Source organism: Tachysurus fulvidraco, chromosome 5 (genome assembly GCF_022655615.1).
Source record: "Tachysurus fulvidraco isolate hzauxx_2018 chromosome 5, HZAU_PFXX_2.0, whole genome shotgun sequence".
NCBI lineage: Eukaryota > Metazoa > Chordata > Actinopteri > Siluriformes > Bagridae > Tachysurus > Tachysurus fulvidraco.
Window position 1 is genome coordinate 31219030 of NC_062522.1, and position 71881 is coordinate 31290910.

At 40.9% G+C, this 71881-nt stretch overlaps 4 protein-coding genes across 7 annotated transcripts in view; 2 read left to right on the forward strand and 2 right to left on the reverse strand.

Annotated features, from left to right (window-relative positions):
* Window positions 1-4019: 4019 nt before the first annotated feature.
* htr2ab (5-hydroxytryptamine (serotonin) receptor 2A, genome duplicate b) lies at window positions 4020-14594 on the forward strand. The gene is made up of 4 exons (XM_027159695.2): window positions 4020-4242; window positions 5067-5618; window positions 12242-12442; window positions 13147-14594. Exons 2-4 carry the CDS (start codon window positions 5255-5257, stop codon window positions 13950-13952), a joined length of 1371 nt encoding a protein of 456 aa, XP_027015496.2. The 5' UTR covers window positions 4020-4242; window positions 5067-5254; the 3' UTR covers window positions 13953-14594.
* Window positions 14595-15022: 428 nt separating this feature from the next.
* On the forward strand, window positions 15023-35810 carry atp7b (ATPase copper transporting beta). Of its 3 annotated transcripts, none has more exons than XM_047814242.1 (21): window positions 15023-15165; window positions 19064-20177; window positions 22062-22286; window positions 22376-22539; window positions 22817-22978; window positions 24579-24661; window positions 24833-25016; window positions 25858-26091; window positions 27211-27302; window positions 28484-28611; window positions 29824-29978; window positions 30247-30381; window positions 30531-30725; window positions 30890-31072; window positions 31478-31691; window positions 31800-31937; window positions 32718-32860; window positions 33042-33245; window positions 33373-33490; window positions 34314-34416; window positions 34648-35136. In XM_047814242.1, exons 1-21 carry the CDS (start codon window positions 15136-15138, stop codon window positions 34895-34897), a joined length of 4254 nt encoding a protein of 1417 aa, XP_047670198.1. In that variant the 5' UTR covers window positions 15023-15135; the 3' UTR covers window positions 34898-35136. The 3 variants fall into 3 exon arrangements, with proteins under 3 accessions (XP_047670198.1, XP_047670197.1, XP_027015755.2); XM_047814241.1 differs by lacking the exon at window positions 15023-15165 and adding an exon at window positions 17836-18254; XM_027159954.2 differs by lacking the exon at window positions 15023-15165 and adding an exon at window positions 17838-18167 and having other exon boundaries at window positions 34648-35810.
* A 3079-nt stretch (window positions 35811-38889) lies between these two features.
* On the reverse strand, window positions 38890-55695 carry b3galt1a (UDP-Gal:betaGlcNAc beta 1,3-galactosyltransferase, polypeptide 1a). Its single transcript, XM_027159672.2, has 3 exons — window positions 54970-55695; window positions 54825-54879; window positions 38890-42452 (listed from the first exon to the last, which is right to left on the reverse strand). The coding sequence occupies exon 3, from the start codon at window positions 41955-41957 to the stop codon at window positions 40968-40970; it is 990 nt and encodes a 329-aa protein (XP_027015473.2). The 5' UTR covers window positions 41958-42452; window positions 54825-54879; window positions 54970-55695; the 3' UTR covers window positions 38890-40967.
* A 1042-nt stretch (window positions 55696-56737) lies between these two features.
* Window positions 56738-71881, reverse strand: part of xirp2a (xin actin binding repeat containing 2a) — a 32049-nt gene continuing 16905 nt past the window's right edge. For both annotated transcript variants that reach the window (XM_027159988.2, XM_047813395.1), the window contains 8 exons: window positions 70397-70521; window positions 69968-70102; window positions 68962-69024; window positions 68799-68865; window positions 68577-68680; window positions 58528-67480; window positions 58053-58186; window positions 56738-57426 (listed from right to left, as the gene is read on the reverse strand). In XM_027159988.2, the coding sequence (XP_027015789.2) occupies window positions 58092-58186; window positions 58528-67480; window positions 68577-68680; window positions 68799-68865; window positions 68962-69024; window positions 69968-70102; window positions 70397-70521 (9542 nt within the window). In that variant the 3' untranslated portion in view covers window positions 56738-57426; window positions 58053-58091. The remainder of the gene's footprint in view (window positions 57427-58052; window positions 58187-58527; window positions 67481-68576; window positions 68681-68798; window positions 68866-68961; window positions 69025-69967; window positions 70103-70396; window positions 70522-71881) is intronic.

Below are 71881 nucleotides of genomic sequence, written 5' to 3' on the forward strand. Positions count from 1 at the left end.
TTTAATGTGTGTTTAATGTTACACTGTGTTTAATGTGTGTTTAATGTTACACTGTGTTTAATGTTACACTGTGTTTAATGTGTGTTTAATGTTACACTGTGTTTAATGTTACACTGTGTTTAATGTTACACTGTGTTTAATGTGTGTTTAATGTTACACTGTGTTTAATGTGTGTTTAATGTGTGTTTAATGTTACACTGTGTTTAATGTTACACTGTGTTTAATGTGTGTTTAATGTTACACTGTGTTTAATGTGTGTTTAATGTGTGTTTAATGTTACACTGTGTTTAATGTGTGTTTAATGTTACACTGTGTTTAATGTGTGTTTAATGTTACACTGTGTTTAATGTGTGTTTAATGTTACACTGTGTTTAATGTTACACTGTGTTTAATGTTACACTGTGTTTAATGTGTGTTTAATGTTACACTGTGTTTAATGTGTGTTTAATTTTACACTGTGTTTAATGTTACACTGTGTTTACTGTGTGTTTAATGTTACACTGTGTTTAATGTTACACTGTGTTTACTGTGTGTTTAATGTTACACTGTGTTTACTGTGTGTTTAATGTTACACTGTGTTTAATGTTACACTGTGTTTAATGTGTGTTTAATGTTACACTGTGTTTAATGTTACACTGTGTTTAATGTGTGTTTAATGTTACACTGTGTTTAATGTTACACTGTGTTTATTGTGTGTTTAATGTTACACTGTGTTTACTGTGTGTTTAATGTTACACTGTGTTCAATGTGTGTTTAATGTTACACTGTGTTTACTGTGTGTTTAATGTTACACTGTGTTTACTGTGTGTTTAATGTTACACTGTGTTTAATGTTACACTGTGTTTAATGTGTGTTTAATGTTACACTGTGTTTACTGTGTGTTTAATGTTACACTGTGTTCAATGTGTGTTTAATGTTACACTGTGTTTAATGTGTGTTTAATGTTACACTGTGTTTAATGTGTGTTTAATGTTACACTGTGTTTAATGTGTGTTTAATGTTACACTGTGTTTAATGTGTGTTTAATGTTACACTGTGTTTAATGTGTGTTTAATGTTACACTGTGTTTAATGTGTGTTTAATGTTACACTGTGTTTAATGTGTGTTTAATGTTACACTGTGTTTAATGTGTGTTTAATGTTACACTGTGTTTAATGTGTGTTTAATGTGTGTTTAATGTTACACTGTGTTTAATGTGTGTTTAAAGTTACACTGTGTTTAATGTGTGTTTAAAGTTACACTGTGTTTAATGTGTGTTTAATGTTACACTGTGTTTAATGTGTGTTTAATGTTACACTGTGTTTAATGGATGTTTAATGTGGGTTTAATGTGTGTTTAATGTTACACTGTGTTTAATGTGTGTTTAAAGTTACACTGTGTTTAATGTGGGTTTAATGTGGGTTTAATGTTACACTGTGTTTAATGTGTGTTTAATGTTACACTGTGTTTAATGTGTGTTTAATGTGTGTTTAATGTGTGTTTAACGTTACACTGTGTTTAATGTCACTCTGCTAATGTGTTCATTTGGACAAATCCGAGCTGCGATTCTAACAGGGGTTTTGTTACTTCAGGCCATCGGAGAAGCCTTGTTATGTTCATTACATGGTTTTTTTGTTGAAGTGCAACAATCTGATGTCAATAAGTAGATGTGAAGGCAGCGTTGGAGTCGGGTTTAATAAGCGGACGCATGCTGAGACCACCGGTGGACTTCAAACAGAGCTGTGTGTGATGAGTCCAAGTGATAGACGCTGAAGCAGCAGCCTGTTCCCAGGTGAGCAATTACAGCACAGCCAGCGGCCACGCTACACACACACGCACACACATACACACATGCACACGAACACTGCCACCCCCAGACTGTATCAGGACAAGGGACCTCTGCAGGTTTGGGTCTCATCTGTCAGAGTTGAGCTGCAGAGGCGGAGAGGAAGTGACAGAGGGTTTATTTTCGCTGTTCCCTGCAGCCTGTCAGTCTCCTGCTGCTGTTCTTCCGCCCTGTGGCCTTCTTTCTCACTCTCCCACTTGCTATGTACTCAATCCTCAATCCCCCAGAGACCCAAAAGGTCATCTGATACAAAAGGAGGTTCGGTTTGTTATTTTCTGTTTTTCCGATTTCTCCACTTTTGTCCGCTGCTCATTTGGACAAAACGAAAGAGATAATATGAACCCATCAGGGACTGCTCTGATCTCTCTCTCTCTCTCTCTCTCTCTCTCTCTCTCTCTCTCTCTCTCTCTCTCTCTCTCTCTCTCTCTCTCTCTCTCTCTCTCTCTCTCTCTCTCTTCTCCTGCTACACCACCTTTTTTTCCCTTTTCCCTTCCTCCACTAGGAGAGGTTCCATCAGTAATCTTAATCATACCATTTTAATAATGGTAGAAAGTAGACGTGTATTAAATATTGATTGATATTAAGGATTAATAATACATTTGTAATATCTTGTGATTTCAGAGCTCTTAGGCTAAAAATGGTTGACAAGTAATTTGGGTTATTTTAAAGGAATTCTCAAGCAGTTTTCAACCCAATCACTGTGTGTTTCATGATAAAAAAAAAAATCAACACATTTCACTTTATTTCGAAAATAACAGTGTGAACAATGAAGCCAAGAGAAATCTGGTCCAAGATTTGTTCGACTAAAGCACAATACTCAATGAAAAACAAATAGAAACATTTTAGGAATGTTTGGGAATTTTAGGAATTTTAGGAAATGGCTGCATAAGTCTGCACACCCCCTTGAACTCTGTCACTTGTACAGTAGTAGTAATACTGCATTCAGTCATTTTGACTAAGTTTCTACAAACTTAGCTCAGTTTGATCTATTTGAAAGTTTTTTTGTAGGATTTAGCTCTGCATTCTTTTGGGTCTTTGAGTGATATGCTGTCTAGCTGTTGTGCCAAACTCTATATCTTGGTTTCATCAGACCAGAACACATTTTGCCACATGCCATAAGGAAGTACTTCCTTCTTGCCTCCCTACCCCACACCCCAGATATGTGACGAATACTATAGATTGTTGCCGCTGGGAGTGATGAATGCTCGGCAGAAATTCCTGATCATTTTTCATCTTGTCCTGACGTCCATACGTGACTGCGGTGCTCCGTGTTTTTCCGCTGTGTTTTGATGATGATGGGCTTCACTGTGTTCTCTGGTACACGCTTTTGAGATAGAAGATCGAAGATAATCCTAGAGAAATGGCTTATGTTCGTTCGAAGGTTAATCAGGTGTAGGATAATTAGTTTTGTAACATGAGTTTAAATGCGTTCATTCTGAGCACAGTCACATTCTTTATTACAAATGATTACTGTATACATGCTTATGCAGCCTGATTATTGTACCTTTTTCCCTGTTTCTTTCTACCCCCTAAAATATTCCTTTTTGTTTTTTACTATGAGACCACACAAAAAAACTAAACTAACTGGGGTGTGTTGACTTTTCCACATTCACTCTAATTTAACCATTTATACTGCTTTGTCAGTAAATGCTCAGGTGAGATCTTACAATACGATCTAAACGTATATGTAGAAAGACGTCGGAGCTTCTTTCTATCACGTTCCTCTGTTATTGCCTCACATTATTGGTTCTCCAAACCGGGTTGTTGTTGATGTTGTTTCTACAGAAATAATTCACATGAATGAAATGTGTAGTGTGTGTGATACACAGCGTTCCTCCAAACGATGGAGTCGCCCCATGGGGATCGGATGGCAAGGCTACAGAGAAAGAGATGAAAACTCTGAAGATGCTGAAGGAATAAAATATTTGCTTCAGTCATTCATACAGGAGAGAAGAGAGTGGAGAGAAATGTGTGTGTGTTTGTGTGCATGTGTTTGGATGTTTCTGAGTCGTCTGAGGGAGCAAAGAGGGGAGAGGTTTTTTGGAGAGAGCTCAAACGAGCTGCGCTTAGTTACGGATTGAGGAGCTTGAGAGGATTGAGGAGAATGAGAGAGAGAGAATGAGAGAGAGAGAGAGAGAGAGAGAGAGAGAGAGAGAGAGAGAGAGAGAGAGAGAGAAGGGGGTGTAGTGAGTGAGTGAGCGAGTGAGTGAGTGTGACAGAGGGAGGGTGAAAAGGGACAGAGAGATGGAATAGAGGCAGCGAGAACGAGGTGTGGAGCATCTGAGAGATGGCGAATGGATTGTGCAATGACTTTATCCCACTCGGATGCTGACCGCTCTGGAACGCTGAGGCGATTGCTTGGTGGAAAAACCGCAGGAATCATCATGCTCAGGAAATGCTTCTGAAGTCACTCTAAGGTAAACTTGGACTTGGGTTTGATATTTATTCCATGTGGGAGATTGTAAACTTTTAAGGAAGTCTTATATATCCATATCTGTATATACACTCACACACACAGACACACACGGACACACACACAGACACACACACATACATTAGATGGACAGGTCTAATAAAATCTAATATATATGTAGACTTTATATATATATATATTTCATAACCAAAACCAGTTCGATTGTCCATTGTTTCATTTTCAATCTCCAAACACATCTTGATATGACAGAGGAGGATAAAAATGCACCTTGCTTATTTTTTTCACATCTGAATGTGACTTGGTTTTCCGTGAAGAAAATATCAGCTCATATAGATGGAGATGAAACCTAAGGGGCGTGTCAGTCTTTGTAATTCCCTCTCACCACTGTCACTGATTGGCTGCGTGGATCTACAATTTGTGCTTGAAAAAAAATTTGTCTTCACTTCTTGTCTTTCTTCGTTTCTGCGTCCCTGACGTTTCTCTGCCTCCGGCCCTATCATATGTAATTAACCGAATGTGGAGGTTGAATTTTAATACATGCTTCCTCAGAAACCCCATCTTTTTAAGCTGCTGCGTAACACACTTGGATGAAGGCGGTTTCTGCCCTCTTCACTTGACAGGAGAGAGAGAATATGCTGTGAAAAGAGCACGGCCAATTTTGCGCTCTTGGCTCCTGGCCACAGAAGCCTGTAGAAATGTCAAGATTCGAGCCTTCGATCTCTGGTGCACCAGTCAGGAGTCACAGCCATGTTTTTTTTCTTAAGCAAATAACCTTATGTTGATTTGGGTTTCTCAAATGTTTTTCAGTCATTATCCATCATCACAGCTGCCTGTTGTCAGAAGCTGCCTCACTCTCCATCCATTCTGTGTGTGTCTTTGAAGAACATCTGGTGAAAACTCTGCTGTAAGACCTTTAAAACTCCTCAATGACACTCTCTACATACCTGCACTTGATCTGCCATCTGCACTGACTGTCCTGTCACCACGTCACAACCATGTCTGACGAGGAGCAAAGAGCGAACAGGAGCACAAATGTGTTCAGACCAGGAACAGACCTCTGGGTCCCTGTGCTTCTGGGTAACGTCTCACCCAGTGATTCTGCAAACTCCAGCGACACCGGCGAGGACGCAAACGTAAACGAGTCACGTGCCCTCGGGACCGTACAGAAGAACTGGCTGGCTCTGTTGATCCTGCTGGCCATCGTCGTCACGGTGACGGGAAACATCCTGGTCATCATGGCCGTGAGTCTGGAAAGAAAGCTGCAGAATGCCACAAACTACTTCCTGATGTCGCTAGCTATAACAGACATGCTGCTGGGCCTGCTGGTCATGCCTGTCGCTATGGTGACCATACTTTACAGTAAGTAAAAGAAATTCAGTTGAATTTGTTTACATTCGTTAGAGAACACATGAATATTATGTGAAAATTTAACTTTCTAAGGATTGAAGATACGATAGATATCATAACACCTACATTTACAGGCTATTAATAACAATCCTCATTGTTTCACTTTCAATGTGACAGCTCAGTGGTTAAGGTGTTCGACTACTGATCGGAAGGTCATTGGTTCGAATCCCATGTCCACCAAGTTGCCACTGCAGGGCCCCTTTGCAAGGCCCTTAACCCTCAATTGCTCAGGTGTATAAACAGAAATAAAAAATGAAAAAGTGTAAGTCACTCTGGATAAGAGTGTCTGCTAAATGCTGTAAATGTAAATGTTGGCAAGTTCCCAATCTAAAATGTGATGTTATACCTTTCTTATGAAGTGCTTTATAAGCCCATTAAACTCACATCTGCTTATATGAACAGGTATTATGACATATTCTAAGACGTGTCCTCTGCCAAGCGTCCTTTTGTTAGTCTGGGAGTCAAACATGACAGATTCTGACTGATATGTGTCTTATGACTTTCTTTAGAATGTTCTCACTTATACAGTATCATGCTATGTCATAGTCAGGTAATGGTGATGTGATAAATCTTGTCAAGAGAGTATAATGTCTGTCTATTAAACACAATGAAGCTGTAATTCAGGCTCATAGAAATTACATAATTATAATAACTATATTATTATGCTGCTATGCCTTGTTATAAGTATTTTTTAAATATTCATTCATTCACTTATTTTCATTAAGCACTTCCTGGTCAGGGTTGTAATGTACCCAAAGTAGTGGTATGATGCAGCCCTGATAGGACACTTTATAACACATAATAAATAATATTACATGTATATAATAACGTAAACACATTTTACTTAGAAATTATTTTCTAAATGTCATGACGATCAAATATATTATTAAAAGCCTTATTATCTGTTATAAACATGTTAATACAATCTCACCAAATTACCTCATTTTCAAACCTATGTCATGTTATAGATACTATAAGACAGTCTAAATACAACCTAACACTGCAAAATTGACTTAAAACTTTTAAGTTTTAAGTTTAAGTAGGGTTTATGTCCTATGGTATGTCTGGCTTATGAAGCTGTCATGTAGCCATATGAATGATGCGTTTAAGTAAAATCTAACTAAAGATTGTAGATGGGGGCGATTAGCAGCTCTATTAAAAATAGCTATAATTTGATAGTCCAGCACAGCAGAATTCTGAATTGTGATTGGTCAGAAGGTGTTGATTAATGTTGATTCATTGGTGGTTCTATAGTAACATCTCATTTACTTGAACTTGTATAGTGGACACAACTATACAACAACAATAAAAAAAAAAATTGTGAAAGGGTGAAGTTTTCTGTGAGGAGAAGTGTTTTTTTGTTTTTTTTTTAGGATTTGTGGAAGGAGTCTCCATTGTAAGTGTGTTGTAACAGATTAAATGTTTTCTGTCATTAAGGAGGTAGAGTAGCTTTCGGTTTTCCGTAACATGACAGAATTCTTTTTTAATTAATGCGTTAGTGGAGTAACAGTCGATAGCTATTACAGAACTGTAACTAACCTGTCGTGCAGATGTTCTACAACATTAATTGTAGTATAATCTACCAAAAATTATTAAATGTCAATAATCGCTTCAACCCAACCCCACAACCCCTCTGAACTGACTTTGCTCTAATTTTGCACATCCACAAGTGTTTATTCTTTACTTATTATTCTGGTTTTCCCTCACAACCAGATTTAGAAATCTGCAGACAGTCTACAGCTGTCTTGCCAAAAGGTCAGAGAAAGAAAGGAAGAAAGGAAGGAAGAAAGATAGAATAAAGCAGAGGAGACATGTTTATTCAAAAAGGAATCAACAGTTTAGGAAGAAAAATGTTTTACCACAGACCGTCCAAGAACATTTGCCAGTATTTGTATTAGTGTGAGTGTGAGCTGGCAGCATTGGGTTCATGGGAAACAAAATACAGCTGTACGTAAAATTTCTCAGCTCTTTTCTGCAGTCTGTACAGATATGGCATTTAACATTTAAGCCAAATGAATAATGATGTGATGAGCACGTGTGTGGAATTAGCTTTGCTTTGATATTGGATTAATGAAAGGGCATTGATGCGGCTCCAGTGATACTCTGTGATCAAAAAAATATTGACCCTATTGCTTTGATGACTGAATAATTTGTCTTGTGTATACAAAAACAATATTACTCAGAATTATGTTCCCGGTGTTGTTAGTCTTACTGATGGATATGCATTAACGCCATGATAAATAATGCATTCACTGCTCAAAGAAATTCACCTGCTGTTCAAAAGGCTAAGGCAAGATAACACCTGGATCAGATTATTCATACACATTCACTTGCAAAAAGCGTAAAAAGCAAAATAAAATTGTTTAGGCATGCATCATTATCGGTGTTGTCCTTCCTGTTTTATACACTCTTATCTCTTCCAGAAACATGTCCATATGGCATGCTTGTAAACCAGAAATGAGTTATCATAACAGAAATGATGTTATGGCATTAGATAGCAGTGTCCGTGTTATTCAGTTCCTATTTGAAGTCTGCTTTCCAAGCAGCAAAATATCGTCACGTTATCGCTCCGTACATATAGAAGTACCGTATCACTTTATAACGAGAAGAGAAAATATGTTCAGTATAAGAAAACAAAAACAAAACATTATAAGAAGAAAAACATCACGTTATAATGAGAAAAACGTCAGATGATAACAGAGGATGTCATGTTATTGTGAGGAAAGTATCACATTATTACAAGATAAACTTATTATAATGAGAAATATGTCATGTAACAGTGAGATAAACATTATGTTATTATGAGAAAAGCATCACGTTAAAAGAAGACGATATCATATAACAAGATAAACGTCACATTCTAATAAATTAAGGCACATTCCGTTTTAAAAAGAGAGACGTCATGTTATTGCAGGAAATTTTTTTTTAAAAAAGGTAAACGACAACGAGACAAACATCACGTTATAAAGAAAAAGATGTTACAGTATAACATTTCGGTCAGCTATGCCTCTGCATAAAGTGATGTTTTATTTATGGAAGGAGTCTCTAGTGTCAGCTCTGTCACAGAGAGTCAGTACATTTTCTGCACAAGACTTTCTCAATAACATATAATGACTGTTTACAGCTGTTATAATGGACGTGAGAGCACAAGTTGTTAGATTTAGTTCTATTGCAACATTAATATTAAAAACTATGAAATATTTTTGATTCAGCAAAGTTAATTTTTTTGTCGTTTGTTTTATTTTTCTTCTTTGCAACTCAACATGCACCCAGATTTATTTAAGTGTAAAAAAGACACTTGATAAAACGGTGTGAACAAAACATACACTGTGAACAAAAAAAATATATTTTCCTACATAATTTTTCTTTTTCTTACATGATTTGTGCTAGCAGGAATATTTTGGTTGAGTACAATTTTTGACAGTACTCTTCATCTGTACAACATTTATTGTGGCTCAGCCTGTATTTCCCACATGATTTTCCCACCTGGCTCACTTGTTAGAGAATTCGAATAGCTCCGGTGTAGTACAGCCTCAGTGCTGGTAATGATATTTTGAGCATTGATATCTATGACCTGACTTTTCTTCTCTCCAGCCACTGTTCCATCCTGCAGCAGCTGCAAGTCAGAGATGGTGAGAGACAGATTTATTATCACTCTTCCTGGCTCGGGCTTCAATTTCATGCCTGTCCTGAGCTCTAATTCACACACCGTGTTGAAGGTCATGTATTTCTTTTTTAAATAGTGGGTGCCAAAATAGTTCCCCGGAAAAGGTTAGCAAATCTAAAAACACAGTGTTGGTCAAATGACAGAGAAAAGCCCCAATCTGATGTGTACATCATTCACACCAGCACTTCCAGTGGCACAAATCTGGGCTGTACATCAGATTTGAGAAGATGGCAGATGGGTCACATCCTATTGTAAATAAAGCATTGAACACTGCTGACGTGTTTGTCAATTGGATTCTGCTTCTGTTTGACGTTTTGAGAGATATGAAAAGATGCTTCTAAGTCTTTTGACGTGGAAAGCAACACATAATTACTTTTTGATAGCTTAGTCGGTTCTCGAAATAATCTTTTAAGCTTAAAAATGACCTCCCAAAGTTTTTATTTGACCTCAGGAATATGTATAGCGTTTCAGGAACATGACATTAATGTTCAGGAAAATATGTAACTTTTACCTCAGGAAAATGTGTACTTTTTACCTCAAGAAAATATGTAACTTTTACCTCAGGAAAATGTGTACAATTTTACCTCAGGAAAATATGTAACTTTTACCTCAGGAAGATGTATTTTTACCACAAGTAAATATGTAAATTTTACCTTAGAAAATGTGCTCAGAAACATTAAACTCAGAAACATGTCATTTATGACTTACCTCACCAAAATACTGTAAGTAACTTTTACCCTGGCATATTGTGTATATCTGCCTCAGGGAATATGTAACGTTTACTTCAAGAACATGTCATTTTTACTTCTGGAATATATGGTACTTTTATCTCAGGAAAATGTGGAACTTTTCCCTCAGGAGAATGCATTTTTTACCTCAAGAAAATATGTAACTTTTACCTCAAGAAGATGTATTTTTCCTCAAGAAAACATGTAACTTTAACCTCAGGAAAATATATAACTTTTACTTCAGAAATATGTGAAGCTTCATGATCCAGATATCTTGATAGCCTATTAACTATATTTACTATAAGTAAGTAAAAAATAATAGGTTTACTATTTACTCTAATTTGAACTACTGTCATACCATTTAACAGTACTGAAACATGACACTTTATATTATATAAGCAAAAACATTAACACAATTTAAGGGGCAAGAAGATTTAGAGATGTATTTTAAACGTATGGATAGCATTCCTTCATACACTTGTTCTCAGATTAATTTCGTGCTCTTGTGATGAGCATTGGAGGCATTTTGGGAATCCTTCCACCATGTAACAGCTCCAAAGTGTGACTGAAGAGCTGTAATGAGTTCTGGGGCTATGCTCTAAATTTCCCCTTCGTTCCATCGCTTTCACAGCCCAAATCCCTTGGCACATAATCTCCGGTGTTCCTTCATCCTTCCTAGCCGCTTCTTTTTTTCTTTCTGTTCAGCACAATTGTGCACTAATAGTCATTAAGCTTTGCAATCGTAAGCAGAATGAACCTCATCCCAGATGGATTCACATCTAGAGTTTGCTCAGGGTATGATGCTTAGCTCCAAAGAGCATAAATCTGTTTGATATGATGTGCTGACATGAAATGAAAAGCAATCATGATTTAGGTTGTCAGTGCCAGCTTCCAGGATGTGTTTAGATCATTTACAGATCATGAATCGCTTTGTAGCTTTGCAGGTTACATGAACTACTAATATACCCACACATTTCACTCTTTTCTGGAATGAAACTGCAAATCAGGCTCATTTTCATACCTTTTTAAAAAGGGTTTTTTTGAAGTCTCTCAGGAACCCTCATGGCCATTACATAATAAAGTCATTTGTTTCATATGTAAAGCAGATAAACATGTTAGTTTAATTCTAATGCAGAATTTCTATTGATGTGTCATTCGTAAATGAGCTGCCTCATTAAATTCACTCTTTTAGATGAACACTTTTTACTTTCTTTGTTGTTTAGATGTCGGCAATAGCGATGCTCTTGCCGATTAATTTAACCAAAATACTTCCATGGAAACCTCTTTTCAGCATCTGAGCTTTTTTGTTAGCATGAACGCTGAGCTGTGTGTTTGCCTCTCAGCCTTGTGTTTTAGGGCTGCTTGTTAAAGATGCGATCAGTTACCCGAATAAATAGAAATAAATCTTCTTAATGAAGCACAGACACAGCAGGCACAATGCTAGCCTGCTTACATTTGTAGTGCCCTGCTGATTTTAAATTTTTAAACAGGTTTTATTTTGGTAATATAGTGCAATGTAATGAAAGTAGAGTAATATTTCATGAACCAATTTCAGCCAAAGAAAAACAATCACTGGAATATCACTTTTTTCTTTTTCTTTTCATTTTTAAGAAAAATGGAAATAAGCCTATTTCGTGACTATTATTTTGTGAACTCTTATTGAATTATATGATCAGAATTCCCATCATTATAAATTTCCCATTTCACAAAATCCATATCTAGGGTTTTCCTAGCTTAATTGAATTGCTAGTTTCTATTTATTTCTAACGACAAAATATTTAAAGGTTCTCTGGATTCCTTTCACATCCCAAAAGCCTGCCAGCAGCTGGATTGACTATGCTAGGTGTGAATGATTGTGAGAATTTGTGAGTGTGTGAATGAGTGTACACAGTGTCCTACGATGGAATGGCATCCCACCCACTGTGAATTCTTACCTCACACCGGTTTTCCCAGGATAACCTCAGAACCGTTGTTTCCTAAGAGAATCACCATCCACAAGCTGATTTGAGAGTGATCTTTTGAATTGATAATAATGTTCCTTGATGACTTTATTCAGAATTACACCATTCTCTGCTGGACAAAATGTATTCAGCCAGTTATGATACAAAACCTATTAACAAATCTGTTAATTTGTCCTTTACTCTCCAGGCCTGTTGTCTTGTAGTGTTTCTTGTTTGCAGATTACACCTGGCCCTTCCCGTCTGCTCTGTGTCCTATCTGGATCTACTTGGACGTGCTGTTTTCCACAGCCTCCATTATGCACCTGTGTGCTATCTCTCTTGACCGATATGTGGCCATCCGCAACCCCATCCAGCACAACCGCACCAACTCCCGAACCCGAGCCCGGGTCAAGATCACAGCTGCATGGACTATCTCTGTGGGTAAGAACTCACATGACCATTGTGTGGGAATCGGAGAGACTGCCATGATATATCACATATCTCATAATTGGATTTATTCAAGGAACTCTAGTCACTTCATATAACACTAATCTCCTGGCCTGTGCCTCAGTTTTCGGGGCCACTTCCATTCTAAGCTGACCTGATAAAATGAATTAATACAAATGGGCTGATGCTTTTTGAAATGTTTAAGTCATTTCCAGCAAATTAGTGGAAATGAGGTTTTCCTGAAGAACAGCGTGCCTGATTTTCAACAGCTTTCGCTCATGTTTGCATCAACGTCAGATCAGAGTCCTAACCTTGTAGATGTTCATGAGAAAATTTTTCAGTACAGTCACCAGGTTTGTGCTTTTCATGTACTGAGGCTTGGCTTTTTCCCCCCCTCAGGTTTAGGGGTGATTGTTTTGCACATATTAAATTGATAATATGAACAATCAATGATGAACGAATGATTTTTCTTATGCAAACCATATCCAAATAATTTTGATAGACACGATTTTGTCTTTTCAGCAAGCAAGAAAACCATGTTGTGTGTATAATCTATGAATTCTTCATCAGACAAGTTGGCACCTTCTGAAAAATATCAAAAACTTCAACTATCAAAAGAACCTTTTTTATATACAGTATAGTACCCAAATCCTAGATATTAAAACCAAACTTTTTGTATTCATCTTTGTTTTTCTTAGGAATCTCTATGCCTGTTCCAGTTCTTGGCCTCCAAGACCGCACCAAAGTGTTCAAAGATGGCAGCTGCCAGCTGACAGATGACAGTTTTGTTCTGATCGGCTCCTTCGTGGCGTTCTTCATCCCCCTGGTCATCATGGTGGTAACTTATTTCCTGACGATCAGCGCCCTGCAGAGCCAGGCCACGCTGTGTCTGGACCAACTCATAGCACGTCCTAAGTGGCTGACCATGCTGGATCTTGTCCCTCGAGGCTCTCTTTCCTCTGAACGCTTATTCTCCCGGACCTCACTCTGCCCTGACACCATTGTCCCATCCACCAGGCCGTTCATCCGCCGCTCTGCACAGTCCATCAGCAATGAGCAGAAGGCCTCCAAAGTCCTTGGTGTTGTCTTCTTCCTGTTTGTCATCATGTGGTGTCCGTTTTTCATTACAAACGTCATGGCGGTGGTGTGCGACTCTTCAACGTGCGACCCAGCGCTCATGATCGGCCTGCTTAACGTATTTGTCTGGGTGGGATACTTGTCTTCTGCAGTCAACCCTCTTGTTTACACTCTCTTCAACAAGACTTACCGTGCAGCGTTCGCACGCTACATTCGCTGCCGATACCGCGAGCCGAGCAGACCGCTCCAGGTCATCCTGGTCAACACCATTCCTCCTTTGGCTTTTCACTCCTCCAAACTTCCAATTCAGGGAGACAATTCTTTAAGACATTCGAAAGACGACAGCGGATTTGAGACATGCTCCTACACGAACCAGGTAGACTCTCTGAACAAACGTGGAAGAGATGAAATGGTGAGTCACGTCTGAATTCAAAATGGTTGCATTTATTTTATGGACATGAGGATTGCTCAGGCTTCAGGAAATAGTGCTACAGATTCTCAAGGACTAATACAGAGAAAATGGCATCTATATATTAAACACTTTTTAGTGAATGCAATTTTACAGTGGTGGTGTTCTTGTTTAAAGACCGTCCCAAAGGTGGGCTGCTGCTCACTGCAGTAATTCTTTGGGATTTGCCTTTTAATGAAAATGTGTCTGGCTGGGAAACACATTCTGAAAATATAAGACATGCCACCTCATTATTTATTTATACAATTTCTGTGCACTGAAATTGTCTTTTGTTCTTTTGTGCATTGCCAATTTAATAGCTAACTTTCTGAGTTATCTATCCAACTGACCCTCTTTTGCATAATCTGATTTCTCAAGGGTTTGTATTGAAATTTTTCAGGATGAACCGAAAGCTGATTAGAATAGTATTTGTTTTAAATGTGCTTTTACAATCATGGGTTCACAAAGTTTCCCAAGGGAAATTTGACAGTGAAGGAATTAAAGGATTTTTCGGATTGTATTTTTGGTACCTTGGGAAACAATTCTTAATGGATTATGAACTCTGTCTCATAATAAATACCTGTGTATAAATTTGAAATGTATGTGGGTAAATAAAATGAATAAACCGGACTGGAGTCCTTTATAATGTCAGTGCAAAGAAAATAATAAGGAATAAAACCCTTGTTTTTCTGTTATAGGTAAACAATCAGTGACAGAATGGTGTGAAGAACCTGAGTTACTGATACTTCACAAAGTTTATTCATATCTAATAACATTACTTTCTACTTTTAAGCCACAAAGTTTACTAATTTACATTTTATCTATAAGTTGTTAATGTAGAAATGATCATGCTCTCTAGGTGGGGGGAAGGGGGTGATACTCTCCTGTCAATCATTAGGCAAACATGGGCGGGAAAAAATGTTCTCATGGGAAAAACTATACCAGTTTCCGTAAAAAACAGGCCATGCAATGCATATATGCACACAGGATGTGGTAGCGTTACAGGATGTGTACCATGCACTTGCATGGTTTTTTGACAGTACAAAGATACAGAAGCTGCAATTGTGGTATAATTAAACCTCTGGGGTGTTACAGTAGTTTGGAATTTAGCTCAATTCAATTACTTTGGTTATATTCTATAGAGAATTAAACTATCTACGATATGTACGGCTCTTTGTGGTCCACGCAGTTGGTAAGTTGCTTTATTTTCACACTCACTGGTTAATTTGGTAATGCATAGAACTATCTAGTGAACCAGCCATGCAGGCAAGAGCTTCCATTTGTGTTCACATTAAATATATAAATGATGTGACATGGTTGCTGGTAACAAACCAGGTCTGGTTTGAATATTTTTAGAAAATCTACTAGTATTTTATCAGCCTTTAAAGTTTACGCAAAATCGTGTGGAAAAAAAAATCCAGTGAGTAGTGGTTGTGTAGGAGGAAAAACATCAAATTTTAAATGTGAGGTTCGAGGTGAGGTTTGAGAAGAATAACCAGACCGCTATGAAGGTTCTGGAAGTGCTATAGTAACTCATATAACCACTCTTTACAACCATGGAGAGCAGAAAAGCATCTCAGCAGAAGACCGCTTCAGGTGCCATATATAATGATAATCACTGCACTTCCATATGCCAAATGCTTTAAAAAATATATTTCCAAATTTGTTTTGTTGTGAAACACAGTAGTATGTTGTAACACTTAGTGTAACATTTCATTCTAAATTAAACATTTAGAGTTTTTTTTTTAGTATGTTGATTATTGTCATCACAAGTCAACTTTTGACTGAAAGGATGAACTTCCTAAAAAATATTTAAAAAGCTTTAATGCGTAATTCCAAACAAATCCAATGTAGAAATAAATACTTGGTTAGCAAAGAGACATTTCAGTTAGAGCTCTTCACAGATGATTAATCAATGCTTGGCTCTCTGCTTAACTTGCGGCACCAGGAGAGAGTTGTAATGTACAGCTTAAATGACTGTGTTTAGTCTTTCTAATTGATTCAGGCTTTGAATCTCTGTTTCTAATGGCTACACTTTACTATATTCCCAGTGCTGGCGTTGTTGCAGCAAATTTCATTAATGAAAAAGGCACACAAGCAATGCCAGTTTGTCTTTAGATGTTTTTTGTTTCCCCTAAAACATGCTAATGCAGTCCATTAGGCTTACAAGTTCCATGCACATTACAGTAATAGACTGCAGGAGCCAATTTATAAACAGGCACTAAACAGATCGTCATGACAGATTATTGTGAAGGAGGTTGGATTGTTTATTTACTTTCATTCAAGCTCCTTTTTAGTCATTTAGATGTGTTGGTGCGCCCCCTAGTGCCAAGCTATAAAGGTTATTGACAGTAATCAAATACAGTGACTTAGTCATTTTAACCATTTCTCTTTATAGTGTGTGGATCGTTTGGAAAGGGTGTGTTCATATAACATGCCTTTTATTTTTACTGACCTGATAGGCAGGTGAGTGCTAAATTCACTTAGAAAATATTCAACATAATCTTAAGTTTTATTTTATTTAAAAACATTTAAACACAGCGGTTAATCGACTTCATGTATTTTTCTGTTGAAATAAAATATGTTCCCTGCAGTTGAAATGAGAGTTTTAGGGCTACATTTATTTACCTACTGGGTTTAGAGGAAAATGCAATCACTGGTGAGACCAACAGGAGGCAAATCAGCATGAGTCAGAGTTTCGGCAGTATTGTACCAACTCAAAAGAAATAATGCATTTTTTTTTGATCTTTAAATAGAAATGTTTGACTAGTTTAATTTGCACCATGGGCTACCAGAGGCAGAACGTAGCTGAAAACAAGTCAGGCTATAATATTCACAGCGTGACTGACGTGACGTGATTACACCTCTAAAGCTTTGCACTCGGTAACAGTACAGTAGCTCAGGTGAATCATCTACAGGGAATGTGGCGCTCCGGTGCCGTGCGCAAAGACGCGCAGAGTTCAAATGCCGCAATCAAAAGCTGCTGCTGAACGGTGTGCAACCGTGTGGGGGCCGTTAAACAACCGAGTATATGCATTCACATACAGTGGGGGGTATGTTAAAGAATTTAGCACAGCTGGAAATAAATACACGGGCGCTAAACAGAAAATTCTTAGAAAAGGCTGAACGATTCAGTTGTCCAGCTGGGAGGAATATTAAAGGTTCTCTGTTGAAAGAACGAACAATTGTATTGAGCAATACAAGAGTTTTCCTGTTCAGACATACTTTTAGGAAGCTAAGAAGAGTGTTTTATTAAAAAGAAAAAACACACATACTTTTCATTAGTGTTCATTCATTCATTCATTCATTCATTCATTCATTCATTCATTCATTCATTCATTCATTTGTTTATCTATCCATCTATCCATCCATCCATCCATCCATCCATCCATCCATCCATCCATCCATTCTTTCATTCATTCATCCATCCATCCATCCATCCATCCATTTCGGTACTGCTTATCCTTTACAGTGTCATTGGCACAACAACAACAACAACAACAACAACAACAACAACAACAACAATAATTCTTATATAACAAATTATACTAATAATTATAATTATAATGATTATTATGATTATTATTTTTTATTAATAACAACAATACAATGAACAATGTACTTGGTAAATATAAATGAATACAAATAACCTATAACAATTAAGCTAATTAATTGTGAGAGATTTAAAATTGGAAAATTAGATTTTGAAACTTGCACTTTGCATTTATTATCTCAGGCTTTGTTTATTTTAAACAACACGTGAATGTAGCACACGGTCTAGTGACAGTAGTATGACGTCACAACGACGCTGAGTGCAAAAAAGAAAAAAAAATTAAATGCGCTGCCCGCGGATCCTCCGTCAGCTCAGTGCGCACGGCTGTGAGAGTTAGTAAACGCAGGACTGTCGGTGTGTGTGTGTGTGTGTGTGTGTGTGTGTGTGTGTGTGTGTGTGTGTGAGAGAGAGAGAGAGAGAGAGAGAGAGAGAGAGAGAGAGAGAGAGAGAGAGAGAGAGAGAGACATGCCAATATGAATAAGTTTGGTTCGTTCAATAACTTCGGGAAGCGCGTGAAACCGGCGCTTACTCACGGTGAGCAGGTGTGCATGATCGAGTGCGCGCCCCCGTGTCCGTGCCGCACGTCCCCGCCGTGTGTCTGTCCATCGTCAAGAGGAAGAGACGGACTGGAGGAACTGAAGGTCGGTGGCTTAATGAGCATAGCAAATCAACAGGCACAAAAGTGCACGCAATCAGTTATTATGAATTATTATCAGCTTCCATTTCAGGTGATTAAAGTTTTATGTTAAAGTTTAATGATAAGGTTATTTTTACTCACACTATATTACACTAAAAATATTCTGTTAAATCCATCACCAATATAGTCAAAGTCATAGTTTGTGGTGTGGAGGAGTGAGAGGCCAAGGACCTATATAATATAATATAATATAATATAATATAATATAATATAAATTTAATATAATATAATATAATATAATATAATATAATATAAGAGCTTTACACTATGGAAAGTGTTTAGTATTAAAAAAATCATAATATGCATGTGTGCATTATAAAACGTGCCTGTTACACTTCTGTTACACTTTTACAACTCAAGCTGTCAAGAAAAAAGTTCTGGAGTGATGCCATTTAAAGTGGATAGTTCTGTGGAAGAAAAATACTTCTAAATCAGATGCTTTGTTGGCCGTAAAAAAAAACGGCTTAAAGTTACAGCTCAGGAGTAAAGAGTCATAAAATGAGTGTAACACAATAGGACGTCTGAATGTATAGGCTATAAGCTCTCAATAAGATGAGGTGATTCGATACGTCAGTCTGACTTACCTTCCTGATGTATAATCTGCTCTTTTATGTACTTTTTGGGGGCTGGGGTGGGGGTAGGATGGAGTATGTGTGATTAGTCTGCAGTGGGGTTTCCATTCAGATCCAGAGTTCACTTAGTTCAGTTAATTTGGGTTCAGTGGTCTCACTTTGTGCAGGTCTTGACACAAGAGGCCACTGCACCATCTAAAGCTTCTTTTAGATTGATTGTGGTTGCAAAATGTACATATTGGATTTAATCATGACTCCTTGTCTCTAGGAAAATGGAGGTCCATGTGAGACCGGAGTCTCCAACACTCATGCCTTCGATAATCTTGCCTATGTGGCAGGAAGTCTCAGTGAACTTCAACCAAATTTTGGCCAGATTTCTCAGCTAACTCTAACTTTAACTAGTGGCCCTTCTTGCCCAGACAGCACTCATGCCCTCCATACACGTCTCTCCGCACTCAGCGGTGTAGCCGACATGTTTATTCCCCACTCCGGTGGCCGAGCATGGGTAGGCTACCATCCTTTTACAGTCACGAGCAAAGAGATCCTACAGGAGATTCAGGGGATGGGATATGGAGTGACAGAAGTGAACGATACTCCTCAACCTGGAGAGTTAGCCCAGGAAGGGATCTTGGTAAGGATCAGAGTGGAAGGGATGACGTGCCACTCATGTGTACGTGCCATCCAGGACCGGATTGGAGCACTGCAAGGGGTTAAGGGTTTGAACGTATCCCTAAGAGACAAGGAAGCTGTTATATGGTATAACCCCAAACAAGTGAAGCCAGAAGATCTACAAGAACACATAAAGGACATGGGCTTTGATGCCTTTCTTAGTGAGACGGACTCGAGATATATTTGTCTGAAGACAGTACAGTCTGAATGGGTGGAGGTCAGGTTTGGTGTGGAAGGGATGCACTGTGGGTCATGTGTTAAAAACATTACAGAGAGCTTATCTGGAATGCTGGGTGTCCAGGGCGTGTTGGTGTCTCTGGAAAGCAGAAGTGTGGATTTTAAATACGATCCGTCTCTGGTTACCTTGGTCACAATCAAAGCAGTCATAGAGGAACTTCCTTTTGGGAATTTTAAAGTAACTCCAGAATTTCAGGAACAGATTTCTAATGGGTTTGTTCGCTCTCAAATGTCTGGGGTTCATTCTTTGGACAGCACTTCATTCCAGAAAGCGATGATTACAATAAAAGGCATGACATGTAACTCTTGTGTGCAGTCCATAGAGGAAGTGATATCTCAGAGAACTGGTGTGCAAGCTATTAAAGTTTATTTAAAGGAAGAGAGAGGAATAATTACATTTGACCCAAGAGTGACCTGTCCTGTTGAACTCAGGGATGCCATTGAGGACATGGGCTTTGAGGCATCCATTGAACAAGGTAAAGTTAATTAACTAATTAATTCATTCACTCATTCATTTTCAGTTTCTGTAAAAGTGTCATATTTGCAGATATATGATTTTCATTGCTAAAGCTCTCAAGCTAGTTAAGACGCTAATCTCACTAACACAATTTTTAACCATTTTCACCTACAATAAAATTAAGCTAACATTATGTAGCCCAGCAATTTCTGACAGGAATTGTATTTATATACTTTCCAAATTTACTCAATCTTCACTGTTAAAACAAGCCAACAGTTTAACAATTTATATAACAAGATTTCAGGTCATGTTTACAAACGTTACCAATGTTACAAACGTTACCAATGTTAAGAAGCAAATAAAATGACAATTTCTGTCAGGAAAGAAGTCATATTTTCAGTGGACACAGTCTTCACAACAATTTAAACATAACTATCCTAATTCTATAACACAACTAACACGATTTCTGACAAGATTATACGTTGCATTAAAATATCTATGTATAGAACTTGAGAACTAACTAACCTAATTGATTTCTAGTAGCAATTTATCATATTTACAATCTTCATCGCTTAAGTCAGCCAGCTAATTAGAATGAGCTAACCTGACTGAATTTCTGACAGGATTTTTAAGTTATATATATATATGCTAATCTCTGCTAATCATTTCAGTTCACCTCACCTGACTTGAGGTGATTGATTTGTCTGTGTGGAGTTGCAACATAAAGGACTCAAAGCAAACATTTCCCACAGTAAAACCTCATAAATTATTGGACTTTAAAAGTCCAGGGATAGTCGCTCTAATCTCTCACACATTTTCCTGAATTATTTCTAGCTCTTAAACAGGAACTAATACTCACATGACTCAGGAATCAGAAAATATTAAACGGATAAAGTCAGTCGAGCCGGATGTGTCATAAGGTGAAAAAAAAAATAGACTGAAATCACTAAAAGCGGCCACTGTGTTGAGGTGGAGCACCTCATCCGATGCTCTTATGTGCAGTAAATGATCTGGATCTTGATATCTCATGTTTCTCTGGTAACAGTCAGAAAGTAGGCATTAAAGAATAACAAGAAACTTTTCACTAGTGAACTTGAATGACTCAGAACAAGACATGGCAACCTTTAAATGGTGTGCAAGGGCCAAGATTGAGTATGAACAGCTAAGCGGATTATAGAGGGCTTTTATTTCTCTCTCTCTCTCTCTCTCTCTCTCTCTCTCTCTCTCTCTCTCTCTCTCTCTCTCTCTCTCGCAGTTGATTAGTTCTCAATTAAATTGTCAGTTCTCAATTCTGATTGGTGGATTAATTTAATTCATTTTCTTATTTAAAACAAAAAACAAAACAAAACAAAACAAAAAAAACAGCAGCTCTGACTCTGTTGTTCCGGTTAAAAAGTAAATGCTTTCAATCTAATATGCTTCCTTAAAGAGGCTTGTATAGCGAACGCTAATACACAGAAGGAGGTGTTTATTTAACATTTTAGGAGGAACTCTCCAGTGTAAGAGCTTTGTCTGATTGTGCATTCAAAGTTAAAGCTGTAAGTTTTCATTAAGAGAAATAGAGACACTGGTGCAGCTATAATGTAAGAGATAATGGTAACTAATGTGGTTGTGGTAGCTTAGTAGTTATTGTTAGAATACCATAGTCATAGTGCCAGATGCTATAAATCTAAACATGTCCTGTGGATGTTGCACGATAATATAATGTAACTATAAATGGATAAAAAATATGAAAATAATCAGCTTCATGGGGTAACACTAACTTCACCCCTGTCATTAATAACTTTCCTGTAACAACACACCCCTCTGTGTTTGATTCCTTACATGGTTTATCGATCGTTGCTTTTTATAATATATTTCCGGATATCTTTCACTCGTCTCTGTTTCGGTCTCTCCGTCAAAGATTCTACCCTTAAAGACGTCTCACGCTCTAGACCGTCTTCGCGAAAAAGCACATCCTCACACTTCAAGAGCAAAACCCCACCAAGACCTATGCCCAAGACCCCCAGTTCAACAAGAAATTATGTTCCTGAAGAGGAAAGAACACAGAAATGTTTTGTCCGGGTCACAGGGATGACCTGCGCTTCATGTGTGGCTAACATTGAGAGAAAGCTGCACAAGCATACAGGTGTGTCAGCGTGCGATTGTGATAACTTATTAATAATGTGTTAATGTGTGTTAATGTGTTTGCTGCATACATTCTGTTTATGTATACAGGTATTAAATCTGTCCTCGTAGCCCTGATGTCAGGTAAAGCTGAAATCAGGTATGACCCGGACCTTATGGATTCAGCACAGATAGTTAAACTCATCGCTGGACTGGGATTTGGAGCATCGTTAATGGACGAGGGTGCAGTCAGCAACGGCCTTCTGGACCTTTCTGTGAGCTTGGGCTGTCATGTTTTGTATAGAAAAAAGATGCAAAAGTGAACATCTTGCATCTTACTCAATATTCTAATCTATTTCATTTAAAAGTAGAAGTAGCTACATAATGTTTTAGGTCAGAAAAACTAGTACCTCGAAGCATATTTCTATATAGACATGTATAAAGAGAATAAGTGGTCCGAAAAATAGCACGATTAGAGTTTTTTTAAGGTTTGTGCTCCGTGGATGTGCTGTCCGTGCCCCTGACTCTCATCTGTACTTGATGTGTCACCAGGTGACCGGCATGACGTGTGCTTCCTGTGTCCACAACATCGAAACCAAACTCCGAAGCACAAACGGCATTCTGGAGGCCACTGTTGCCTTGGCAACCGGCAAGGCTCGCGTTAAGTTCGATCCCGATGTGGTCGGGGCACGTGACATCATCCGAGTGATCGAGGTAAAGAGGAGTACTCCTTCACAAACACATGCAAGCATGTTGTCATAAATGTTTATCCTTGTACAAGATATTTAAATTTTTTTATTTATAAACTCAGTTTAATAAATAAGAGCTGTGACTCGATTGCTTTGTATCTTCTGCCCTCGGCTTTGATCCCGCAGTAGTAATTACTGCCCTGATGAAAAATGGCCATGCTGATTCAAGAGGTTGAGTGTCTATTATATAAATGAATGGTCTGATGATGAGGTTTAGGGTCTTGCAGTTGAAGCTGAGTGAGCGACGGACAAACGTGTTTCACTCTATGTTAATGTTTATTTTATGTATGTATATGTATATATATACATATATACATACATAAAATAAACTATAAAATAAATTAAAAAAAAAAAAAAAAAAAATATATATATATATATATATATATATATATATATTAGTTAAGAAGCCTTTTATAAAATTGATTTAAAACTCAGGTTACATGGGTCGCCTTATAGAAAGGAAATATTTATTGCACTGATTACACTATACACTGATATATTCTACAACACCGGGGGGGCAGGGCGGGGCGGGGTTATGGTGGCTTAGTGGTTAGCACATTCGCTTCACACCTCCAGGGTTGGGGGTTCGATTCCCACCTCCGCCTTGTGTGTGTGGAGTTTGCATGTTCTCCCCGTGCCTCGGGGGTTTCCTCCGGGTACTCCGGTTTCCTCCCCCGGTCCAAAGACATGCATGGTAGGTTGATTGGCATCTCTGGAAAATTGTCCGTAGTGTGTGAGTGAATTAGAGTGTGTGTGTGTGTGTGTGCCCTGTGATGGGTTGGCACTCCAGGGTGTATCCTGCCACGATGCCCGATGACGCCTGAGACAGGCTCCCCGTGACCCGAGAAGTTCGGATAAGCGATAGAAAATGAATGAATGAATGAATGAATAATATAAATACATTCACATGGGTAAAATTGCTTTTTTAAAGTCTGTTTAAAATCAAAGTGGGGAAAAAACAAAACTTTCATTAAAAGGTTTCGTTCAGCCGTGAAACACGATAAGCAAGAATCCTGAGCCTTTTTTTATGGCTGGTGTCTTATTACAAACTGAACTGAGCGAGTTTATGGACATTTCAGTAAGGCATGTTGTTATCATCAAAGCCTGAAGCTCTAAACGTGATGAAATCCTCTAGTAAGGTTTTACACCTGTCTGTGCAGACGGACCGCTTTTACTTCCGTGTTTGTCTCGCTAACCGGCTCGTTACCCAACATGATATTTTCAAGAAGATAGCTTAAACAGGATTAAGAAAGAAATAAAGCAATGACTTTTAATGTAATTTACAGCAGAATACACTCAGTTCACTTAGTTCACAGACAGCACAGTAAAGTTCTTTTCATCACGTATCCCAGCTCGTTAGGAATTTGGGGTCAGAACACAGGGTCAGACATGACACCGGAATTTGGGAGCGGTGATGGCTAAGCGCCTTGCTCGAGGGCCCAAGATCATAGGCTTAGTTAGTTGTGCAAGCACCTGAACCCTGACCTGTTGATCTGTAGCATTAAGCCTTATCCACAGCCATATATTAGATTTCCATATATCTCTGTTTTATTTCTGCGTCTTAGGGTCTTGGGTTCGGCGTCTCCTTGATAAAAAACAATGCCCTAAGGAAAAATGATGGCTTGGATCACCAGAAAGAGATACGACTGCAAGTATCTATTTTAATGCCCTGCCCCAGATGCATTTGGGTTGGAATTATATTATATTATATTATATTATACTGACAATATGTTGTTCATGTACCTGTAGTAATAGTGAACTAAAATGCTGTAGATCTTTACTACCGAGCATTCAAGTGTGTGTAATCCTGTGCCTGCAGCTGGCGCCAGTCTTTCCTGTTCAATCTGCTCTTCGGGATCCCTGTCATGGGTCTGATGATCTACATGATGGTGATGGACAAGCAGCATGAAGAACATGGAGGATCCTCGCCAGAAATGCAGAACCTGCTGCCCGGACTCTCGCTCCTCAACCTGATCTTTTTCCTGCTCTGTACCCCAGTTCAGGTGCCGCTTTACTTCTGTCCTAAGGTTTTATTACCGTTTAATCCTGATGATAAGGAGAAAACAAGCTGGTTAGCAAGCGCTCCACCAGAGACAGAAATCTTTGTATTTGAGAACAGAGAAACCAGATTAGATTAGTGTTTATTAAACGTAGGTGGACTTTAAGGGTAAACCAACGGAACCCTATGAAAATAATGTAGTTATTAATGTTAAACCTTGTGATCAAACACTGTTTTTTTTTTTTTGTTTAAATATTGAAATTTATGGCTTAGTGGTTAGCACGTTCGCCTCACACCACCAGGGTTGGGGGTTCGATTCCCGCCTCCACCTTGTGTATATGGAGTTTGCATGTTCTCCCCGTGCCTCGGGGGTTTCCTCCGGGTACTCCGGTTTCCTCCCTCGGTCCAAAGACATGCATGGCAGGTTGATTGGCATCTCTGGAAAATTGTCCGTAGTGTGTGTGTGTGTGTGTGAGTGAATGAGAGTGTGTGTGTGCCCTGCGATGGGTCGGCACTCCGTCCAGGGTGTATCCTGCCTCGATGCCCGATGACGCCTGAGATAGGCACAGGCTCCCCGTGACCCGAGGTAGTTTGGATAAAGCGTTAGAAAATGAATGAATGAATGAATGAATTTTACAAATATTGTCTTTTTAATGAAGGAAAATCTGATTTAGATTTTTTACATTTTGTCTTTCTGACCAATCAGACACGAGAATTCAACAGTTGTGAATTCGGTGGTATAGAATAAAATAAATACGATATAAACTACTAAAGGATTTAAGCTGAATGTGTTGAACTAACCAAACCAATCTGCTTTTTGTCTTTCTGTCTCTCGCTTCGGTCAGATCTTCGGAGGTCGATACTTCTATATCCAAGCCTATCGTTCTCTGAGACACGGTGTGGCCAACATGGACGTGCTCATCGTTCTGGCCACCACTATTGCTTATGTTTACTCCTGCGTGGTGCTGGGTGTAGCCATGAGCGAAGCAACCATGCAAAGTCCGGTCACTTTTTTTGACACGCCTCCCATGCTGTTTGTGTTCATTGCCCTTGGACGCTGGCTGGAGCACATCGCCAAGGTAAAATGAAACGTCATAAAATCCCTGGAGGTCTCGTCGGTATAAAGATCACATAAACGAACTGCTCTGCTGTTCAGAATAAACAAAATCACAGTAGGTCAAAAAATAGTTTTGTTTTTTTAACTAGAAAAATCAAAAGCTTGGATTGATTGTAGTTCTCAGAAGATCGCTTTATTTCACACCAAATACACAGCTCACATGCCAAACACAGGATGCCAAGTCCTCTATTTTCATGCATAACACAGAGGTTGAACTGCTGAGGTTCATATTGTGTTTGACGGATTGGAAGTTGTGTGTTTGGCCAAGATTAGATTAACTCATTGAACTTTAAGGAAGTCAACTGAAGTCTTTTCACAGGAAGCTTTACTACAACAACAATGACTCCCAACCGCAAGCAATTACAGCTCCTAATCTGCTTTTGTAATAATCATTTAGAAAAGGTGACGTATGAGAACGAGCGTGTTAATGTAAACGCTGCCAATGACGCAATACAGATGAAATCGTTAGAAATGAGATCGTTAATTACAGTTAATGTATGATGTATAAACTGCTTTATCTCATAGCAGTGGATCTTTCGAATAATATATCATAGCTAGTTTTATTTAGTGATGCATATTTAGTGATTTAGGTCAAATTTGTAAATGATTTTTTTAATGTATAGAATTTTGTTTGAGTAGATTTTTGAGATTGTGTTTTGGTTCTTTTAACAATAGTTGATTGTCGGTTGATATCAAATGATTTTACTTCGTAACACTAACATACTGACGCTCAGTCAATGCTGTAAAAAAACAAACGACAAGACTATCATGTTATCAGATTGAGTCATCCTGGATTTCTGTTGGTTTGAGGCTCCAAGCTGCTCTGTTTGTTTCTGAGGTTAAAGTCATGCCCGTTATCTCTACTCGCTCTCTTTCCACGTGTGCTCCTGATATGACGGCATCATAAAACAGCTGTGATTTTTATAAATAAATCCATTTGTCAAGGCTGAGTCTTGCTTTCCTATTGTAGGTCAATCAATAACTGTAACAACGGCTCTGGCAGTGTTTTGGTGATAAAAAGCTCAAACTGTTGTTGATTGTTACACGAGTGTGTTTTTTATGTCTCGATATCTCTCTGTAGAGTAAGACGTCGAAGGCTCTGGCTAAGCTCATGTCTCTGCAGGCGACGGATGCGACGATAGTGACGCTGGGCCATGACAACTCCATCATCAGGTATGAATCCTTCATATGGACTTCATACCATCACCGATGCATTGTGAACAACAAAACGCCACAGTTACAGGAGATCGGCAGCACTGTTGGCATGAGCAGTACAAGGATTTGAGAAGAAAATATTTAACGTGCTTCGGTCATCCAATGTGATTTTTGTCCTGCGCTCACAGACACTGGATTTCAAACAGCTTTGCAAGTTTACAATTGTTTCCAATAATCTTTAAGTAGAAATAAGGCAAAAATGGGGGGCACGGTGGCTTAGTGGTTAGCACGTTCGCCTCACACCTCCAGGGTCGGGGCTTCGATTCCTGCCTCCGCCTTGTGTGTGTGGAGTTTGCATGTTCACCTCGTGCCTCGGGGGTTTCCTCCGGGTACTCCGGTTTCCTCCCCCGGTCCAAAGACATGCATGGTAGGTTGATTGGCATCCCTGGAAAATTGTCCGTAGTGTGTGAGTGTGTGTGTGAATGAGAGTGTGTGTGTGCCCTGTGATGGGTCCAGGGTGTATCCTGCCTCGATGCCCAATGATGCCTGAGATAGGCACAGGCTCCCCGTGACCCGATAAGTTCGGATAAGCGGTAGAAAATGAATGAATGAATGAATCATTTTTTAATGCTCATATCAAAGACCTCTTTCTTAATGATTCTTTTCTTCTGCAAGTCAGAAAAAGAAAGATGGATAATTATAGATAAAATACGACATACAGTATATATTACGTGTGAATTATCTTGCATTAGCAGGAGTTTGTATCCCTCTATTCGTATTGTATCAATCTAGTCGTCGTGTTGTGAGGTCACGAGTAAGTAAGCGTTCCAATTACCGGTTGCCATAGAGTCACATCGTCTCCAATGTTTAACGGACACGACCACATCGTCTCCGAGCTCGACGGACGAGTCTCCAACGATGCTATCGATCCAAACGTTCGCATTAAAACTGCAAACCAAGTGAAGCCTAATTTGATCTAGTGTGCAATTTAGAATAAATACAAACAGTACAACTTGATACATACTCAGTAACATATCGGGTCTGCTTCATGAATATTAATGACGTTTTCTTGCTTGGAAAAGTTGACTGTTAAAGGCAGAAAAAATGTTCAGCATTCAAGAATTCTTTGTGTGTTCGAAGTGCTGTAAAATCCTTAAACATAAACATACACACATCATGTGCGCTAATGCCCCCTCCAGCGAGGAGCAGATCTCAGTGGAGCTGGTGCAGAGAGGAGACGTGGTTAAAGTGGCACCTGGTGGAAAGTTCCCCGTCGATGGGAAAGTGATCGAGGGAAACTCCATGGCTGACGAGTCTCTGATTACAGGTACTGCTAAAGCTCACTTCACTTAATCGAGCTGGTGACACGTCTATAAGCACAGCTTTCAGAAGATATTAGCAGAATTAAGGCTTTAATGCAATAGATTTAATGCACCATAAACCACAGACCAATTACATTACATTCCCTGAGGATTTTCTTTTTTAAATCATATTATTATTCGTTAGTTTGTCTCATAGAAGCATTCGAAATGATATGAAATGAGCATAAAATATGCTCCGATTTTATATTAAACACATTTATCTTCTATAAAATCTCAAATTCTTTTCACTTTTCATTTTCAAATGTTCACTTATCATCGTCTAACGTCAGCTCTAAGGCTTCGGTTCATGTGAGTTAGCTAGCTAACATAATCTACTTGCTTACTAAATTTTGCTAGAATGCTAACTAGGATGACTCGCTAGCCAGCTTATATTATAAAATCTATATCATGCATTTATTGTTAGAAATGTGACTTGACTGAATAATTTGTGTGACGTTTCAGCTTATCTTCACTAACGCACTTAATGCTAGCGACTTCTCTACCAGCTGGTGTTTTGATTAAGGTTAGTTAGCTAGCTATAAATAAAGGCGAGATAAACAACGCCTGCTTGCTAACCCTGCCTGCACTGTGTGCTCGACAGCTAGCAATACAACCTAGCTAAGTTTTTTTATCTAATGTATTTATATATCTAGCAAACTGGTATGTACTGCAGTGAGATAACACAATAATGTTAATACATTTTGATATGGGGGGGGGGGGGCACGGTGGCTTAGTGGTTAGCACGTTCGCCTCTCACCTCCAGAGTTGGGGGTTCGATTCCCGCCTCCACCTTGTGTGTGTGGAGTTTGCATGTTCTCCCCGTGCCTCGGGGGTTTCCTCCGGGTACTCCTCCGGGGTTTCCTCCCGGGTACTTGAGTGTGTGATTGAATGAGAGTGTGTGTGTGCCTGTGATGGGTTGGCACTCCGTCCAGGGTGTATCCTGCCTCGATGCCTGATGACGCCTGAGATAGGCACAGGCTCCCCGTGACCTGAGAAGTTAGGATAAGCGGTAGAAAATGAATGAATGAATTTTGATATAATTCCTTTGGTTGAATTCAGACGTCTGTCCAGTCTGAGGCTGAGTGTATCGGTGGCAGCGAGGTGTCACACCGTGAACTAATTAGACTGGTGTCTGAACACGAACAGCAGTGTTTATTTGTGGTGTTGTGTTGCATCAGGAGAGCCCATGCCGGTCAGGAAGAAACCTGGCAGCTGTGTGATCGCTGGCTCGATTAACGCTCACGGAGCTCTGCTAGTCGAGGCCACACATGTAGGAGCAGATACAACCCTCAGCCAGATCGTTCGTTTGGTGGAGGAGGCACAGACTTCCAAGGTAACACACACACACACACACACACACACACACACACACACACACACATTTACATAAAAATTACGTGTTACAGACAACTCCAGAATTACCGGCACCCTTCAGGACAATAGGTTCAAATAATTGTACAAGATTATTTGTTAAACACAATGGTCCTTATTCGTAAACAACACACACAAACACACACAGACAAACCAAAACGCACACACCTTTAATTACCTGGAAGCTAATTTGTTTAGGATTATGAATGTGTCCTGATTATGTTGCTCAGGCACCAATCCAGCAATTTGCAGACAAGCTGAGCGGATACTTTGTCCCTTTCATCGTCCTTGTCTCCGTGGCAACGCTGGCAGCGTGGCTCATTATTGGGGCTCTTGACTTTGACATCGTGGCGAAGCATTTTCCCGTGAGTAATGACAGCGTTGTAGCAACATGGCCTCAGTGATTGCCTTTCCTTTCTACAGTTGCCTAATTATCAGTTTGTCTTCCCATATGTCCCTCTGTGTGTCTCTAAATCTCTAATGAACGTATTTAACAGTAGTGTTTTCTCTAAAGGACTATGATAAGAAGATTTCCCGGATGGAGATGGTGGTGCGTTTTGCCTTCCAGGCCTCCATCACTGTTTTGTCTATCGCCTGCCCCTGCTCTCTTGGCCTCGCGACCCCCACGGCAGTGATGGTGGGCACCGGGGTCGGAGCGCAGAACGGCATACTCATCAAGGGAGGAGAGCCGCTCGAGATGGCCCATAAGGCACGGATCTTCTTCATCATTTCCACTTGTCTAAATGTTGCTATAAATATTTAACCAAAATTTATTTGTACAGGTTTATATATTATATGTCGATAAAACTGATTTATTGATGCGTTACTCGATTCGTTCCTCTCAGACGTTTAATACGAGGTCTTGATCTGCAGATCAGAGTGGTGATGTTCGACAAAACAGGCACCATCACCAACGGGGTGCCTCGTGTCACTCGGGTGCTAGTTCTGTGGGATCAGGCACGTTTGCCTCTCCGGAAAGTTCTAGCCATAGTGGGCACTGCAGAAGCCAGCAGCGAACACCCACTGGGCATGGCGGTGGCCAAACACTGCAAAGAGGTAAACACACACACACACACACACACACACACACACACACACACACACACACAGTTTCTCAGTCAGCAGCGAACACCCACTGGGCATGGCGGTGGCCAAACACTGCAAAGAGGTAAACACACACACACACACACACACACACACACACACACAGTTTCTCAGTTTTTTTGTGTTATTAACCTCGAGAGAAATAGAAATGACAGTAAGATGGTAAAGGAACAGAGTGTGTTGATTATTTACCTCCAGCATCATGCCCCGTTTCAGCTGATTTTATTCCCTGCATAAAATCTAAAATCCACACGTGGTTCGAGACAATAAACAAAAGTGGATTTGACTCAAAGTCGTGGAGTTGAATCAGTGGTGCATGATCGTGTGTATGTGTGTGTTTGTGTTTAATTTCTGCAGGAGCTCAGCACAGAGACACTGGGTTTCTGCCATGACTTCCAGGCTGTACCAGGGTGCGGGATCGGTTGTAGAGTTTCCAACATCGAGGCGCTCCTGGAAACCAACACAGAGACAGACAGCACACTAACAAACACACACGATTCGGCTCGTCTCAACCTCCAGGGAGCCACGACGGATGAGAGTAGCTTAGTCACAGATGGAGACGTGGTTTCGGGTTAGTATTTTGGACTCATACTGCCCTCTGCTGTGTGGACTGATTGTTACAGTCACTCTGTGTGTGAGTGTGTGTGTGTGTGGACTGTTAATGTGTGTGTATGTACAGGATCTTCCTCGTATTCCGTCCTGATTGGAAACAGGCAGTGGATGCAGAGGAATGGATTACAGGTCACAGCAGACGTGGACGAAGCCATGAGCAGCCATGAGACGAAAGGACAAACAGCCATTTTAGTGGCTATAGATGGTACAGTACAAGCTCAAGAGATGCCTGATGTAACTTATAGTTATAGTTTCATGTTTAAAGGAGAAAAGTTTTTTTTTCCATTTGTGCTCTTGTAGGTAGTTAAATGAGAATTCAGGTCAGGGTTAGTGATTAGGGTTAGGGGTCAGGTTCGGGTTAGGGGTCAGGGTTAGCGGGTAGGGTTAGTGGGTAGTGGTTAATGGTCAGAGTTAGTGGGTAGTGGTCAGGGTTAGTGGTCAGGGTCAGGGTTAGGGTTAGGGGTCAGGGTTAGCGGGTAGGGTTAGTGGGTCGTGGTTAATGGTCAGGGTTGGTGGGTAGTGGTCAGGGTTAGTGGTCAGGGTTAGGGTTAGGGGTCAGGGATAGGGTTAGTGGTCAGGGTTATCGGGTAGTGGTCAGGGTTAGTGGTCAGGGTTAGGGTTCAGGGTCAGGGTTAGGGTTAGGGTTAGTGGTCAGGGTTAGGGTTCAGGGTCAGGGTTAGGGTTAGGGTTAGTGGTCAGGGTTAGGGTTCAGGGTCAGGGTTAGGGTTAGTGGTCAGGGTTAGCGGGTAGGGTTAGTGGGTAGTGGTTAATGGTCAGGGTCAGGGTTAGGGGTCAGGAGCAATTAATACAGTCATGTGTTTTATTCAAGAGCGATTTCAGTGGACTAAAGTGCAGTCACCGAAAAGAAATCTTCAGAAATCTTTCACTTTTTTTTATAAATATAAATATGATGTTGCACACATGTCATGGTATACTGTACTGTTACCGTACTGTAAAATACAACGTGTGTGTTTGTGTGTGTCAGGTGTGCTGTGTGCCATGCTGGCCATAGCGGACACGGTGAAAGAGGAGTCGGCTCTGGCGGTACACACACTGAGCCGCATGGGGATTGATGTTCTGATGATCACCGGAGACAACCATCGCACTGCTAAAGCCATCGCCACACAGGTGCCAGTCACGTCACTGACACACACATTTCACTGTTCTTCTGATTCGAGGACAAGATGTACGGATCACTGAACTTACTCACTCGTAAACGTAAAGTCCTCAGAGACCATAAGATCTGAACGTAAAGGACCAAAGACTCCATCTTATGTGTGTGTGTGTGTGTGTGTGTGTGTGTGCACAGGTTGGCATCAGGAAAGTGTTTGCCGAGGTCTTGCCCTCTCACAAAGTGGCCAAAGTTCAGGAGCTGCAGGAAAAAGGGCTGAAGGTGGCCATGGTGGGTGACGGTGTGAACGACTCACCCGCTCTCGCTCGTGCTGATCTGGGCATCGCGATCGGCACCGGCACTGACGTGGCCATCGAGGCCGCAGACATTGTCCTCATCCGGGTGAGTCTGAGTAACAGCTCTAACATGATTCTGCATGGATTACATGTTAGTTTCTGTTCTTTCTTATTTATTTATTTGTTTATTTATTTATTTACATTTTTCCCCCAATAATGAATGAATTTAACAGAATGACCTGCTGGATGTTGTGGCCAGCATCGAGCTGTCCAAGAAGACAGTGAGAAGAATCCGAATCAACTTTGTGTTTGCTCTCATTTACAACCTGCTCGGGATCCCGATCGCAGCCGGTGAGGAACACACACACACACACACACACACACACACACACACACACACACACACACACACACACACACACACACACACACACACACACAAACACACACACACACACACACACACACACAAAAACACACACACACACACACACACAAAAACACACACACACACAAACACACAAAAACACACACACACACATTATCATACACAAACACACACACACAAACACACGCACACAAACACATTCTCACACACACACTCACTCGCACACAAACACACAAGCACAGAAACACACACACAATACATGCACACACACACACACACACGCATGCACAAAAACACACATGCACACACAAACACACACACACACGCACATTCTCACACACACACGCACACACACTCACTCGCACTCAAACACACATACACGCACACACACACAAACACACATACAGTACATGCACACACTCACACACACACACACACACACACACACAGTACATGCACACACACACACAGTACATGCACACACACACACACACAAAAACACACATGCACACACAAACACACGCACACACATTCTCACACACACACACACTCACTCGCACACAAGCACACATACACGCACACACACGCACACAAACGCACACAAACACACACGCACACACACACACACACACTCAGTCGCACACAAACACACAAGCACACACATACACACAGTTTGCAAAGATTTTTGTACATATTCTAAGCACTCAAAGGCTTAGGAAATATCTTCATACTGTAGATACATGTGTGTTTGTGTGTTTGTGTGTGTGTGTGTGTGTGTCTGTTCAGGTGTGTTTATGCCTGTGGGTTTGGTGCTCCAGCCGTGGATGGGTTCAGCTGCCATGGCTGCCTCCTCCGTGTCTGTTGTGCTCTCCTCTTTAATGCTGCGCTGGTGAGAAAGCTTCAGCTTCTGTTAATGAAACTCTCAGCCTTGACCATCAGGCTATTTCACACTAAAAATGTCTGAGTCATCGCAGTATCCTACAGCGTGTGTCATTTCTCTCTTATTCCATCCTAACGTATTGCCATTAGATATTTAAAATAAAAACAAAACAACGTGATGTAAATTCCTACTTTTTAAGCACATGATGTCACTGAGCGTCTTTTCTCTGCCTGCTCTCAGCTATAAGAAGACGTCAGTGGATCAGTACGAATCGAGAGCTCACGGGCGCATGTGCAGTCTGAGGTCGTCTCAGGTCAGCACTCATGTGGGGCTGGAGGAGAAGCGGTGCAGCCCTCCGACACTTCGCCGCAGCCGCTCCAGACTCTCTCGGTCTTCGTCTCAGACCTCCAGATCCGATCGAGCGCATGCCGAGACCGATCGCCACTCTCTCCTCGAGCACGATCAGTGCAGCCAGGAATTTATGGTGTAGGAGGTCACAAACTGCCATTATACTGTAGAGCCTTAGATACAGATATTTATTGTAAAGCAGAAACAGACCTCGAATCAGCGCAAAATACCGGGTGAATACGAACACTGGGTTTTTTCATTCATTCATTCATTCATTCATTTCTACCGCTTATCCGAACTTCTCGGGTCACGGGGAGCCTGTGCCTATCTCAGGCGTCATCGGGCATCGAGGCAGGATACACCCTGGACGGAGTGCCAACCCATCACAGGGCACACACACTCTCATTCACTCACACACTCACACACAATTTTCCAGAGATGCCAATCAACCTACCATGCATGTCTTTGGACCGGGGGAGGAAACCGGAGTACCCGGAGGAAACCCCCGAGACAAGGGAAGAACATGCAAATTCCACACACACAAGGCGGAGGCGGGAATCGAACCCCCAACCCTGGAGGTATGAGGCGAACATGCTAACCACTAAGCCACCGTGCGACCGTCCTGGTTTTTTTATTCAGTAAAATATTCACATTAGAGAAAGGATGGATTTAAACCCCACATACCTGGGTTTCTTGCAGGTGGGAAATGTCCCCGGGTCTTAAAAGAGCTTCACTGTGAGAAACTGAACATATAGAGCTAACTAGCAAGCTACAGTGGCCTCGTTCTAATGTCATTGTCATGTAAATATGTTTACACAAGCAGAATTTTGCCCTGGTTCATTACTCTCTCAGCTGCTAATTATTAAAGGTCTGTGTGTGTGTGTGTGTGTGTGTGTGTGTGTGTGTGTGTGTGTGTGTGTGTGGGCAAGTATCAAATTATAACATAACTCAGAGGAATATGTTGTACTCTCTAGATGGGAAGAAGACAGTTCTGAGTATGTTGCAAGCTCTACTGCGCTGTACTGTACTGTTCCATACTACACCATACTAACATATACTATCCAATGTTACACAGACTTCACTGTATTTCACACTATTACTGTACTGTAGAATATTGTACACGGGCACCACGGGCACCACGGGCACCACGGGCACCACGGGCACCACGGGCACCGGATCTGTGGGCAAACAGAAACTAGGAAAGTGTAATGAGTCTGTCTGTGTTCTCCTTTGTTTCTGCCTGCTGTTAATTGTTGACCCCGCCCACCTATTTGTTACCATGGACATTTAATTGCACTCGATCTCTTCCCCAGGTGTTTTGTCTTAGTCTTTGTTTGTCTCCGTCTTGTGATTGGTTCTCGTTCACTATATGTACTCTGTTTTGTTCACTTCCCGGTTGTTAGTATGTGCTATGCTGTCTGTTCATGTCTCTGTTCCTGTGCCCTGTCCTGCTCAGTGTTCTGCCCTGTTTTTGCCTGTTTCTTGTTTCCTGTTAAAAGGATTTAACTGCGTTTCGATCCGCATTCACCTCTGTGACTCATCGTGACCAAGACAAGAACCAATCACAGACTAAAGTCCTATTCGGACTGGATTAGTTTAACGTGGGGACAAAGTAATTATTACCAGAGCTTCTCTGTGATTTTAGTCCCGTCCGAATGCGCCATCTCGGTAATCCTTACGGACAATGTCAGCAAAGATTACGCCGACTTTTACCTTCTGTAAAAAGGTCCGGAAAAATGACCTCAGATAATACTGATCCCGTCCGAATAGACCCGCTGTAAATATGTACGGTAAAATTCCGTCATTTCCTGTTTAAAAGTAGTTTTTGGCGCGTTTTTCAAACATGGAGGCGCCATGTTGTCTGTCTGCGCACGTGATAACAGGAAGCGACGTCATACGCACATGACGACAAGGAGGTTACTGTGGTGCATAAAGCGAGTTACCCCTCCCACTTCTGCTAGTTTTACTGAGATGTCTTGTCCCGTGCGAATTGGCCAATTAATATTATAGCCGTCCTGAGGTAAAATTGCATTACTCCACGTCCGCACGTAAAACTAATCCCGTCCGAATAGTGCTTAAGACAAAACATCTGGGGAAGAGAATGAGTGCAATTAAATGTCCATGGTAACAAATAGGTGGGCGGGGTCAACAATTAACAGCAGGCAGAAACAAAGGAGAACACAGACAGACTCATTACAGAAAGAGAGAAAAGAATAATGTCCCACACCAGAGAAAACAGGACAGACGCAAAAGGAATCATCAAGGCTTTTATTAAAAAAAGAAAAGAACTGTGTTTAGTTAAACTTTCAGAGATGCCAGGACAATGAATTATTTCCTGTGTGTTTTTCTTTAAAGTGCAAGAAGCTTTTTTTTTTTTTTTTTTTTAAGTAGTATTTATTATACAGCTTGTGTATTACACAATAAGGAGGTTCTGACAGACCAACCCTCCCATCCCACTTCCCTGCGACTCGGCTCTCGGCCACGAAGACACAGACGGAGATTTCAGACCAATAAAGATGTTTATCCTGCTCAGCTCTGGAGGAAGCAGCTAAAGGACTACTAGTCCTCTGAAAATGTCATTAATCGTGCTCAGGGAGGTGAAACACACTGACGTGAAAATAAGCAAACCCCAAATTCATTAAAAATCCTAGCATCAAAGTCACGATGCTATCTAATAATAATAATATTATTAATAATAATAATAATAGAAAAACTGTTTCGGTCAATAAAACATTAATTACACATTCAGGGGCAAAAAAAATGCATTTGATGATGCAAGGAATATACTTTAAAAAGGCATTTAATGTGTTTAGTTTTATGAATGTTTATTATAATGAGGGGGAAAAAAAGAAAATAATACATAACGATTATCCTTCTTAAAATCTGATTATTATTATTATTTATTATTATTATTATCAGTAGTAGTAGTTGTAGTATTAACTGTCTTACATTTATAATGCAACTCAGAGTAATTCACAGTATATTTTGTTCTTCATGTTTTCTAATCGCGATGGTGAGAATGTGTGTAAAAAAAAATAAAGAAAAGCTAGACATTCAGGGATATATTAAGAGATTTAAGAAAAAGCTATAACATTTACAATAAAGTGCAATAAAATGTTAAAATATGATCTCATTTCCTTGTATGTGGTAGTCCTGAAATCCAAACTGATCATTTTTTTTTCTGCCTATTTGTTTTCTTCCAGAAAAAAAATGAAAGACACAACATTTTGCTCTCTAGTGCACATACACTTTTAAGATAACGAACAGACACTTGTTCGGGTTGTTGGTTGTTCAGTTCAGCATTTATTACACCTTTATGTTCAGTCCATTCAGACACCAACCGTAATGTGTTCCTTAAGTGCATCTAGAAAACTAATAAAATTCGTCTAAAAGTATTATTAGAAGCTTGGAGGCGTGTTTACTGAATGAGCAGCAGATCCTGTGCGTCCGGATGCTCTGTAGGATATAACAGGATTTATTACTTATATATGATTTAAAGATTTTATTGTACGTGCCTTCGATATTTGTGCGTATCGGTTGTGATTCCGATGTCTGTGTGTTAAGATTAAAACGATGTCTGTTTCAGCAATGACATGTTAAATTGTGTCAGATTCACTACTATAGAAGCTCTACTACTTTGCAAAGTATAATTAATAAATTAATAATTTTTTACGGTCTGGTACTTTTTATACGAGGATGGGAAGAGCCAGGAGAAAGTGAGCGCCTGAGGCTTAGCACATTAGGAGGATTAAGACCTGGATGCAATACAAGTAGTGTTTGATATTTGAAAACAAAGTCGTTGTTTTGTCTCGTTGTTCAGACACGAGGATGAAGAACAAACTATTTCAAAGGGGAGGATGAATCATTCATTCATTCATTCATTCATTCATTCATTCATTTATTTTCTGACGCTTATCCGAACTTCTCGGGTCACGGGGAGCCTGTGCCTATCTCAGGCGTCATCGGGCATCAAGGCAGGATACACCCTGGACGGAGTGCAAACCCATCACAGGGCACACACACACACTCTCATTCACTCACTCACACACACACACACACTACGGACAATTTTCCAGAGATGCCAATCAACCTACCATGCATGTCTTTGGACCGGGGGAGGAAACCGGAGTACCCGGAGGAAACCCCCGAGGCACGGGGAGAACATGCAAACTCCACACACACAAGGCGGAGGCTAACCACTAAGCCACCGTGCCCCCCTGAGGATGAATCAGTGTGTGTATACCGTATGTCTCTCTCTACATGGACTGAAGTTTTCATTTGGCTTGAAGTTTAATTATAAGACTTAAAGGCAAAAAATTTGCACAGATTTCTACAGGTTTTGGAGACAATAAGACATTTACATTTTTATTAAAATTTGTCCTCGTGTGTCCGAGTTTTGTAAGAAAAAAATCTAAACATCTTTGATATGTTTGACACCCGATGTATTTATTTACTTTTTGATATTCGGACTTTTCCTCGAGAGCGCAAAGAACATGACCTACGTTACAAAGTCAGATGAGGATAACAACCGTATTTTCTAGTCTGTATTCTTAATGCACTTAATTAGCTAATTAGATTTTCACTATAATATTCAATTATGCTAACTACGATTTAAAGGCTAGTCAGTTCCGGTTCCAGGCGTCTGAACCGTAAGAAATAAGGAGCATGCTGTAACTTGATTTAATTCATTTATGACTTCTCCACCCATGCTATTATTTGGATTCTGCTTACTCTTGTTGTGTATTGTGCTCTTTCAGGTCTGCTGAAAGATCTTTAACCTTAATGTCTCTAGGAGAGAAAAAAGATTCCATCTCAGTGCCGACCTGTATTCAAATAAAAATATGTCTTTAACAGCTGTTAATCTGTCAGAGCTGTTTTTACTCTCTTACACACAATCTGCTCTTTTCTCCTTCTTGCTGGTGTATATTTATTTGCACAGTCGCAGATTAGCAAAGTTGTAATTCGTAAGATAAATTCAAAAGCCTGTGCATCGATCTGTGCCCTGGTCCACCGATACTTGTCTTTTTAGTACAGTGGTACCCCGCTTATCGACCGGTTCGGTCCATCGACCTTTTCGCTTAGCGAACAGTTTTTCGATCGAAATTTGCGCCCGCTGAACGAGCAAATCCCCGCTTATCGACCTCGACCCATGTAGCGTGAGCGGAAGGATCTTCCCAGTCTCACCTCAGCCTTCGTGGAGAGAGCATCTATCGTAAATTAAACTTCGGTTTGTTGGAAGAAAGGTTTGTCGTTGAAATGCGTGATTGTCCTGGACAATGCAATGGCACATCCTTCAGATTTAGGCGATGAGTTGGAGGCTGAGTTTGACTGGATTACAATCAAATTTCTGCCACCACATACGACCTCCCTCATTCAGCCTATGGATCAGATGGTCATAGCAAACTTTAAAAAACTCTACACGAAACACCTGTTTCGTAAGTGTTTTAGCATGACCAATTCCAGTAACTTGACTCTGAAAGAGTCCTGGAAAGACCACCACGGGGCAAAAATTGTTAATTATTGGGTATCGGAGGAGGTCGGGTATGGATTAATTGGGTATCCGTTATTTCTCATGGGATACTTACATTTGCTCTTCGACGTTTTCGCATTTCGACTGGTTTTAAGAAACGGATTAAGGTCGATAAGCGAGGTACCACTGTACTATGAGATAGAGATACACACCAGGACCATGTAAACATACAGATGTGGCTTAAAGATTTGCCATTCAGTCCATGGCAGAGATTTTGTCTGTTTTTGAATCATGAATTATGAATAAAAGAACAGGAATTAAAAATGACATTCAATCTTGGCTCAGGTTTAAGCCATAATACCCATCAGCACTACTGGCAAACTTCTCAGGCTATAACGTTGGTCTGAATGGTGAATAGAATTTATTCATTTTTTATTTTTTACCTTGCCATGGTTATAGGAATTGGCAAGATCTGGCCAAGCCTAAATACCTCGATATCTGAATACTTTTTTCTACATTTATTTATTTGGCAAAAATGTTTATTGAAAGCGACTTACAATTAATGAAGGATACATTCCAAGCAGTGTCCCAAGATTCCAATCGAAGTTCTCTGGGATTCGAACTCCTAATCTGATTACTAACTTACTGATGTAACCCTGGAAACACGACTTGAGCTCCACCTTGGTACATGAATCGGACCTGCAGTATGTCCTCCCAGACTATAGATGGCGCTGTAAGGATGTTAGCACTTGAGATGTTTTTTACTAGACATGTCATTCCAAATCCTGTGCATTTCCTCGGGTGAGATCTGGTGCACCGTGACGACTCTGCGGTAGCGACAGAGGCTGTAGCTCATCTTCCAATGGTTGAAGCCACTGTTCTGGATCGGGTGGACCCCAAGTTTGCGCAGACACAACCCCACATACACGTCCTCCAAGTGAATGAGGCGAGTATGGAGAGAAGTCTTATAGATCAACTCTGCCATGTCACCAGAGAACACGTACCCTGTCCCGGAACAGAAAGGGGGGTACTTGTTCTCGGGGTACAAGTCTCTGGACATGTACCACTTACTGTGAGTGTCTCGGATAGGCCCTCCGTTTATGACGTGGCCTGTGAAGAAACGCTGCCTGGGCTGTACGCTGGGTCTTAGCAGGTTCAACACAAGGTTGTCCATGTTGACAAAAATGTCGCTGTCAGTCTTCATGACGTACTTGGCTTCAGGGCAGAACGAGGCCACCCAACGCATTCCCATCAGCGTCTTCAGCGTCAGGTTTCGATAAGAATCCTCAAAATCCTCGATGATGATGTCATGGAAGATCTGGCTCTCCTGCTCCACCATCTGGTTGAGAACCGGCTCAGGGTTGTGTCCAAGCAGAAAGAGTGTGACGACGCGAACATCGCTGTATGTGCTCTCGTCTCCCCATGTCTCGCGGATGGCCTGCCTGGCGTCAAACTCTTTGTGGTTGGTGCTGATGAGGATGAGCAGGAATGGTGGGCCGCCTTCGCATTTCTTCGGCTCATTGATCAGGAATTGGAAGGCGTGCGGATTGAGCGTGCGAGTCCGGATGTTGCTGAACGTGATATTTTTCGGAAATCTTGGAGGCTGCCTTCGAACCGGTATAGACATGTGGCCCACGTAGGAGGTGGACGGGCGGGTTCCACTGAGGTACCACAGAGCACTGGCCCAGCACAGCACCGTGAGCAGGTACAGACATGACACTTTGGAGATCATATCGCCACGGACCTGCTCACTACGGCTGCCGATCGTGGATTTTATTTAGATAGTGTCATGGCTCCAGTGTCTGGTCTTCTCCCTCTGACCAGTGAGTCAATTCATAAAATTTAGGCACTATATTAAAAAATACTCTGCTTAAGGCCATGGTGACCTTATCGGTTATTTGTCTTTTAAGGCCGTGCTGTATTTTAGCAACATCCTCCTTTATATCTTGTGGTTCTAAAACCTTACTTTAAATATTCATCCCATCTGCTACGCTCTCTGTGCCTTTATCATCTCCGCAGCACGCCGGTCCCCCGGGGATCAGACAGGTGAGGCGAGGCCAAAGACCTGGATCTCTAAAGGAAACCGAGTGCTGCAGAACTTACTGGAGGGTCAAGCTGCTTTGCGATGCAGGACACACCGATGCCGTGACGCAGCATGCGTTCTGTAATCCAATCCATGAAGTCTGGCTTCAGTTCTCTCTGTCCTTGTTCTTGGCAGCCTCAGAGCCTGCAGGAGGCAGAGAAATAAAGGAACATGCATCATGTTGAGGGAGAACAGAAAACAGAGGAAGAAGAAAGCGCAGTTCTGTATGCAGCGTGTGCTTTAATGAGGAAACAACCAGATCCTGGAGCTCAAACAGACACTTTCTCACCGCATCGTTTTCTCTCGCGGACTTTGACAGAGAGGCAACGTGATCATATTATTATTATTGTTTCCTGACGTCATTGTAAGCATCGAGGTCGAAGATGAAACTCGCAGAACCTGTCAGTGGGACTACATTCATGACTAAACAGTTTCACCGAGTCCTGAGTAACATGGCTTAAGGTGAATAACTGAATAATACACCATGAGATGCTGCAGGTGCCTACAGTATGACAGATGATGCGGCTGAGTCCAAGGTCACACGATGTACTGTATATGCGTTGCTTTTTTTTTCCATTTCATTGTATCTGTTTCTCTGCCAATGTGTGACATCTGGCCAGATAATAAGATATGAGACTCAGATGAGTTATGAACCCAAACACAAACACACTCTTCGCTCTATTGTTCTTTCTACTGTCTCTTTCTACTATGTCGCATTGGTGACACTGAGACTTCCATCGCAAACACACATATTAAACACATCGGCACATCACCACCCTGGAGCCTGACCTCAACATTTTGTTCTCAGCAAAAAAAAACTTAATTAGAACAATTAATAGAGAATAAACATCATCAAGTACAAACATCATAAGTAACTGAAATGATTCTAATTTCTGCACAAAATTGTACTGAAAGATGCCTTTAGTAAAGATTTCTTTGATTGTTTTTTTTTTCTTCTCTACATTAACACATTTACTGTGTTATAAATAACCCATTATAGAGCATTCTAGAGGTATAAATATTTGATTTTGGATAAAGAGCGCTCGAAAAATTTTGGCACACGTATTCTACACTTTGCGCTTGATCTGTAACTGAATTATACAGCAATATAGTTTAAAAAAAAATACTGAAAGATTAATGTAGAGTAACGGATGAATCCGGTGATGAGCACTCGGTTAATTCGTTGCTAATCAGATGGAAAGGTGTTTAATTATAAACGCAGAACGTCTGAGCAAAAATCTGAATCAATTCACTAATGTGGTTTTGTCCCAACAGATGAATTGTCTGTATGAGTAAACATTCTCTCGTCTCCTGTATCGATTAGTCGGTGCGTTTAATACGAAACGGCTCTCACGGAGGTCATTTGCACTGATATTAGAAATGCAAAGTGCTGTGGGAGGATTGAACAGCCTCTGAAGGCCAGTTGCATTTAATTCAACTTAATCCGTCTAGCGCTTTAAGCATTCTCACTGTTGTAAGTTTTCCACGTGTTGCGTATGGACAGTAAGTTACCGCTTATTTTGGATTGAGGGTTGGAAACACTTCACTTTTATCTACTTTAGTAGAAAATAAAGTATTATATCTTCGTGTCTGTGCATAAATTCTTCCCTGTGAGAAGGCGGTCCTGTCTCTGAAAGAGCTAAAGACTCATATATACACATATTTATAAAGATTATGATTTTATTAGGAGTGTATTAGCATCGATTCAGATACTGATACCGATACCGATACGGTCAGATGTGATCTGGGACGAATGCTAGCGAGAGAAAATGAGGACGAGTGGAACGTGTCATCAGCTCTGATACGAGTGAAGAAATTAAGAAAATGTCCCCGTGACATACATTTTGGAAACGAGTACAACGGATTGGTTGGTTGCTTGGGGTTTGTTTGCTGTGGCTTATTGTTATTATTATTTTTTCCTCCATCGATATATCAAGACGTTCAACAGTTTAGATCATTAACTATACTGTACACATTTCAACATTTACAACAGAGGTTTTTTTTTCATTCATTCATTCATTTTCTACCGCTTATCCGAACTTCTCAGGCGTCATCGGGCATCGAGGCAGGATACACCCTGGACAGAGTGCCAACCCATCGCAGGGCACACACACACACTCTCATTCACTCACACACACACACACTACAGACAATTTTCCAGAGATGCCAATCAACCTACCATGCATGTCTTTGGACCAGGGGAGGAAACCTGAGTACATGGAGCTAACCCTTGAGGCACGGGGAGAACATGCAAACTCCACACACACAAGTCCGAGGTGGGAATCGAACCCCCAACATTGTTCGTATTTCCACCGCTTGTGTATTCAGAAAGGAGGAATTGTTTCCAGTCGGTTTTCTGAAAGCGCCGCCTCAGCGATCTTAATCTTAAGCTGTGGATAATGTCGCAGTTTTCATGTTTCCAAGCATTTAAGTGTCTGAACGGTTCGATGAGATTTAGATGGAGGAGTAATAACGATGCAGTAACGTGTGAGAGCAGCTGAAATGTGAGCGCTCGCTGATCCTCTGTAGGTTTTTTACTACTAATATTAATATTAATACAGTTAGTGCTGCTGCTTATAACTGCATGACTTACAGTATTTCCTGCCTGTTACAAGCTGAACTGGTCTCAAATCTTTGCATTTCTAACTTCACCAACAAACTCTCGGCAGTTCCCTGCTATATCCCGCTCAGAGCTCGTGAGTAAAGCCGAGCCGTAACGAGAGAAACGCCCGAGGCTGAGGGAGAATGATGAAGACTGTGAGAGTGCTGATGGACGATGTGTTAATGGCGTCCTCTCTTATAATGTCACAGGGCTTTAGACCAAAAAGAGATTACATCACAGTTCTGGCACTACAACTCCATCCTTCTTCTCTCTCTCTCTCCCACCTCCTCCCTCTCTCCCCATACTCCTTGTCTCTCCTCTCTGTCTTCCTGTCTGTCTGTCTATCTGTTTGTCTGTCTGTCTGTCTGTCTGTCTGTCTCTCTCTCTCTCTCTCTCTCTCTCTCTCTCTCTCTCTCTCTCTCTTCATCTCTCCTGTCTGTCTGTCTGTCTGTCTGTCTGTCTGTCTGTCTGTCTGTCTCTCTCTCTCTTCATCTCTCCTCTCTGTCTTCCTGTCTGTCTGTCTGTCTATCTGTCTGTCTGTCTGTCTGTCTGTCTGTCTGTCTCTCTCTCTCTTCATCTCTCCTCTCTGTCTGTCTATCTCTCTCATCTCCCTCTTCTGTCTCCCTCCTCCCCTTTCTCTTAGTCTGTCCCTCCTTCCTCCTTCTCTCTCCTATGTCTATCTGTCTCTCCTTTCTCCCCCTTTCCTCTCTGTCTCTCTCTCTCCTTCCTCCTCTCTCTCTCTCTCTCTCTCTCTCTCTCTCTCTCTCTCTCTCTCTCTCTCTCTCTCTCTCTCTCTCTCTCTCTCCCCATACTCCTTGTCTCTCCTCTCTGTCTTCCTGTCTGTCTGTCTATCTGTTTGTCTGTATCTTTTCCCTCCCTATTTCTCACTCTCTGTTTCTCTGTCTGTCTGTATGTCTCTCTCTCTCTCTCTCTCTCTCTCTCTCTCTCTCTCTCTCTCTCTCTCTCTCTCTCTCTCTCTCTTCATCTCTCCTCTCTGTCTGTCTATCTCTCTCTCCATCTCCCTCTTCTGTCTCTCTCCTCCCCTTTCTCTTTGTCTCTCTCCTCTCTTTCTGTCTCTCCCTCCTTCCTCTTTCTCTCTTCTATATCTGTCCCTCCTTCCTCCTTCTCTCTCCTACTGTATGTCTATCTGTATCTCCTTTCTCCCCCCTTTCCTCTCTGTCTCTCTCTCCTTCCCCCACCCCCTCTCTCCCATCCCGACTTCCTCCATCCGTGTCACCTCGCTGGTGATAAAAACCGAGCAGCCTGCAGGGATTTTTACAGTGAACATCTGGATCATTACATTTACATAAACAGTTACATACATTCATTTGGCAGATTTGTTTTGGTATCCAAAGTGTCTTACAAATGAGACTGAAAAACTGCATCAATGCTAGAACAGAGACACAGACGGTGGGCAGGAAGTTGTTTCATATTAAAATGAAGTGATATTTCAGTGCCACAAGCAAGCTAACTGAAGATATACAGTACAACAACCGACAAAAGTAGATAGAGTGCTAAAAGTAGTTCGAGCGCTACGTAATGTTTTAATTTCCATTTGGATTTGAAATTATTCTCACGTTTGTGGGTCGTAAGTGGCAGGACAAACATAAGACAGCTTAAAGATACAGGAATGTGTCTTTTAGATGGAAACACATTTGTTTGGGGTTAATTTGCCATGCAGATGATGTACATTGAGTCTGATCACCACGTTTATGCAGGAAGCTTATAGACTCACAGAACGATGTGGTAGCTCAGTGGTTAAGGTGTTGGGCTACTGATCGGAAGGTCATGGGTTTGAACCCCAGGTCCACCAAGCTGCCACTGCTGGGCCCCTGAGCAAGGCCCTTAACCCTCAGTTGTAAGTCACTCTGGATAAGGGTGTCTGCTAAATGCCGTAAATGTAGAACAAAATTTCCTGCCCAGCTAGAAAATCACATGACACTTGCTCTGAGTTGGAGAAGTAGATGCATTTTTCTTCTTTCCCTGCAAAACAAAGAACATTATCCACTCCATAATCCCCCTTCATTTCTCTCAATTTTTCTAATCCATCATTGCAGACACTTTGCCTGCTCTTACACTTTCCCTTCGTTTTGCAGAAACCGATGATTTACATTTCATTCACGTTATTTGTTTAAAACAATCTTGCTTTTTATATCGACATCGATCAGGTCGGGTTTAATTAAACAAACCCTCCAGTGACCCTCACAAACGTGGGTGGAGGAGATGGCGGATTCTCGAGCATATGGAGGTTTATTAACAAACTCTGTAAATGGTGAAGCGATCACAGGCTCAAACACAGAACACTACCTGAATATCCAGCCAAAGGGCAAATCCAAAGAACATTCTAGACACAGGGTATGAATGGCTGAGAAGACATCTTCCACAGACATCTCAGTGATGACCTCATACACAGGAAATTACCAGGAGGTAGTACAGCAGAATCCGGGGAGGGAGACCTCTGTTGGTGGGAAGGTGTAACTCATCTCAGTCGGGACATTTATGCTGTATGTAACATTCATTCATTTTCTACCGCTTATCTGAACTTCTCGGGTCACGGTGATCTCAGGCGTCATGGGGCATCGAGGCAGGATACACCCTGGACGGAGTGCCGACCCATCGCAGGGCACACACACACTCTCATTCACTCACATACTCACACACTACAGAGATGCCAATCAACCTACCATGCATGTCTTTGGACCGGGGGAGGAAACCGGAGTACCCGGAGGAAACCCCCGAGGCATGGGGAGAACATGTAAACTCCACACACACAAGGCGGAGGTGGGAATCGAACCCCTACCCTGGAGGTGTGTTGCGAACGTGCTAACCACTAAATTCTGACCGTGTAGAAATCTGTGAATATGCAGGAAGCTGCACTCGGATGGCAAACGCAGAAAAGTTAGAAACAACGTGTCATGGTTCACAAAGGCATGGTTTCATTTCACACAGAAGTCCACAAAGGTTTCGAAGGTGAACACAAACAAGTATACGGAGAGTAATGATACTATGCAAATTGATGCAAATTTATGCAGCACTTTAGCTTTAATGACAGATGGATGAATATTTTTTCTGGCTGTTGGCTGAGCTGTTTTTATCCAGAGAGCAAGTCTCACTGTATTGCATCATAAAGGAAACGGACAGGAATGGAACAAACAGCAAAAAGCAGTGAAGCTCATCCGACCAATGAAATAATCCTCAATGATGAGCATATAATGATATATACATTCAAATGCACACAACACTACACAACACAAACATTCATTCATTCATTCATTCATTCATTCATTCATTTTCTACCGCTTATCCGAACTTCTCGGGTCACGGGGAGCCTGTGCCTGTCTCAGGCGTCATCGGGCATCGAGGCAGGATACACCCTGGACGGAGTGCCAACCCATCACAGGGCACACACACACTCTCATTCACTCACACACTCACACACTATGGACAATTTCCCAGAGATGCCAATCAACCTACCATGCATGTCTTCGGACCGGGGGAGGAAACCGGAGTACCCGGAGGAAACCCCCGAGGCACGGGGAGAACATGCAAACTCCACACACACAAGGTGGAGGTGGGAATCGAACCCCCAACCCTGGTGGTGTATGTAACAATTAATTAAATAATTGGTTATTTATTTATTTATTTATTTATTTATTTATTTATTTATTTATTTATTTTTTGAGAAAGAAAGTTGAACAGCTCTATTATTGTAAGTGCTGTCAGGAATCAGTTTGTTCCCACAACCTTAAATGTAACAATTAACATCTTAAGGACATCTTATTCTGTGTTGTCTCTCTGACGTCTAACGTCCCGGAGTTATGCTGTTTCATTTCACTGTCTACTGCGTCAGCTATACAGTATATGGTAAAAACAAAAAGACGATAAAAGCTTTTTGACTTCTTTAACAGTTGGAATTATTTGATAACCCTGTGCAGATTTGTGTTCTATAAGACGAACTAAACACCCGTTGTTGTAACACAATGACTTCACTTTGTCATGATGACGTTTCTCCAACTCCACATTCTGAAGTCTTTTATTTCTTTATGCCTCTTATTTACATATTTACACACTCTCTTACTGCTTGAACAGCTAGTGTTATTTCTCTCCTTTTGGCAGGGTAAAAGCTGTGCTGAGCTCCTGGTAATTTTTCACAGTGATCTAATCCGATTTCTCGTCTATTCGTAACTAAATTACATCCCATTTTTTTCCTGCATTTGAAAACCACGGTTCCATCAGGTGCGTTTATTTTCTGGACGCTGCGCCCAAGTCAGGGACAGATTATGTTGAAGATGTGTGTAAACGTATCAGGATGTCAAATCATGCTGTATTAGGGACGTTCAGTGAGAGCGTAAAGAGAATAATAATAATAATAATAATAATAATAATAATAATAATAATAATAATAATAATAATAATAATAATAATAATAATAATAATAAAAATAATAATAATATTAACTAGATTTGTAAAGTTTGTCGTGACAAACATTGATGTTGGCTTTGATGATGCAGGGATTCGTCATTTTGGAGGCGAGTGGACATAAGGGTCAGTGTTACTTTTGGAAGCAAGTATACAGAAAGCCAGGGTGCCAAAACATTTGGAGGTAAGTGGAGACGAGCACGTGACGTCATCCGAATACTCTTGAGGAAGTTCCCCACATTGGGCTGAGTGTTTTGATATGTCGCATGTCCATGTTGTGCTAATTTTTTTTTTTTCATGTGACGTCACGTGACGTGACCACAGTACCTGTGAGGCAGTTCTCCTCATTGTGCTGAGTGTTTTGATCTGTCACATGCATATTTTGGGGGCGGGGCTGCGGGACAACCGAAAGGCCAGTCGGTACACCAATTTAAAACTTTGTTCAGAGTCTCACCCTAAAGGAGCTGACCGAGTTTGGTGTAGATAGTTCAAAAGCTTGTCAAGTTATAAACCTCCAAACTTTATAATGGTAGTCTATGGGAAAAAAGGCCAGTTTGAGACCCAGTACGGGAAGTACCGGTACTCGGATCACTTAGAAAAGTGATAGCAACAAACTACAGACCAGGATCTACAACATATCCGTATTTAGTTCATGTGGCTCGAAAGCCCTAGGAGGAGTTACTCTTGATAAATCTTTGTCTCAGCTTAAATAGGAAAACAGAATGTTGGCTTCTACAAAGCGACATAATAAAATAGATCCAAACAGATTCTGATGATATTTTGACATTGAGAGAATGATTCATGGTGCAGTTCAAAAGCCTCACACCAGGTTTAGGTCATGTTCATAAATACTTCATGACAGGAGATGGCAGAGGAAGCCATATGCTTCAATGCAGGGATAAATATATCTACAGTAGTTATCTAATGATTTAGAGACAAAAACCACTGAGTTTTATTTCTGAATCTCTTTAGATCTTTAAAAGACTCTCCATAAACATAAATACATTAGAGATAAGGATTAATATATAAAAAAAAAACATTACACTTGTACAAGAGCAAAACGTAGAAATCAATCAGAACTAGTCTAGGCACCATTTCAAGAGTTTACACCAAACACTACAATCGTTCATTTATCACCTCTCTAAATCAGCAGCCTACAGGCTCTTAAACTGGAACATCATCCACCAAACAGACACCAATTACTCTGATCGTGCAGCCAAAGTGGGACCACAGTCAAAATATCATGACATTGAATCGCAATTCATTTGAAAGCGATTTGAAACAAATCTGGCAATTAGGTTGCAATGAGGACAAGATGCTCTGTTAAAAAGACAATAAAACTGATGACGAACATTTCATCAAATAAAATCGATTAAAATAAATCTTCTAGTTATATCCAGTGTGTCATCTGGAGCGACTCGACTCTCATCGACACGATAAAAAAAGTTCGGTTTTACGACTATACGGCGAATGACATGTTATAAAGGATAGGATTTTGAAGTCTTGTGCAAGCTGGGGTCGTTAATCAGCCAAGGTTTTTTTTTACCTGCTGTCGTGTTGAGACTGTTGACAAAACAGAAAATTGCTTTGTGCAACAGAACACGAGCTGACGTGTAATAATAATTTGATTTAACTTGATCCCTGCTGACTTTCCCAGATGAAGCACAGAACAACATAAAGGGAAAAAAATAACCTATTTATGAAAAATAAATAGAAAGAAAATCATTAAGAGCCTTATGATCTTCCCTGTAAAATCCCGTGACTTCCTTACACATGCACCCAGTGCCACGAAAACAACCCCGGATCGAATTAGAATATAATTATCATGATTTCTATTAAAAACAAAACTAATAAAAGAATGAAATGACATTGAAAAGTTCTGCTATGGGGGCACCGTGGCTTAGCACGTTTGCCTCACACCTCCAGGGTTGGAGGTTCGATTCCCACCTCCACCTTGTGTGTGTGGAGTTTGCATGTTCTCCCCGTGCCTCGGGGGTTTCCTCCGGGTACTCCGGTTTCCTCCCCCGGTCCAAAGACATGCATGGTAGGTTGATTGGCATCTCTGGAAAATTGTCCATAGTGTGTGAGTGTGTGAGTGAATGAGAGTGTGTGTGTGCCCTGCGATGGGTTGGCACTCCGTCCAGGGTGTATCCTGCCTCGATGCCCGATGACGCCTGAGATAGGCACAGGCTCCCCTTGACCCGAGAAGTTCGGATAAGCGGTAGAAGATGAATGAATAAATGAATGAATGAGGTTCCGCTATGCTCTGCTGTTAAATTACACACGTGAGTATTTTACAGCTGAAAGGTAAACTGAAATTAAAGATCAACAGCACGATCGCTTCCTGAACACAGTTTCGTTTGTCAATCAGTAACCAGGCAGCTGTGAAATAAATGAGTGATAATGTTAAAACATGAACTCGGTTTCCACTATAATAGGAACACATGTACACATGCATACTGTACACGATGAGAAAGTTCAGAGGAGAATGACCAGACCGATTCGATCCCTAACCAAACAGACAACACAGCGAACGTCCAGTACAACAGCAGATGAACCCATCGCGATCGTCTCCTTCAGTCACCTAAGAACACGTATGCTAAAGCAGACGGTAAGAGTATTTTATCTACAAAATACGATAACTATTTTCTATAACGATGATCTAATTCACCGAAACAGAGTGATATAATCCCTGTTTTGAGGATGGCTGTACTTGACTGTACTTATTTTACAGCCCAATCAGCTGAAATATGACAAAATCATCTAGCAACACGAGATCATTTGTTCGAGAAAATATGCTAAAAATAAATCTGTAAAAAATTGACACTACAATTTACATCAGAGTATCTAGAAATACAGTATAACATTCTGAGATTTATGTAACAAAACACATTTAAACAATGTAAAACAAAATAAAACTTAATTTGGTTAATTTGACTTTTTTTCACAAGGAAGCATACGCACTTGTATTGTTTATCTCACTGACACAGCAAAATTCCCAGTGCTGAACAAACTGCACAAACACACACACACACACACACACACACACACACACACACACACACACACACACACACACACACACACACACACACACACACACACACAAACACACACATTTTAAGTATTGAATTAACACCCAGAGTGTTTATACTGTATGTGTCCAGCAGGTGTTAGAGAATGTTAATGGAGAAGTATAGAGATGGTCAAAAGGGAGCTGCACTGCATCTTTGTGGATTTAGAGAAAGCGTATGGCAGGGTGGAGAGAGAGGAGCTAGCGGACGTAGCGTATGAGGATTTCAGGAGTGGCAGAGAAGTATGTCAGAGTAGTTCAGGATATGTATGAGAGGAGTATGCAGGTACAGAAGTGAGATCTGCTGTAGTTCAAACAGACGAGTTCAAGGTGGAGGTGTGCTACATCAAGGATCGGCTTTGAGTCGCTTCTTGTTTGCTATGGTGAGGGACGGATTGACAGATGAAGTCAGACAAGAATCTCTGTGAACATTAATGTCTGCGAATGGCATTGTGATCTGTAGTGAGAGTAGGGAACAGGTGGAGGTACACCTGGAAAGGTGGAGGAGTGTGGAAAAGAGGTGAATAGGTGAAGAGGCGAGTGCAGGAAGGTTGGAGTGGGTGGAGAAAAGAGTCAGGAGTGTTGTGTGTTACAGAAGAGTTTCAACAAGAATCAAAGAAAAGGTGTAGCAAACAGTAGTGAGAGCAGCTCTGCTGTATGGGTTAGAGACTGTAGCAGTGAGGAAAATACAGTACATGAGGCAGAGATGGAGGACGTAGAGATGAGGATGTTGTCTTTTGGAGCGACGAGGATGGACAGGATTAAGAACGAGCACACCAGTGGGACAGCACAGGTTGGCTGGTTTGGGGACAAGGTCAGAGAGGCTAGATTGAGATGGTATGGACATGCACAGAGGAGGGAGATGGTTATATTGGTAGAAGGATGTTGGAGATGAAGCTGCCAGGTAAGAGGTCAAGAGGCAGGACAAAGAGGAGGTATATGGATCTGTTAAATGAGGACATGAAGGAAATTGGTGTGAGAGTAGAGGATGCCAAGGATAGAGTTAGGTGGAAACCGATGATTCGCTGTGCGAAACCTCTAACGGGAAAAGCCGAAAGTAGAAGAAGAAGATATACGGCAGGTGTTAATTGTATATTGATTCAGTATTGGCATCATCTGGAGTTTAGTTCAAACATACTTGAATAGTGGAGAATTATGAACAGTTTGATATCTTTATTTTTGATAGTGTTTAGCTGTGGTGAATTCACCAGTGACTGGCATTGGCACAATTTAACACATAATCACATAATAATAATCACAAATCATCATATTTTTGATTTCAAAAAATATTATGTGAATAACATGTTATTGTGTATGAAAAACAATTCCAGTGAGATAAAACATGAGAATAAAACATGAAAAAATGACGTATCAGATGGGGGGGGGGGGGGGACCCACATGAAATATTTAGGAATTCTGTCATTTTTTGAAAAGAAAAATCGTGTAAAAAACAAACAAACAAACAAACAAAAAAAACAATCACGTGACTAACTATGTAGAGTACAAGTGAAAAATAAACAAGCAAAAATGAACGGATCACGTGAAGAAAAATGTCATGAGAAAAAAGTGAAAAACAAATCGTCAGAAAAATCATAATTCATGATTATCTTTTTTTTTCCAAAACACGTGAAAAAAAATATTGTGAAAAGAATTACACGTGAAAAAATAAAACAGCTGTGTACTTGTGAAGAGTTTACTTACAAAAATAAATATACTGTATTGTGAGAAAATAAAAGGACATGCAGTAGCTACATTTACACATTTCTGAAACATAACGTTAAATATCTATTTCAAAACACGTGCAAAACTTCTGGAAGCTAAACTTAAAAGTGTAGGAATTCTTTAAGAGACTATATTCAACCCTGGATGTGTTTACTGTCCAAATTACATCTATTGAGTTTACTGTAACTCGACAAGATATGTGTGTGTGTGTGAGTGTGTGAGTTGATAGTGTGTACAAAACCCATGCTGCTGAAATGGTGCGTATTTTGCGTAAATTGCGCGTTTCTGCCGGTTTACCGACAGCTCTGATAAACGGACAGAGAGAAACGGGAAGGGGGTCACGGCCACAAATCAATACTGAGAGACAAACTGCGGAACTGCTGACGAAAGCAACATCCTGGACCGTTCTCCTTAACCGACAGTCATTCACATCACATCTAACCTACGCCTTAATCTTTATTTTTTAATGTTTTATATTGAATCTGATTGATAAATGCGGTAATTAAATCCATCACAAATAAGCCAAGAAACATGTGCATCATCAAGACAATTTACATGCTTAATGTCGTTAGAAGATCATATATAACTAATAATGTATTATTATTATAATTATTATAATTATTATAATTATTATTATTATTATTATTATTATTATTATTATTATTATAGATAAGATAACGGTTCCATGTCTGGACTTCACCTGCCATCTGCTGTATCAGCTTCACAAAGGACACAAAGACTCCCGAAGCCAAAAGCTAAAACACAGAAATGCGCAATTTTACTCAGATATACCCAATAAATCTAGAGACATACAACCATAGAAAGCTAGAAGAAAGACACCGTACCGGGTTTTCATGTGTCCTGTGTCCTGTGCTGAGCAAGATGTTGGCTGTTGACCCGCTCAGTGCAGAGCACAGGGATAAAGAAGGAGCTGTCCAATCAGAACCATCATCAGGAGCAAAGAAGAAACAGCGCCGACCTGCGTTCAGTCATCAGAATGACCACACAGGCCTGGAGCTGGAGTTTTACTGTTGGTACTGTACTGTTGATTTTGTACTCCAGTCACATTTACACTGTATGACCAAATGTATGTGGATGCTTGAACATCACACTTAGAGATGTAACTTTAAAAGAGAACTTCCTGCTTAAGTTTATGTTTCATGATTGGAAATTACGCAAAAACACCCCCCTTCCTATAAATCAGTGATCAATATCAATAAATCAGTGATACTGCAAATAATGTTCATACTTTTTTTTGAGAAAAACAGCTTTTAATTCTAACCTATAATGGCACATATTTTTAAATAACCTTTTGTATACACTGTTTTTTTTTTTATTGTTTTTACACTTCAAATGAAAAACAAAATCAGAAATATTTCATAAAGGGTTTTTTTTTATTGAACAATGCTTAAGCAATAAAATAGAAATCTCTAACCAGCCTGACATGAAGGCAAGAAAATAGAATCGCCTACATCTGTAAGGAAAACAAAAGACAATAAAAAGAAAAAAACCCTACTTAAGCTAAAGATATAGGAAACCGAGTAAAGTTTACAGCAAAACAAAACAAAACGAAGAAGAAGAAAAAATAATAAGCATAATATTTTCCCTTTTTTGTGCTGCACACCAGGTGCATTATATAAAGCTTCTTAAAAGATTTGCAATTGTGCAGAATAACAACACTGAATTACTGTAAACTGAGTACAAAAGATTAGTAAAGGATCACAAGCCTCTCTCCATGAACAGAATTAGGGAAATATTTTGATTTTTTTTATGCATAAAAAAGACTGTATGGCTGTATTGTGAACACAAGGTGACCTCAGATATCATCATCCTCGTAAAATCTGTTCCGTTTGATTTGTTCCTCTACAGACAACGATTGTGGATCCTCTCCCCACGGGCAGGAGGCTTTGGAGTTAGAATAATCAATGCTTGTCTTCTCCAGGGTTTTCACACCTGATTCGTCTTTGGTCTCTATTCCAAAATCCATAAGGTTGTCAAGGACAGTGGTTGATGGTTTTGCACTGGTGTTAAAGTCATCCTTGGAAAAAAGGGTTGTGGTGTCGCTAAAACCTGCAAATATATCGTCTAGAAATTGTGAGGCACTGAAATTTGGTTGCTTATCTGAATGGTGCTCTGGTGCTCTTTCATCTGATACATTCCCTTCATTGGCACTTGGAGGTGGATGATCATCTTCTTGTAGTAACAGCAGTAGGTTAGCACGCATCGTTTCTTTGGTGTTGGTTTCCTGTTTGGTGTCAGATTCATCTTTGGTGTTGCTTTCCTCCACAGTGTTGGTTTTCTCAGGAGCATTTGTGTCTTCTTTGATGTCAGGATCTTCCATGGAGTTCACTTCCTCTTTGGTGTTGGTTTCCTGAGTAGAAGGTGAGTAGATTTCAAAAGTATCTGATTCTGCTTTAACATTGTCGAAACCCATCCAAGGTTCACCGACGTCTAGTATCAGGAGACAGTTGTTGTTGTTATTGTTGTTGTTATTGTTTGCATTTCCATTTGCTGATTGTTCACCTGTAGCCATACTGTCTATCACCGTCACCTTTACACCTTCTGTCTTTCCACTTTCCTCATTTTCCTTGTTCTCACGTTCATCATCCTTCATCTTTTCCACATTCTCAGTTTCTTCATTATAATTCATGTCTCCATTCACCTCCAAAACCTCTTTCTTGTCTTTTATGTCTGTTTTGCCTTCTGTTTCCTCTTCCTTTTTTTCTATACCATCTGTGACTTCAGGTCCTTTCTCTACAGCTACTGAAACATCAGTTTGTACTTGAGCAGTTGCCATCGGATGCTCAGAGTCCTTCTCTTTAGGTAAGACTTTCGTCGGATCAACACCATGTTCTCTTTGGTTTTTTTGGTTTTGGACGTCATGGTCGCTCAGTTCGGTCGTTTCTTGTGAATCCTCTGCAGGTGGCCAATTAGGCTTGATGACTTTGAGTTCTTCTTCCAGAGTAAAACTCTTCTTTGGTGTTTCATTTTGAGGTGGCCAAACAATCGCAATTTTACTCGTCGGTTTATTTGCATTATCGTTCGGCTTACCCGTTTCTTTCATCTCATCAGGGAACGAGTCGTTTTCTTTTGGGACGTGCAATACTTTGTTATCGGATTTCACTGGAGAAACGTTACCGATTTGATTAACTTTTTCTGATGTGTTCTGATTTTTTGTACTCCAAAGCTCTCTGTGAGGCTTTTCTCCAAATCCCTCGTCGTAGTTTCCTTTGGACTTGAACAGCTGTTTATAGTGGGTTTTGCAGTACATCCGTCCATGGAGAGGGGCGTAGTTTCCAATGCTAGTGAGAAAAGATTAATCATAATCATAGAGTTAGTCATTGTGTAATGCTATTACATATGACCAAAATGAAAATCATGATTTGATCGAGATAACGGAGAGCTGCATGCAAGTGTGAAATAGACATAAGCCTAATTAATCAATTCAGTTTGAAATGTAAAATGCTGGAACTTTACTTGTGGACGAGATAAATGCATAAGAAACACAGTTCAGTCCAAAATGTCAATATTTCACTTTATGAAGAGTTTATTCACATATCTTATATATATTTATATATGCTGTATTGTCAGGACTCAGCCCGGACTTGTGGCCATGTGCCTACGTCTCGTGTCTGCCCCGCCTTCGTCTGCTCCTGCCTGTCTCCACATCTGTTCCTAATCGTGTCTCATTGTCTTTTGTATTTAAATGAGCCGCGTTGCCAAATGCAGGGCGGAATCATTAGTTACGTTTAGTTACCCTAGTCATTGTTAAGTGTCATCATTTGTATTGTCTTAGTTATCGTCTTTTATTGTGATGTCTTCATTATTTATTAAAAAATGTATTCGAAGCTATCCTGTGTACGGGTCTGTCTCCTTCCTTCCAGGTTGTGACATGTATAGTAATAGTAAATTGTTATTGAATATTTACCTGAGCTGGCTGTTACAGTGAGCACACCTGAAACAGCTTTTATGAAAGTTTTGTTTGTCTGCTATGAGACACTCCATGGGATACACCCTCTTCCGACATACCCGACAAAGTTCGTTGTCTGGCACTTTTATTTTCTATAAAAGAGAAAGTAACAATAAATGAAATTCAAATGCGATTCTACAATTTTAGAATATGATTATAAATGCACATCACTGAAAGTTATGATGTTAATATGTTAGCAGACAACAAGAAATACAAGTAAAACTGCAAACACAGGAGTTACCAGAGTAGGGCAATGCATTCGAACAAATATCCACAAGAGCTGTAGTTATTTTAATCAGAGCAAAATCCAGTTGGAAAACCACTCAAAAATCCTATCTGCCACTATAGCGACACATTACAAACACACCAGTGCTGTTTTAGTAACCACTCCTTACACTCATTAGTGTTCCCATGCCTCATCACACAATTTTACCGGTGATAACAGTGTGCTGTTGATGTGATACGCTCTGGGTGGTGTGTTGTTCGGAGACATTGAATCCCAGGTTCTTGAAAACGTTTTCACTGTCTGCCCAGGACTGCTGGAAACTCTTCAGAAGTTGTTCTGCTGAGGCCTCAGGTGGGACATCCAGGACATGAACCTTCCCTCGTACCACATCTGCATATGTTGGTGGATCACGGCGTGTGGTCACACTCTGAGAATGCGATGAACTCTGGCTCCTTGACCCCACCACTGTGTTACCAAATTCATCAACATTTGAGTAATGCTCTGTAACAGATTTTGTTTCAGAGAAACCTTTGGGTTCTGTCAATTCATCCTGCAAGTCAAGGTTTTTCCTATCATCTTTGAGATGTTGGTGGGCCTGCTCACCCATTTCAAACACATTCTTCAGGGCCTTGATATCAAAGCATGGGATCTCTTCCCCCTGGGAAGGTTTTTTTTCTGGTTCATGCTCTGTGTCCTCAGTATCGCTACCAAGTCTCTCAGGAATAACAATCGGATCCTTCCTTATATACACTTTAGGCTTTGGGGACTCAAATTTATTGACAAGTCTGGATAGGTCAACCCTTGGCATGTCCTCTTTTATTCTTTCATGGACGTCAATAAGGATCTCTGTCTCGTTGTCCTCTTCTGTCCCCAGGCGTTCTGGGATATCAATGGGATCTTTCCGCATATAGTGTCGTTTTAACTCTGCCCTCTGAGCTTCCTCAAAAAACTCTTTCTTGTCTTTTACACTCATCATGGAGTCCACATTGGCCTCCATGGAAGACTGCAGCATAGATGACTCCATCATGTGGGTCTCAAAACTGATCTTCTGTTGGCTGGACAAATGAGACTCCTCCATTTCACCTTGCGTAATGACTTGCTCAGGTATAGCCATCGGAAGAGCGGATGCTTCATGAGAGAGCTTGGCAGTCGTGTCTTTTAGTTTGGCTAGCTTCTCTGAGCGACTAATAGTTGGAGAGGGTGTAGCTCGGCTAATATTTGTGGAGGTTTCTGACCAACGAGGGGGGGGTGTTGGGGTAGCACCTGTTCTGTATAGTGGAGGTGAGGGGGTGACACACAGAGGAGAGTCTGTCCTTTTGGCAGTCTCAATGCAAATATATGTGGGAGATGGCGTTCTCATTCTAAGCTCTGGAGGCATTGTTTTGAAATCTGTATTTTTAATGTCTTGAACAGTCTTCTCCATCGGTTTCTTCTGAGATTCCACTTTAGCGGAGCCAATGCTAATTTTTGATATTTTCTGTGTTGTGCCACCAACCACTTTCTTCTCCTCTGTTGTCTTTTCCAGCCTAACCAAATTTGCCTCTAAAATAGTGAGTTTCATTTGAGCAAGGTTCCTCACATACACAATGATCTCCTGAAGTTTTTGCTTGTTGTACTGTACACGGCTCAGTTCTACCTTTTCAGCAGTGCCTAGCAACCATTCTGGGATCATACTCAACATCATCTTGACTGACTTGGCATCTGTTTTCCCCCCTGATTCCTGCATCACCCTGAGGTGACTCAACAACTTTTGAATCTCCTCATACTTCTGGACATCTGTTGTCTCAGCTGCAGTTTCCTTAATTTCCATCTGGCTAGACTCTTTTTGTTTAATAGCCTCCACCGGACCTGCTGGCATTTCAGAACCCCTTATTTGCTTCTTGATCTGAAATTTTCCTTTTTGTTGAATAGTTTGCTGCTGAACTGAGCTCTGACTAACCACCTTCTCTTCATGTACCAGAACATGTTCCTCCTTTATAGCCTGCTGTGACTGAATAACCGTGGATTGTCCTGATTCTTGCTGATGAACCTCCATAGACATGGCTGGTAGAATATGATGCATCTCCATTGATGGTTTTGGTGCCACAACAGGCAGCTGCTTTTTTGGCTTTTGTTTGGCTGTTTTAAGATTTATCTCCAGTTTTGCATCTTTGGTGATTTGCTGTACTTGTTCCTGTGTCTCTGTTTCGAAGGAGACCTGATTTGCACAGACCTCAGATACAGTTGTGTGCTCTCTCTGGGTTGATTCCTTCTTTTCTTCTAGCTTCTCCTGATGGGGCATCTTAAATGTTTTAACTTTGAAGCTTGGGGTCACTTTTGGTAACTTTGTAGGTTGTGGGTGATCCTTCTTTATTTCTTCAGTTACAGTTTCTACAGCTTTTATGGAGTCAATAGTTTGAACAGGTGCTGAAATTTGCTGTGTAGACTGAACTTGACTAGTAGTTTGTTTGGAGGCTGATGTGTGAGATCTTCCCTTTACATTTTCTTGGTGCTCAGTTCTTGGCAAAGACGGGATTAGCAATGTTGGCTGAACTATGATTTCAGATTTTGTTTGGGTGGCTTGCTTTTTATTTGTGGTAATAGCAGTTTTCTTACCTATACTGGGAAAGGAAGGTTTGCTCAACTGGAAGGTTGTAGGAGGCTGGGGATGAGCCTCTTTTGAGGCAGGTTGTTCCTGTATTCCTGCAACTGGCCCTTTGGGCATTGTGAATGACTCTGGTTCATTAGGACATACCTGCGATGCTTCAACTGTAGTTTGTGACTGTCCAAGTGTCTCTGCTGTGAACTTTGCTTCCACGTTCGCCTCATGTGTGTCCTGAAACTGAATGCTTTCAGGAGGAGATGTTGGAGTAGACCCTGTTTTACTCTTCTCAGCTTCATCTCTTTGTTTGCGATATCTTTCTTCAGCTAGCATAAGTGGTGTTTTGAATTTCCTTGCATAAGGTTTATTCTTTGGATCAGCAGCAGGTTCTGGGGGTGGTGGAAGTTTAATTGGAGGAATATATAGTTTTTTAGGTCGAGGGGGTTCCTTCGGCTCTGGTGTGGGCACTGGGATTGTTGAGGGAATATCAGTGACTGGTGGAAGAGACATCTTGAGTGACTTCTCATGTTCATCATGCTTTATCTCCCTCACCTTGGTTTCTGTGACTGTAGTAAAATGGTTTGTTTCTTGTTTTTTCTGTTCCACCACTGAAGGTTGTGGAGGAGCTTGTGGGAGAGCCGGAGCAGCTTGCTTTTTCTGCCACTTAGACTTGGGTGGACCTGACTGCTTAGGAGGCTCGGGCATAGGCACTTTGAATAGAGGTCGGCCCTTTGCCTTTCCAGGAATTGTCTGGGTCACTGAGTTGAGCTCTTGTTGTGATGGCGGAGGTGGGAGTAAGTCTTGTGGAGGAGGGGGAAAGAATTCACCCTCTGCTTCAATAGCAGGTGGAGGAGGTGGGGGTGGTGGCAGGGAAGGATCACTGTCCTGCCTCATGGTTAGATGAGGACTAGGAGAGATGAAAGGCTCTGTGACTGGAGATGGAGGAGGAGGAAGAGAGAACTCCGACTCAGAAGGTGGAGGAGGAGAGGTTGGAGGAGGGGGGAAGTGAATTTCTGGCTGGGATTTTTTGATCATTCCCTTTGGATTCAGGTTGCGATTCAGGCTCTTGATGTTCTGCTCAGTCTTTAAACTCTTCATATTTTGTTCTGATTTTAAATTCTTGGTTTTCTTCTGTGTAATGGTGGTGTGCTCTGTTGTCACGTTGCTCTGTACCTGTGTGACTGTCTTTATTTCTTGTGTTTGCTTTGTGGATTCAGTTGTTTGTTTTGTCTCTTTGGTGTCACTCTCGACAGAGCACACAACAGCACTTCCAGCTTTTTTCTCACCTGTTTGTTTCCCCGCATGTTTCTTTATGATTACAGGGCCAGGGTTTTGTTTTTGTTTTACTTGCTGCTCTTTTACATTTATCTTTTGCGAGAACTGGGATGATTCCTTTTGACCAACCGTTGTCAAAAAATTCGTTTCAGAACTTTGCCCTTGAGTGAAGATCTGACTTTGATCAGATTTGACCTCCGTTTGCTTTTGTGTACTCACACCTGTTTCGGTTCTCTTGGGCATATTTTTAGAAGGGTGTGGGTTTGAGGGCTCAACCTTGGGTGCAGCGAGGCATTCACACGCCTCTTCCTGAGAAATACTTTTGGAAGTTTTAACTCTACTGGAAGGATTGATTTTTGACTTATGACTTGACTGTTCTTTCTTCTTCATAAGACATTTGATGGTTCCATGAACATCTCCCTTGATTACCTCCTCCTTCTCTTTTTGTGTTTGTTCCTGCTCATAAAGAGATTTTATTGACATTTGAACATCACCTTCTGTGCTAGCCCTTCTTTGCATATGAGGCGAGGAGGCTGGTTCCATTAGGAGCTGGATGGTGCCCTTCACATTACCCTGTTCACTCACTTGTTGCTGGATGAGTTTCTTCTCACTTGATGCTTCCTGTAAATTAAGTAAAGCTGCCTGGATGTCACCTTTAACAATCTCCTCTTTCTCAATCTCTTTTACTGCCTGCTTTGCTTCTTCAAGGGATTTCAAGGTTTCCTTAATATCCCCAGCGACTACATCGTCAATAATTACTTCACTCTTAGCAGTGGTTGATCGTTCCAGACTTTCAAGAGCGCTCCTGATATCCCCGTGGACAATCTCAGGTTTTTCCATTTCTTTGAGCTGGCTTTGGGCTTCTTCCAAAGATCTAAGCGTGGTGTTGATGTTGCCTTTGACCACTTCCTCTTTTTCAATGACTTTGCGCTGATTCACTGCATGTGTAAGTGAGTCAAGGGCTGCTCTCAAGTCTCCCTTTACAATCTCCTCCTTCTCAATATTATGCAGGGACAGGACCGGTTCCATCATAAAAACTTGCACAGTGTTGTGAACATCCCCAGGAACAATATCGTCTTCGGTCACGGTTCGTCCGACTGCATGACGACTGTTCTTCAGGATCAATTTTGTATTCTCGACATCACCTCCGATAATATTTTCTTTAGCTGTTACGTTATATGTTTCATCTGATCCTAACTGAAGTTGTCTGAGGTATTCCAGTGCCCCAGATTCAATACATGTTGAATAGAAACTCACATTACCTCTCTCTGTATCATTTATTTGTATTCTAGACGACTGGTCTTTGGCATCACTGTTGTTCAATAGCCTGTGCAGAGTCCCGCGGACATTTCCTTTAACGATGTCCTCTTTTACAACTTCACTTCCTTTGTCCTTGTTCAACAGAGAATATATGGTCATCCTTACATCTCCTTTCTCATCTTCCTGGATTAAAATGCCATGTTTTGCTGTTCCGTCCTTCTTCAGCAGCTTGTTGATTGCTTCTTGTATGTCACCTCTGACGATCTCTTCTTTCTCAAAATTAACATCCCTATCGTGACTAAAGAGCTGTTTGACGGTTGTGTTTACATTTCCCCTCTCCTCTGCATCAACGGTAATGCTTCTTTCTGATGTCTCACGTCTGTTGAGCAGGTTCATCATGATGTTATTCAGGTCTCCTCTAATAACCTCCTCTTTCTGGATCTCTGGTGTCTCCTGATTCAGCAGTTTGTACTTGGCCATCCTAACATCACCAATCTCATCTGTTTCTATAATTATCCCCTGGGAGTCAACCATTTTCTGACTGTAAAGTTCCTCTAATGTCTCCTTGACACTTTTGCCAATGATCTCTGTCCTTTCCATACTGGTCTCATTAAACTCGGTCAGCGGCGTACTCTCAAAAAGCCATGTTGTTGTCTTGACATCAGCTTTGGGAATTTCCTCACGAGAAATCAAAATTTCTGCTTCATCACTGTCCTTGATGCGATCAAGGGGTTCTTTTTCAAAAAGCCACACTGACTGTTTAACATCACCCCTCAATACTTCCTCTTTTGTTACTTTTTCCATATCATCGTATTCTGAACCCTCTCCATGGATCTTGTCAATCGTACGTGTTTCAAACATCCATGTGGCACTTCTCACGTCACCTTTTTGTATTTCACTCACACTTACGGTTCTTACATGTTTCTGAGACATGTCATCATTTTCAAAGCGTTGCATGTTTGTTTTGACATCTCCACCCTGTATATCTGCAACTGTCTTTAGAGTAACCTTCATATCCTCAGTAATTTCATCTAGGGGTTGTGTTTCAAACCTCCACCTTGCTGTACTAACATCTCCTTTCTGTATATCTTCCTCAGTAACAGCTTTGATAAGGTAAACTTCATCTGTGTCTCTTATTGAGTCTAGTGGTTTTGTCTCAAACAACCACCTTGCTCCGATGACATCACCTCTCAGAATTTCCTCTTTGGTGACTGTGGTAACTTCATGAAAGTGTCCTTCTTTGTCTCGAATAGCGTATAACGGTTGGGTCTCAAACATCATGGTGTAGTTTTTTACATCTCCTTTTTCGATTTTTTCTCGTACGATGTTCTGAAGTTTGTTGATCTCTGTCTCTGAAGAATCCTCCTGAATCTTATCAAGGGAATAAGTTTCAAAAATAAAACGACCTTTGTTAACGTTCCCTCCTTGAACGTCTGTCACCGTACGCACTTCTTTGGATTCTTCAAAGTTCTCCTTGATGGAATCAATTGGTTGATTTTCAAACATCCAGGTGCAGTTGACAACATTTCCTTTCTGGATATCTTCAGTCTGATAAGACTTTAGTTTCTGCATGGTCTCCTCTGAAGTAGAGGTCATGATATCCGGTGCCTGGGTCTCAAATATATACTTCATCCTTGATACATCTCCAGACTCGATATCAATCTGTGTGACTCGTTTAAAGTTACTCTGATCCTCGCTGCCTCTGATATTGTCCAGGTTTTCTGTTTCAAAGAGAAAGCGGGCCAGACGTACATCCTTGCCTTGCACATCATCTTGTTTGACGGTACAAGTTAAAATATTCTCAGATTCATCTTTGATACTGTCAAGGTTTTGTGTCTCAAAAAGCCAGGTACAGGTTTTAACGTCACCTTTCTGGATCTCTGTGGTGTCCTCTGTTTTTACTTCGGCTTTTTCGTACAACTCATCCATCGGCTGAGTCTCAAACAGCCATCGGCAAGTCTTGACGTCACCCTTTTGGATCTCGGTATCCTCGTTCTTTCTGTCGTCCTTTTCTTCCATATTAGTAAAATATTTGATCCCATCAAGAGGCTGAGTTTCGAACAACCATTTGGCTGTTTTGACGTCACCTGATTCGATCTCCTGTTTCGAAATTCCTTTGATAATCTGGAATTTGTTTATACTGTCATCAAACTGGTCGATTGGACGAGTTTCAAACATCCACTTGCAGCTTCGTACATCGCCCTTGACAATTTCTTCACGTCGGACAGATTTGACCTCATGGTAATATCCTGAGCTGTCCTGTATGGCATACAAGGGAGTAGATTCAAAGAGTACTTTGTTTGATTTCACTGATCCACTTGTAACACCTTCCACTGCTATCTTATGTGTATCCGTGCACTTGCTTAGATCCATGGTCTCAAATATCTCCTTGCAGTTGATAACATCACCCTTGTCTAACTCCTGAAGCTTAACGGTTCGGGTGATTTCTTTTTTGTCGTCCCTGATTTGCTCAAGGGGCTTACTCTCAAACAACCACTTCTGATGCCTTACATCACCTTTCTCCTCCTCTAATGCAACAACTTTTTGTAGTTTTCCAACTTCAGGCAACTCCTTAAGATTTTCCATTGGCACAGTCTCAAACAAATGTCTGGCGGATGTTACATCACCCCCGATGATCTCCTCTTGTTCGGATGGCCGGGTGTTGGTATTATCTTTTAAAGTATCCATGGGCTGTGTCTCAAAAACCATGCAATGTCTTCTAACATCTGCCCCTATTATCTCTTCCTTTTGAGTTTTGGTAGTTTCCAATTCTTCTTCCTTGATTTGATCCAAGGTCTTTGTCTCAAAGAGCCACCTACCCCGATTCACCCCACCCTGATAGTTTTCTTCCATGGACACTCCACAAATGATCTTAACTTTAGTTGGGTCTTTGTTAATCATATCTAGAGGCTGGGTTTCAAAAAGCCAGCGGGATGTTTTTACATCACCTTTTGCGGTTTCTTCGCGTCGCACAGTCGTAATCTCCAACATCTCACCAGAATCTCCACGAATGACACACATAGGTTGTGTCTCAAACATTTTTGTTGTAGTTTTGACTTCACCTTTAATCTCTTCCAGTTCTGACTTCAGTTGTAAGAAGTGGGACTCGTCAATTGTCTCGGTGTGACCAAGAGAATCAAGATGTTGAGTCTCAAACAAGTATCTGGCAGTTTTGACATCTCCTCCTGCGATGTCTTTGCTATACACCACATCCTCCTCTTCATCATCCTCTTGGAAAATTTTATTCATAGTGTCCAGAGGCTGTGTCTCAAATAACCAGGTTGCGGTTCGCACATCTCCTCTTGCAAGATCTGTTTGTTTTCTGCTATGCTCTAATGAGTCAGGGGTTTCTGTACCCAGAGCATCAATAGGTTGCGTTTCAAACATCCAAGTTGTATATTTCACATCTTTTCCAGCAATTATTTCCTGCTGTGCAATGTTTCTGCTTTCATTCTCATCTGGTGTGTCATCTTTGATGGTATCGAGTGGCTTGTTCTCAAACCTCCAACGCATAGATTGTACCTCACCTTTCAGAATCTCATCCCATTCCAGATACTCTCTTTCTGGGCTCATACATTTCCCGGGACTGCTTCCGTTGTTCTCAAAAACATAGCGTGCTTGTTGCACATCGCCGCTAACCTCCTCATCACTGTCCGTGTGAGAGTGCTCCATTTCAGTGAAGAAGTCCCGCTCCAGGTTTTTGCGAACCTCTGGATGGATATGTTTGTACAAACGTTTCAGCTCATAAAGGTTCCTCTGCTTGGAATACTGCTCCTTGCTGACTGGATATTTTTGGGGACCATGTTGGTCAGGTGGCTGGGGAGACGTACAGTACCCTGGGTCTTCAAAAGGGACCTGAAGGAGGTCAGTGTTTGGTGGTGGTGGAGGAAATTGCTCAGTGGTTTCATAATGGGCAGATGAAGAGGCTGAGCTAGAGGACGTTGTCTTCATAGTTTTGGTAACAGACTCATAATTACCTCCTGTTGCAACTTTGGATGACACATTTACTGGTGCCCACTGAAACTGGTTGTAATCAAGATCAATCTTTATTGTTGAGGGAGGAAAAGACAGTAATTGTTTCAGTAAATATATCATCACTGAACAAATGTTCTAATTGCAAAGCTATTTAAAAAAGAAATCTCTACAGGTCTATAGGTCCGCAAATGAAATGTTGCCTTAGGAAATGAGTTCATGAATCCCCAAATTTAGGGGGAAAATATGCCACTTGTCTGTTTATGTAGACCTGATTATTAACTACTGCTTGTAATCTGAATATAAATATTATACAATAGCTGATTTATTACTGATAAAATCTCTACATTCTTCTTCTTTCTAAACACTACAGTTCTCTCGTATTAATCAATCAGTGACACACATTACTTTTAATTTTAGGGATTCTTACTTAGAGTTTTTTTCTTAATCTGTAGAATTTCAAATGCTTTGGCCTATCAGAAAATGTCATACATCTTAATTTTCTGTTTGCACATTTGTAATCAGCCAGACTGTTGAGATCAGAATGGCTGGTTGGTGAAAGGAGGTAGAGGTCTTCACGGGTCCACTTAGATCCGAAAACCCGAGGTCCGACCCGAGACGGGAACGGGTTCGGGTCTAAAATTTTCACGTGTGCCTCGGACACGGGTCGGGTATAATAATAGCGGCATCGTGTCTCGGGTTATTTAAAATGAATGTGTTTTTACCGAGCGGACCCGAGAAGACCCGAACTACTGTATATCATGTGTTTGTGTGTATCGACTCGAGTCCTTTTCCAACCTCTCCTCCATTTGCCAAGACCGCTTGCGACATGTGGCTAGCGACGTGTGGCTGGCGCTAAGCTAATTTTCGTTGAAACAGACCTGTCAATCAATTTTGAATCCACTCTGTAGCGGTTACTTTAGTGTAGAGTTACACAACATTCGGGTCCAGTCGGGTTAAAGAAAAATTGCCAACGGTTCGGGTCGGACTCGGGTTAAATTTTTTCAGGTTCGTCTCGGGTCGGGTCTTTCTTAAAAAAAAATAAATTATGCACGTCAGGTTTGGGTAAAAAGTGATTCGGGTCACTTTGGGTCGGGTTACATTTCTTTAGACCCGAGAAGACCTCTAAAAGGAGGAGGTTCATTATGTGGTCATGGACCTTCATTACCTTGATCTGTTTGCTTGGAGTGGCTTCTTCAATGGTTTTTTCATGCTGTTGTTTTAGTGCTTGGGTAGAAATTTTAGGTAGCTCCTGATCTCCAATCACCACCACTAAAGCATCCAGGAAAGAAGAGTTTCAATTAATCTCACTTAACCCTTTTTCCCCACCATCTAAAACATCCTTCATATCATTTAACAACCTTCGATTCAAGGTGTTTAATTAATGTACCTTTTTCATCAAAATGGTTCCCAAAGCTGGATGATACATCCTGTTGAATTTTCTGATCCTGTGCCACCTGCAGCAACAAATACGCATATACATAAAGTTACAAACAGTCACAAATATTTCTCCTACAGCAGTTTGGATCTTTTCATATGTACAGTGGCTATACCTTGACATCGTGACTTTCTTTCACACTACTCCTCACACTCATTTCAGATGAGCTCGTGGCCTCCTGTTGATAGATACAACAACCGTTGTAACATAACCATATGTTGTGTATTATTCACAACACACACATTCTGCTACAGTACACAAAGACTCTTATGCCCCTTTTCCACCAAAAAGAACCAGGTGCTGGTTCAGAGCTAGTGCTGGTGCTGGTTCAACATTGGTTCCGCTGGCGAACCTTCTAAGAACCGGTTTGCCTTTCCACCGGTTAGAGAGCCGTCACAGAGCCGAGTCTGACGTCACTGTATACGTGTCACGTTACACAGCGACTTTAGCGCAGCAGTGGCTAACACAAACACAAACATCAACAATGGCGGATGTTGCTTTACTGTCAATGATCATGGCTTTGTGAACCAACATCGGTATCCAAACGTGGCGAATCCGACGTGTACGTGCAGCTCTGTGTAATTTGTATAAACGCAGGTTATCATCGAGAAAGTACATAACATTATTTTATCATTAACATGGAAAAATTTTGCCTTAGCATGTAGCTACCTACTGTCATGTGTGCTGGTAATGTATCATATCGCGGTAAAGTAAAAGTGTATTAAACATTAGTATACTTAAGGTACATTATCAAATGCGCTAACAGTAGCCCCGCCCCCAGCCCCTGACACAAGTGGTTCTTAAGTCTAGTTTTGGTGCTACATAAGAACCACTTTAACTGGTTCACAGCCGGTGCTTTGGCTGTCGAAAAAAGAAAGAACTGGTTCTAAATTAGGCTCCAAACCAGCACTCAAACTGCCTCGGTGGAAAAGTGGCAATATTGTCTTTTCCTGTCATGTTAGTTCACAGTCATATGAAAACTAGCTCATGAGGCAAATTTATAGATACGTAGCTTTACAGAACCAGATAAATGTTAGTCTCATTGATTTAAAAAATGGAAATGGCATGTGTGATGCCTACTGGTTCAGTACAGAACGAAGTGTGTAAGTGCTGCGTGTTACCTGTCTCTGCTGGTAGTGGTACTGTGTGACGGTGCTTTGAGACGAGGAAGTGGTGCTGACTTTCTGACTCTCAAACTGTTTCTTCACGCTGGCCAGACCACCTGGCAGAGAGCAAGCTTCAGAGTCTTCCATGACCTACACACACACACACACATGGATATTTGTGGGACGCTGTTGCTTAGTTTGTCCTGTAGGCGGAGGCACGATGCTAAAAAACAATCAGGTTGACGTCTCTTCCTTACTGCTTTCTCTTAGATTAGTTCACACAGTGATAAATATTAATCAGGAAGTGGAACAGGAAAGAGGAACCCTGTCTCTTGTCTCTCTGCCCTGGAAGCAGTAAATCGATAGGTGTGTGTGTGTGTGTGTGTGTGTGTGTGTGTGTGTGTGTGTGTGTGTGTGTGTGTGTGTGTGTGTGTGTGTGTTTACCACACTAGCAGGACTTTTCTCCTCCTTGCTGATGGCAGCCTGGTACAAAGCCAGTCGTTCTTTCAGAGGGATGGTATCGACTTCACCTTCGGGGTCTCCTACCGAAACACCTACGCTACCTACAGCTGAAACACAGACACATTTTGTTTTGTTTTGTGGTTCTTTCAGCCATCTCGATACTGAATCTTACCAGTGTGAAGGTTTGGATCAGTGGGAGTTGTACAAGGTAACTGAAGTGTCTAACTGAACCGAACCACAACAGAAACAGATAAAGTTCTCTGACAAGTGGCACTTTTTATAGGTTTGGATCATCAGTATGACGTCATACTGTATATTTGTATTTGTGGCACAACCTTCAGACATCCACAGTCTAAACCCGAGCTTCCACTCAGACGCACGACATGTACTTTCGCTTCATAATGGCATAATACTTCTATACAACATGTACTCGAAAACAAATTCTTTACTTCACTTCATCTCTCTGCATATCTCACTTTTTCTTTCTTGTCTCTTTCTTACTCTAATTTTCTTTCTCACTCTATGACTCAGTCTCTCTCTCTCTCTCTCTCTCTCTCTCTCTCTCTCTCTCTCTCTCCCATTATGTGTGTGGTATGTAGGAGGTTACTGTAAAGATAAAAATGACTGCGATCCATCAATCACTCCAGATATATTAAGGATGAACATCATGACATACACAGAGTTTTGAAATGAACCTTCAGCCTAAGTGGAAATGTTCACCACAGCACAAAATCCCTACGATAATTACAAACATGTGAACAGCTGTGCTATGTATTTTTGTGATAATAACCAGATGCCGTTAACATCTAAAATGCATTTATGTTTTTTAACATGATGGCTAAAGTGCTTACAGATTTAGGTCCCTCGCCGTTACCGTGTCATAAACCCGCGTGCTTCTCTTACATCAGTTAAGCACTGCAAGAGCATCATGTGACAAAGATATGTTCCCCACAGGCTGTTAATTTTAACAGGGCTGCTATTTAGGGCATGTCAGGGTAAAGCTATCCAGGCACAGATAGAGAGAGAGACAGAGAGAGAGAAATGCGGTCTCGAATAGACTGGGTTTTTAGTGGCAGCTGGTCAGAAATTCTACACCTGAAACGTAGAGGACACACGACACTCTTTAAACAGAGGGATGGAGGGATGCAGGGAGAAGGATCACACACATCGATATCAGGTCCTCGCATGCCATTAGATGCGGGACGGTGCTGTGGAGTAAACATCTAAATCCTGCTCTGTATCATGTTTCAGAAAAAGACAGAGAGACACTGAGGAAGAGCTTCCAGGAAGAGGAACGTCCTAAATGGCAGAAGTGTGAGAACATATTTCCATAAAATTCCTCTCGTCCTATAAGTCAGTGCAACACCGATCTCTTTACACTCGACGGAGTGTTATTATAAGGGTTAAGTTTAGAAGGATAAAACGAGGGCTGTTAAACTTCTCTATCTCTCTCTCTCTCTCTCTCTC

Bases quoted from the DNA above. Each gene is read 5' to 3' on its own strand.
- htr2ab (XM_027159695.2), top strand. From the start codon at position 5,255: ATGTCTGACGAGGAGCAAAGAGCGAACAGGAGCACAAATGTGTTCAGA. The intron at 5,619-12,241 runs GTAAGTAAAAGA...TCTTGTTTGCAG, and splicing joins TATGGTGACCATACTTTACA to ATTACACCTGGCCCTTCCCG. The intron at 12,443-13,146 runs GTAAGAACTCAC...TGTTTTTCTTAG, and splicing joins TGCATGGACTATCTCTGTGG to GAATCTCTATGCCTGTTCCA.
- atp7b (XM_047814241.1), top strand. From the start codon at position 18,000: ATGAATAAGTTTGGTTCGTTCAATAACTTCGGGAAGCGCGTGAAACCG. The intron at 25,017-25,857 runs GTGCCGCTTTAC...CGCTTCGGTCAG, and splicing joins TGCTCTGTACCCCAGTTCAG to ATCTTCGGAGGTCGATACTT. The intron at 27,303-28,483 runs GTATGAATCCTT...TGCCCCCTCCAG, and splicing joins CATGACAACTCCATCATCAG to CGAGGAGCAGATCTCAGTGG.
- b3galt1a (XM_027159672.2), bottom strand. From the start codon at position 41,957: ATGATCTCCAAAGTGTCATGTCTGTACCTGCTCACGGTGCTGTGCTGG.